At 41.6% G+C, this 72,089-nt stretch overlaps 2 long non-coding RNA genes across 2 annotated transcripts; both read right to left on the reverse strand.

Annotated features, from left to right (window-relative positions):
- Positions 1-15,787: 15,787 nt before the first annotated feature.
- On the reverse strand, positions 15,788-41,109 carry LOC309374736. Its single transcript, XR_014170697.1, has 2 exons — positions 40,999-41,109; positions 15,788-16,202 (listed from the first exon to the last, which is right to left on the reverse strand). It is a non-coding gene; the product is annotated as an uncharacterized lncRNA (long non-coding RNA).
- On the reverse strand, positions 31,254-32,911 carry LOC309374343. Its single transcript, XR_014170535.1, has 2 exons — positions 32,823-32,911; positions 31,254-32,774 (listed from the first exon to the last, which is right to left on the reverse strand). It is a non-coding gene; the product is annotated as an uncharacterized lncRNA (long non-coding RNA).
- Positions 41,110-72,089: the final 30,980 nt, after the last annotated feature.

Raw genomic sequence — 72,089 nt, forward strand, 5'->3', positions numbered from 1 at the left:
CTGTTTTCATAAGCATGATCACCATTTTATGAAAACATCTGGTGAACCATATGCTGTATGGAAGCAAAAGGATCTACCAGCATCTCTCCCCCCTCCCCATTTCTCGTCCCACCTCCCCACCCCGTCTCACACTCACTGCAATGAATTGCAACTTCTATGCAGAAAAATATCGATCCCACAAAAGTACAGAGCTGATCGATAGATTCATCAATCACATATTGATAGTTATTTGTAAAGCTGGCAGGAAGCATTCCATTTTCCAAGTACTAAGTGGTTAATTACTGAAAATCTTATCTTCTGATGAGACTTTTGATGTTCCATTTGTAGTGCCATTTTTTCAATATTGGCAACTGCTTGATTAAATTTAAAGCAGTATGTATTTATTTATTTGCTCATATATGTGTTTGGAAACTTCAAAATAAATTTCAGGGCCAATATTCAACCCAGGTGATATTGGTGGGTGTTTTTGTTTTGAGTCAGTGAGTGAAATTCAGTGACACAGGATTTCACGGTATGTTTTGGTGTTAAGATGCTATTGAAAGTGGTTAGCTGCCCTGCTGGGGCTTTTTTGTGGGGAGTGGGTAGAAAGGAGAAATAAGGTTTTCATGAGGTTCATATTTGTACATTAGAATCCATATTAATTCCTTATGAGCCAATCGTTTTTTAAAAAAATCTTTTTTGGAATATCTTTTAGGTTTTTCACACAAAATTTGTTTCAGCACATCTTAAATACATAAGCCAGTAAAAACATGACAGCAATAATAGCTATTACTTAAAACTGAAGCAAAAGCCAGATGAATGATAATTCTTACAACAGTGTCAAAGCTATTAATTAAAGTAAACTATAAAGCGTGTTCTCACTAGCAGAGAGCACGTGTTGCGGTTGGGGAACAGACCACCATCATGACTAGGCAAATTTGGTGGGAACCCAAGCCTGTAAAGGGTTAAATGGGTTGCTGGGGATTTTTGAGTGTTGCCAATTCGGAGGAGGGGTCAGAGTCTATAAGTAGAGGAGATAGACGAAAGGACATCCTCTTGGCCGTTTTGCATCGGATCGCCCGCCCCCCTCCCTTTTATAGGGTGGTTCTTGGGTTCAATTGACCTTGCTATGCCTGTCATGGGGTCGTTCGCCTTTGAGCGGGGGCCTGGTAGGAATTTTGCCATTTGGCTGATTGGCTGTTGCCATTTGGTTTTTGCCTACTGCGTAGCAAATCGTCACAACTTGTAAGGTTGGCGGTTAGGCATTGGTTAAATTGGTGCTTGGAGGGGTAAGGTGCCTATCCCTCCAAATGATGCGAAAGGGAATTCCGTTAAAGGAATCCAGGGGCTTGCCATTCTTTTGTCCTTGTCCGTGGTGCCAGGCTTGGGCCGTGCAAGCCCCACCGGAACATGAGGGTGAGAGGTGTTGGACTGGTTCCCAGCCTCATTTCTCCCCAATACTTGTTTCCCACGCTGGCTTCCGGTGGTGTCCGGAAGGGACCAGCTCTGTCCTTGGGGGCAAGGACAGATAGTCATAACCAATGCCTAAGCAACCACTCACATTTGCTGTATTTGAATAAAGTTGTGGCCAAAATTATGCCAAAAACCTTAAACAAAAATTAACGTGTGATGTGTGAATTTTTGGGGGGTGGTACTGTGGAACTCAACACGCAAATGAGGAACAATGGACTCATATCGCTGCAAACACACAATGCAACAAGGCCAATTTCAGAAATGGTTAGGAGATGGAAATAGAATGTTTTGCCTTCCTTTGTTCTATTTTACCTTCCTTTTAGAAATGGGGCCTACAAGAAAAAAGAGCTGTCACCTTCTTCTCTGCTTGAAGGTCAATATTTTTCAAGGCTGGTTTAGAGATTGCTATTTCCCCTTTCATATGAATAATTTTTGCCACTGCTTACCCACTGAAGCAAATGTGATGCGTGAGTATAAAGATTATGTTTTCTGAATGGCAGCAACTACTGTGATCTGGGAGAGACTAATCTGGCTTTTAAGGCAATGGAAGTTAATGCTAGCCAATACCTGTTGACAATCAATAGCTGGTTGACTGACTAACTGCAATCATCTGACTTACTCATGATTGCTTAGTCAATGCACACAACAGTTGTGTTCACATTAAAGCACCATGAAGTTGTTCCTCTCCCCTGCATGTCTCACTGTGTTTCCACCCCCATGTTCACATCAGCACAGCTTCACTGGTGTTCAGATTTGTTTCTAGCTGTGTTCACACCAAGGGGCATTGATGGGGCGGCGATGTCCTTACCCCATGTGCGTTCAGTGTACATACAGTACTCATAGGGTCACCTTATAGCGCAAGCCTAAATATTGCTGCTCAGAGTAAGTAGCACTAAATTAACAGAACTTACTCTCAGGTAAGTCAGTTTAGTGTTGGTACCTTAGTGCCCTTGTGCTTACTCAAAAGTATATACCTTGGTTGTCAAATATAATCTGTTCCGGGAGTCCGTTCGACTACTGGAACCATTTGAAAACAAGGCGTGGCTTCCGATTGGCTGCAGGAATTTCCTGCAGTCAATTGGAAGCTGTGGAAGCCAAGTCGGACATTCGGCTTCCAAAAAGCGTTCACAAACTTGAACACTCACTTCTGTTCGACAACCAAGGTACCACTGTACCAACTCTAGGTGTGGCATGGACAGCGCAAAATCTCAGTAGTAAAACTAATAGTACTAATCACCACCATAATGCAATGACAACCTAAATTGATATCATGCCCTTTCTCTCAAAGGAGGCCTGAATGGTGCCCCAGATTCCTCAAGCATCACTGCTTGGCACTGTGAAGACCCAAGTGAATGTCATTAAAACTGGACCAGTTTACCTCAGGAAGTCATAAAGCCCTTTAGCTGAGAGATCTGTCTTCTCTTACATAAACAGTGGGGTTTTTGCTACCTTGATACTTCAGCCTCAGGGTGTTTGCTAGGTGTCTAAGTTAACTGCATAGTCCCCAATGAACAAGGATATGTAACAGATAGAAAAACATGCACCACTCCATACAAACAGTCCTGGAAAACAAAGTCAAATTCTTTCACACCATGCATAATTGTATAAACTCTTGCCCTGTCCTCTCCTACTCACTTTTCCCCTAAAGTAAAAAAATCCCAGACTTTATACCTTTCATTTTAGTGGAAATTTCTCCAGCCCCTCCAACCACTGTTTTCCCTTTTCTGCACCTTTTGCAGGTGCAGAGTATTCATTGTTATTTGCAAATATTCTTTGTTATAGATAAATGTACAGTATTTCAAGTATGGTCTCATCATAGATATGTATCACTGTGTTACAATATTGCCAGCTACCTTTTTTAATGATCTCTATTTTACACTGCCCCACCCTGAGTCCACAGCTTCATTTTGCTTTCCATTACAACCCTAAAGTCTCTTTCCTCGTTTATTTTTTGTTGGAGCCGATAATATAACCTCTGAAAATCAAGTCAAGATTATGAGAAGACAGAAAGAAAACCCAGCAGGCTACCTTACAGTAGGACGGAAAACTGAAGAAATATAAAGACTCCAATAAAAGTCATCATGAGTCCTATAAAAGCTATAGATTACTTTGATCAAATGGGGAAAAAAAGTACACTATTTTGTGGGCAGCTATATAAAGCATAACTGGTGCTTTTGTATACATTATTTATTTGTGTAGGATAAAAGAAATGCCAGGAAAATAGCAGTAAACACAAGCTTGCCTATTTGCTTTGTGTTTATGGTGCTCATGGGTTGCTTTTTCATTTTGGCTTTATATGCATTCAGGTTCTCAGGGGGTTGAGATGACACACATGGATGTCCAGGATGAAAATGTAAACTCTTTTTCCTTTGCTGTGCATTTGGCTGCTTAAAGAAGCACAGAATATATTTCTGGCATCTGCTCCCCTGCCCTGCTTTTCTGCTACTATTTTGCGTGTTCAGATCCAGAAACCTCTCCCCTAAATAAATTCACACTTGACTCTAATTTTGGTTTTGGTTTTTGGCAGAATTTAGGCCACAACTTTATTGATTACAGAAAGTGTAGGGTCTGGTTCGACTAGCTCTCTGCCATGCAGGTAGTGCTGACCCAGGGTTCCAGCATAGGTCAGTCAATCAATGATGAACACCTGGATAGGTGGAAAGGCGGGAACAGACTATGTCCGCCACCCAGATGTCCCCCTGGACTCAGGCACAGGCATAACCCCCTCTCAAGGGTTGACCAAACCATTTGAGTCCCTGGATTCCTTTAACAGAATACCCTTCACATAGGGATGGCGAGAGCGTTCTCCCATCCCTATCACCTGAACCAGAGCCTATCCGCAGCCTTACTAGTTGTGACGATTTGCTACGCGGCAGGCGAAACCCAAATGGCAACAGCCAATCAGCCAAGTGGGGAAAATTCCTGCCGTGCCCCTATCCCAACGATAGATGATACACGATGGCATAGCAAGGTCAAGCGCAAAAGCCCTAAAAGTAGGGAGAGGTGGGCGGGTGTTCTAAATGCACACGCCGAAAGAGGAAGCTCTGGGTCACGTGCATGGGTATATAAAGGTCCCTCGATGGACTGCGCCCATTGGCCAGATTGAACCCAGCATCGAGGGACCTACCAATCGGGTGTTGTGGCTGACCAATCTTACCCACCCACAACACAGGGTTTTGGTTTCCAGGTCTTACTGCAACACGTGCCCTCTTTAAGGGAGGACACAATTTCTTCCTCTTACATTAGCTATTCTTAGATTATCCAGAAACTAAGCTTTTTCTTTTCTTTATCCATGCCAATTGTTCTGTATGTGGGAGTTAGTAGCAATCTTTCCAATATTCCCCAACACATGAGAAATTAATCTTCATGCCTTATACCCTAATTTGTTTATGCACTGATTTCTAACCATGCTCCCCCCCTCCCCGCTTTGAGGAAGACTTATCTCAGTACTGCTTGCATTTGTGGCTCTTTTCTTTCATGTCCCATATAAATCTGATCCACAAGGTCATTATGCAGGAGCATGTCCATTTAAGCTGATTAATATCCATGCATTTCCATAGGATTAATGGTAAGTCACCCCAGGGAGTGGAGCTGTTGCATCCTGCCTTAAACCCATCTGGTAATATTGATTTTACCACTGGGTGTCAAAAAGCTGGTGTAAAATGGTGGATGAGAATGTGCACCATGTCATCCCTGGTGAAAGCCTCTCTCTGACCATAATCTTACTAGATAGGTAAGCCATTGTTCTCTCAGCCTCATCTGAATCTGCAATATGGGTATAATAATTGTGCCTACTCAGGGGTGGTTAGACGTTAGGTTTGCGAGATCTACTTAGGTTTTTGCTGGAGCCCCAGAATCCACCAGCTGGAGCCAACTGCAAAAGACATTCATGGTTTACTGGTGCAACAGCTCATGAAACTGGGTCATGGGCAAGGCTGGTCCGAGACAATTTGCTGCCTAAGACAAGGACAAAGTAGCCCCCACCATTCTACACACAGACCTGGCCTGACCAGCTTCTGAGTCTTATTTTAACACTGGTGATGATGAGACTGCATCTTCTATCCCAGCTGAAGCAGCATGGTAAGTTAGGAGGTGCAGAGCAGGCTAGTCAAGGTGACTCTGAGGGGAATAGTTGTGGGGCTGTTGCTACCTTCCTTCAGCACCTGCCACCCAAGACTGCTGCCTCACACTGCCTAATGATAGTGCCGGCTCTGGTCACAAGGCTTATTTGTGACAGCGTTTATGCATGGCCTTCAGCATACTTTTCTTTAAGTCTTGCTGTCCTCATTTTCTGACACATATTTACAAGTCCCTGAGGCTTTGCTGTGCTCATAGATGTTTCCAGAATGGGGTCAGTCTACAGTGCCAAGTGCTCACATTTTCTTCAAAGTGTCTGAATTCTTTGAATTCATTGGGATTTTATTGGAACAGTACCAAATACACCCCCTCCAGCATTCATCAGGATGTCATAAGAATCACCATGGGAATTATTCACATTTATTTGCATTAATAAGAAGGCAATGAGTATGAAATGTGGCCTAGTAATGTGATCTGTATTAGAAGTTAGAGTTATCATGCAGGCTCCTCCATCATTTATTTTATTCATAACCATGCACAGCCCACATTCATTCTTTCACTCTCTTAGTTCCAATTCCAATGCAAAGGCACATCATACTCAAAAACGCCATATCACAAAATGTCACATTTTTCTTTTTGATTCTTTGATTGGTTTTGGTCTCACAGGTTTTTGCTGGCTGATCAAATTCTGGCCCAAACTGGAAGCAAAGCTCTCTTGCAGTTTTGAACTATACAGGTACTATGATTATTATTTATTTTACATGCATCTCAAGTTGATGTACAAACAGATCATAAACACAACTAAAAAGAGTTTTTTTAAAAAAAACAAACAAACCTGGCTCTTCCACTCTGATTGCCACTTCATAGTGGTGGCTGAAAAGTTCAGACCGCTCTCCGACATCTGCCGTTACTAATACAGTGGTACCTCAGGTTAAGAACTTAATTCGTTCTGGAGGTAATTTCTTAACTTGAAACCGTTCTTAACTTGAGGTACCACTTTAGCTAATGGGGCCTCCTGCTGCCGCTGCACCGCCACCGCATAATTTCTGTTCTCATTCTGGGGCAAAGTTCTTAACCTGAGGTACTATTTCTGCGTTAGCGGAGTCTGTAACCTGAAGCGTATGTAACCTGAGGTACCACTGTATAGTAAAATCACACAAAACCTAGTCCAGAGTCAGAGCTGGCTCAGGCATTTTTCAGCCTGAGACAAGCTGGTGCCTCCCTCTTCCCATTCCACATACAATAACCTGCCAAGTGGGCAGTTCGGGACATAGAAATTGACTTTATACCAGCAGTCTTCAACTTTTTGAGATTTGTGACCCCTTTTTGACCCAATCATGCTTCTCTTGTCTTCTCTTCTCTTCTCTTCTCTTCTCTTCTCTTCTCTTCTCTTCTCTTCTCTTCACAGAATCTTTATATGGTGATAATGCTGCACTTTTACCCATTTTACACCAGGCCATAGACCAGTAGTGGGTGCTGACCCACCAGTTGAATACCAGTGCCATATACAAAATCAGTCCCTTGGTCCACCTAGCTCAATATTATACACTGATTGTCATGGCACTCCAGGATTTTGGACAGGGTTCTCTCCCAGCCCTACGTGGAGATGCCAGGGATCAAAAGCTTCTGCAGTAAAAAACACCAAGGCCTTAGCATGCTTCTGACCTTCTGTAGTTGAACCTTGTTTCCACACTGGGGACAGGTCAGCACCCTCCACTACCCCTGAGGCTTTACAGGGGGCAGAGCAGGTTTCAAAACCACACATAGCTCCCTCCTCCAACACTTCTATGCCTTCCCAAGCATCTGCTGCCAGAGGCAGTTGCCTCACTCCATCTAATGATAGGGCTGGCCATGGGTGCTTTGGGAAATGCTCTGTATGATTTCATAGTCCAGATCCATTTCCTCTGTCAAGGCATCAATCTACACCATGTGGAAGTGGATAACAAATGTTTTGTGTGACTGAAGTGGCAGTATGCATTTATAGTACCATCGTAATGAGAGACTCTGATGCTGTTAATGCATTTGACTCTGTTTTATCATGGCTGATGGCTGTAATTTATTTCCAACCGACTTAATGGTGTGGGGTATAAAATTATCATGTCATCACTGTGCAATTGTGATAATGCTGGTCTGAGAGCTGGAAGCAATTTAGCAGGAGCAGCTTCTACAAAGATCATTAATGCCGGGTGAAACAGAAATAAAAAAAAGTATTATGACACCATTGCTATTCATAAAGTGGGGAAAAGAAATAAAAACCATATTAATAAGAATAAAAAGTCTAGACCAGTATTTTGTGATGGGGTCCCAAGTGCTAGATTTAAATATTTTAAAAGAAGACATCCTGACATGTTACTAAATAGAAAGTTGATCAATAAGCTGTAATGAATAGAAAGGATGAAATCATTGTGAAAATCTGTATCATAGTGACTGAAATGTACCAAGTAAATTAGGGGCATTGCTTGTAGTGTAAAAATAAGCCTATGCAGTGCTTTTTTCTGGAGGGATGCAGGGGAAGGCAAACCCCTAAACATTTTGTGAATCTAAGTTTGGCCTCATTGAGGGGCAGTATTTCAATATGAGTAGGAAATGAGAGTACCCCTGAACATTTTTTAAAAACAAAAAAGCACTGACCTTATGACCTTCAAAGGGGTTGACCGTGAAGTTCTCAGGGAATGAAAAAAAAAGCATATTGAAGCCTAACTACACATGATGATAACAACATAAATGGCAACCATGTCTTTCATTTTTCAAAATTAAATACCCAGTCTCAGTCCCAGAGCTAGTGTAGTGTAGTGGTTAAGAGCGGTGGACTCGTAATCTGGGGAACCGGGTTCGCTTCCCCGCTCCTCCACATGCAGCTGCTGGGTGACCTTGGGCCAGTCACACTTCTCTGAAGTCTCTCAGCCCCACTCACCTCACAGAGTGTTTGTTGTGGGGGAGGAAGTGAAAGGAGATTGTTAGCTGCTTAGACACTCCTTCGGGTAGTGATAAAGCGGGATATCAAATCCAAACTCTTCTTCTTCTTCTCTCTGTGTGTTGTCAGGGTATGTCATCATCTGCACTGCAGCCAAGGGGTGGTGAAATTTAAACTTCCTCTCCCTCTGCAATCCTATCCATGAGGAACAATGAGCATTAGGGGTAAAAACATTCTGGATTTCAACCCACATTGGTGGGCTGGATTCACTGTCCACACTGTTAGATCCCACTGAAATTGATGTGAAAAGATGGCCTAGGCTAACTAACACTGCAATCCTGTCCCCACTTGCCTAGAATTCAGTTCCACTAAACTCAATGGGACCTCCCTCTCAGGACACATGTGCAGGACTATACTCTGAACCCCATAGATTTCAACGAGAATGAAGTGTGATTTAGTTTCGATTGAAACAAACAACTATATCTGAAAACCAGATTGAGCAAGAAGACATTTCTTTTACACTCGCTTCCTGGTGTGAAGAAGAGCATGCATTAAAAATTAATCGCAATGAGCCCAAGCATTCTTGCCACAATGGTATATGTTTCAAAGTCATAGAAATGAATATAAAATAATAATAATAATTAATTGTACTCGTAACTGGAGCAACACATAATTAGAATTCCTTGCTGATGAAACAATTATAATGTTTATTTTATTTAAAAAATGAAATAAAAGAGGAGAAATAGACAGAGGGTGGGATTCAATTAAATAAATGTGGGCGCAGAATGACTTCTCCTTATGCAACTGGACGTTTTCCTCTCTCCTCCATCCTCAATGATTCAGAGAGATATGGGCTCTCTGCTTGAAAAGACATTCTCCAGAGTCAGTCCAATCCCCACCCACTTTAGATAACCCTGATGTTCCCCAGATCCTTGGCTGGGAACTGGGAGGGATAAACGCCTAATGTCTAAGTCAAGGTCTTCCTACATCTGAGAATTTAATAAAGTTATGGCCAATTTTAATCCCCAAAGCATGTTGTCAGGTGTCATTATTCCTCCCGGGGGTCGCCCGGGGCTTGGGGGGGGGTCTCCGCCTGTCCACGCAATGACAGATGTGATTGAGGTTTTGACCTACCACTCCTCAGTCTCTTTTCAGAGGGCTTCAAGACCAGATCAGATGATCAGTGGTTCAAAGAGATACATTCTACCCCCTGGCAGTGGCAACCCAACAAGGAAACCTACTAAGATGTGCTATTCATGTATAAAAGAAAGAAAGAGAATAGCAAATTGCATTCTGCATTCAATCTCAAACAGTTAAATGTTTACTTCATAAATATTAAAGCCAAGTATTTAACTGCTGCCTTGCTGTAAACGGTGGTGTTCAAGAGCAGATGAGACTGTCTGAGAAGATGCTGGAGAGGATCAATATAGTTGCCTAGCAACAGACCTGCATGCCTGGGGTTCTTGTGTCCACAGGGACCATCCATTCCCTGATCTGACCCACTAATCAAGGCAGCATCTTCTCCTCTATTTCCATACTGCTTGAGCAGACATTTCCGTGGATAGCATATCTCTCAGATTTAATTGATGACCAAATAAGGGAAAGAGATGGTGCTAACTAATTTATTCCCTTTAAAGATGATGATTTCACCAAAAAGGATATTACTGAAGTTGAAATGGAGGTTCCTAAGGAATGCATTTTACAAGGTGAATTCTAAGGTTAGGCGGAATATAGAATTAAGATTTCTTTTTTATCACCAAATCATAACAATTTGAGCAGAGGTTAACTTAGCAAGGCTTCTGCAGGGTCGCCATTATAAAATCCTGATGTAAAATATAACCTTTAAAAAATGCATGTGCTTATCATCCTTCTTGATCTCCTCTTTCTAACGTGGGGCTGAACTTTATAATTTAATTCTCAAGGACCCAAGAACCAATTTCTGCATGTAACCAGGATCAATGAAAGAGTATATTTTGCTTCATGGTTTTGTTATTGTTATTCTGGACAATTTTTTAAATTTTTTTTTCTATATTTCGATTGTGTCAGACCAATACGGCTACCTACCTGAATCTGAAATTTATCAGAAGTAGGTACAGGGAGCCAAAGCAAAGTATTCTGAATACCAGTTTCTGGGGAACAAAGACTGGAAGAATGCCCCTTTTCTTACTTGTGCCTTTCTGGTCACAGTTTAAAGGATGATGTTAGATCAAATGAGACTTATTCACATAGTAGATTGAACACAGGTACAAACTGTCCCTACACAAATGTTTGTGTGAAAGTGGGTGCACTTGTTGATTTGTACAGCTCAACTATTGGGTTCACAGATACTATTTAGGTGTATCCAGGCACACAGATTGTACACTCATTTAATATAACACACCAGCAGCCAAGTGGACACTTCTTTTGAACCTGCAGGACCCACTTTCCACACCCAGGATGCAGACGTCCGTAGATAGTTAAAATGTAACCTTCATTCAGCACTCCTTTTTTAAAAAAGGGAAATGAATGATAGTTTAAAACACGAGTTGGCTGAGCTATCCAAGGAGCCTCTGCTAAGCAGCAGAACTCCCACGCTTCAAGAATTAATTGGGGAAAAATTGGGTTCATTGAAGTGTGGCGACATAGCAGGAGAGTTATGCTGCCATTCTGCAATGGGCGACAACTTCTTAAGCAACGCCTTTTGTTTTAGTAGGCTTCACTCTACTTTATAGTCTCTCAACGCTCAGGGTAGCACCGTGATTCCATTTGAGTATATACGAAGCTGAGCAGCCAAGTGGATTTTTAACTCCCACAACAATCTGGAGATGTTAATACAGTTTATAAAAGAATGAGACACCTGGATTGTTCCTAGAAACTTTTGACTGGTGCAGGTGTTCCTGGGTTTGCCCACTCCTGTAGCTCCAGCACTCACCGAATCCCACTGCAGAAACCACATGCGTGGGGTGTGCCTTAGTCCCAAGATTTGTTGTGTATACGTGCTTAAAAATATAATTCCAACCTGTTTCCAAGCTGCTTTAAGTAAAGAATGCACAGAACAGATGAGAGTACAGAAGCAGATCAACATGAGGCTTTTGGGGGCTCTGATCCAACTTGGTGCATCTTGGGTAGGGTAAAATCACCCTGAATCACCCCTATCCACACCATTGTTTGGCACCATCACGGAGTGACTACACACATCCTGCACCATCTATAGTCTCCTCTGATCTGGCTCCAACTGGCCTTACTTACAAAGAGTAAAGAACATCCGCACTGTCAGGAATGAGCCAGCTCCAAGCGAAGGTTTGCAGCCAACTGCAGAAAGCAGCCAGGAACAGAGAGGCTTTGATGTTACTCAGGCAGGGAAAGCCAGCAGCTGCAGACTTCAGCTCTTCCTGACCTTGACGGGCAGGCTGTTAAGGCAATAGCTGAGAGGAGGCTAGAACACAGTCAAAGCTCACCAGAAGCACAAACAGGCGCGAATGGACTCAGAGACAGCCTCTCAGAGAAGGAAGAGGTAGGAGCAGATCCACTAAGTCCAAAGAGTTGGCGAATGGGAGGGCTACTAGATAGGAAGCAAAACAAGAGACGCCAGGAGTCTTCAGAAGGGCCATCTTGAGTAATGGTGCCGGTGGCTTTGTTAGAGCCGTCCAGTGCTATCTAGTTGTTTTTTTTAAATAAATCCACCTTTTTAATTAGCTACGCTTACTGTGTTATCAAGTTGGGAACCTGGACTCCTGACACTCACTGACACTAACTCTATGGGAATAAATCACAGAGGGATAAAAGTATCTAGTTCTCTTCAGCCATTCTTAAACTCTATCCATGGACGGCTCACATGCTCTTCCCCTGCCCCCTCCACCTCTCTTACGTGTGCAAGAAGGTCTAAAAAGAGGCTGAAAGCATGTTTGGCTGAGCATCTACAAGATCCTTGACCACACAGTGTTCCCAATCATGGAGAGGGTTGTAAGTCACCCTTCAGACCTTCCTGCTTATCACTGGAGGTTTGGGGACAGGAGGGATTTGGGCTGGTGCATGTGGCCCTGCGTCCCCTCCACGAATAAACTTTGTTGTGGCAAAGCCAAGGAAGAGTTCTGTGTCACCTCAACAATGTTCACGTAGTATAAGCTTTCACAGACGAGAACACATAGCATGTTCAAATACAACCATGAATGCACTGGCATATTTAGGATTCATGAGGGTATCCATCAAAGGCACCGTTGACCTGAAGATTCAAATGTTGCTCTGCTAAACAGAGCAGAAGATCAGAGTCTGGTGAGAATAGCATCTTCCACACTTTGCGCTTCAATCATATTTGCTGTGGAGACACAGGCATTGCACTAGGATTTCTTGAAGCATAGACATAAAGCTGGACAACAGAATGCACATTATTCAATATAAGTCATGGACCTGCAGCCAAGCCAGGGTCCCAGAACCATTTAAACTATTTAAAGACTCAATGTGTCACAAACATCAATTTAACCTGCTCGGTTTTCAAACCTATAACTGGAAACAGGAAATGCAAGCCAGCATGCAAGGGGGAAAGGACCTTTAGTTTTACTCAATGTGTTTATTTTTAGCTGCTTTAAATCACCAAGGCTGACTATTCCTGCACTGAATAAAGTTGGCTAAGGATTCAGCAGAATCCCCAACCTCTGTAAGTAAGACAAATAATATCTTTCAACTCTTCTGCAACATCAGGTCCCCTGGTTACCCACAGCATCCTCAAAATGTTCAATGTGTAATTCTAAAAAGAACCCTGCTGCTCTGTCTTAAAAGGGCTAAAACAACTGCCTGGCAGTGGAGAATAAAATGCTCTTTCTTCCAACATCAATTGTTTGTTAAAGCCCATTGTGATTCCTGGTGCTCCTTTGCGTGAAGCTCTGTCATTAATTATTACTTTCCTTCTGCAGGGGAAGGTTTACCTCTGAAATCATCCTTGTGCTCCCCATTGGCAGTGAAATGGAAGATAATGCCAGTAAATGACACCTTCTACCTTTACTTAAAAGCCACTAAGCATCAGCGAGCAATTATGCACACTTGAGGACTGGTTAGCACTTGCCACGGCTGTCATGTTCCTACTGAGTGTAGGCATACCCGGATTTTTAAAAAAAGAAATGGAACCAAGAGAAGAAGCAGTGAGATACCAACACATTATATTTAAAGCCATTCCATTAGGAAGAAATCACCGCTGTGAAATGTCAGCACTCCATTTCTAGAAAGATTGTGCATGCTGCAGAATGTGATCCAATCGAAGGAAAACACAACTGTGTTTTTTTAAAAAATGAAAAGCCTGAGGCTTTCAGATTACTGCTCAGGGCGCAGAATTTGGCATCCTGGGTGGAATCTACACACATTAAAAAAATGTTCAGGAAAAGCTTTCTTTTTTTAAAAAAAAGAAGAAGTGTTTTTAAAAATACATTGAATTTTCCATAAGGCTCACCATTGCCATCTAGTGTCACATTGTATAATGCACTTAAAACACACTTGAAATATTTTATTTGCAGCTGTATAGCTGAGTGCCAGGTTGCTCACAGGGGCAAGACGGTTTGAGCCTATTACACTGATCCTGGTCTGACTGAACTGGCTGCCAATTAGTTCACAGGCCCTATTCAAAGTGCTGGCTTTGACCTCTAAAGTGCAAAACAGTTCAGGACCGCAATACCAGACCTTCCAAGTGCCTCTATTTTTCAGTGATGTCCCTGATTTAGAGAAGCTGTCCCGGTTTCTGATTTGATCCTGGAATGTCCCAGTTTTCCTTAAGATGCCTCTATTTTTATTGGAGAAATGTTGGAGGGTATGGAGTTATCCGATCCCCAAGCTGTCTGAAGGCAATCCTGTATAGGGAAGGTTGTTTTTTTTAAAAAAAAAAATTTAATATTTTATTATGTTTTTATATATGTTGGAAGCTGCCCAGAGGGGCTGGGTCAACCCAGTAAGATGTGTAGGGTATAAATCATAAATTTTTCATTATAGAATGAGATGTCCCTATTTTCATCGGAAAAATGCTGGAGGGTATCAGTACCTCAGGAACTGCCTCTCCCCATATGAACCAATCTGGACCCTTCAATCATAATTGGAGGCCCCCCTTTTTCATGTGCCTCCTTCACAGGAGGTCCAGAGGGCAGCAACACGAGAACAGGCCTTTTCCGCAATAGCTCCCCATTTGTGGAATACCCTCACCAGTGACGTTTGGCTGATGCCTTCATTATATATCTTTAGGTGCCAAGAGAAAACGTTTCTCTTCAACCAGGCCTTTGGCTAATTAACACTCTGTGTCCTTTTAAATGTGTTGGGGGTGTGTTATGGGTTCCCCCCTTCTTGTTCTTGTTTAATTATGTATTTGTGTTTTTATTTTTATGCTGTAAACCACCCTGAGTTCTGTGGATGAAGGCGGTATACAAATTTAATACATAATAATAATATCACCATCAGGTTATCAAAAGGCATCAGTTCAGGATAACTTAAACCTGTGACACAGACTCAAGTCAAATTTTACACTTATCATTTTTTAATCCAACCAGAAATCTGACAGCCATCTTAATTGTGCATTTGACCTTTTTCATTCGCAGATCAGAATACTTATTAACTTATGGGTGTCAATTACATTGTTAACAGTGATAAATAATATTATTTTGAATTATTTCACTGGTAGTGAGAAATATGTAGTGCTTCTGATGTGATTATAATACATAATAGAGAATATTCAAACACTCAACTCAACTAATTGGTCAGAGTGGAGAAATAATGTGGAAGCTACACATTTCACAAACCTCCCCCCCCCCCAATTTAAAAATGTAGAAAGTTACATTTGTGAGTTATCATTTTGTATATTGCAAACTTTATCTTTCTAAAACCATGGCAGATCTGGTTACCTTCTAATATGTCCCTGCAAATATATAACATTAGGGTCTTTAGCATGACTAGTGAGTAATCTGGATAACTGTGAATTTTGGATTGTGATGGAATTTTTTTCAGAAGATCGAAGCTTTAGAACGCGGTGTATGCCATTCACCCGACAAAAAGAATCACGAATGCTGTACATTGCATTCTGTAAAGCTACGTTGATTATCTCAGCATTTTGTTCATTGATTATGCCATTTCTTGTCATTTTATATTTGCATATGTGATTTCAAATACACATAAAGCACTGCACGGCAAAAAGCCTAGCAGTTAAAATTGACCAGTCCCTTTTATAATTACCATGGATCAATCTTCAGTCATTCTAAAATTTGCTTTATCCTTATTAATGGAGTTAGTATATTATACCCATCAACAGATCTATGCTTGTGCAGATTTAGATGGTTTCTTAATGGCTCTGTCCCAGCTATAAAGCTTCCCTTTAAGTACATGGACCAGGCCAGTGTATAAAACAGGTAAAGAAGTTTGATTTAAGGAAGCAAACATACAGTCTACAAAATACAGACGTCTACAGAAGTGTTGTATCAAGGCCATACTAGATGTGACATGGGAGATCTGCAATCAGTGCTTCCAGCATACTTTTCTTTGGTTAAAGGAGCCATGGGGGGAGAGAGGAAGCACATTAAATACAAAAACACATTTTACATCATGCCTAGTTTGACCCTCAGACAAGCTAAAAAGAAGAAAAGGCAAGAATACAAGGGTATGATAAATGGAGGGGGAAAGGTCGAATGTGTCAAGTATGGCTCCAATATTTCCTTTGGCAAAATATTTATCTAGATATATTTTTGATTCCATCTTCCTGCACAACATCCTTCATTAGCATGGCTGTATGTAGCAGTCACATAAGTCACCCGATTACCTGTAATTAGCAAAGTAATGAGCACAAAGAAAGGGACAACAGGTGAGATAAATAAAACCAGGGGGTTATCTATGAGTCTAGACATGAATAATGGGCAAACACAGATTGTAATCCTTGTAATTATTTGCAATTTCCTACTAGTTATTACTGTTTACATAGCTATTGATATAAATCTTTCCAGGGGCAGAATATTGTTTCCATTAAAATTTTGACTCATGTTGCCATAATCCTGTCTTCATAAATATATGTAAGATGAAGGACTGGTTGTTAATTTGCTTCTTTGTTGAGAACAGGAGGAAGCAAGAACCATGAAAATTAAATGTGCTTTGGCCGTTTTGACCATGCTAGTATTTCATATTTGATTGCAAAATGAGATTAAAGAAGCTGGAGAACAACACTATGTGACCAAACGCAGTTAGAGCATATTATCATGCCTACACACTCAAGTCCTGCTTGTATGCTTCCCATAGGCGTCTCATTGGCCACATTGAGAACATGCTTGCTATGAGTATAGATGGACCTTTGGCCTGATCCAACAGAGGTCTTCTTCTGCTCTTATGTGCTACATGGTAGTGAGCAGAAAGAGTGTTTGGCTTCCTCCATTGTATCCTCAAGAAGTCACCCAGTTGCACTTTTCTGGGGGGTGACTGGACTGTCTTTCTGAAAGAATATTTGAACCCTCGGTGGTCTTTTGTGACAAATTTGCAAGACACTTTCAGAATAAAGTTGTGTGGCCAATAGACAGAGCTGCAGTCCAGCAACATCTGGGGGAACTCATGTTCCCAATCTTTGTCTTAAACCCTCGCCTTAATGCAGACAGTTATGCTAGCACAACAACTTTTAGCTGCACAGTAGAACTTTGCTTCCCTCTCTGCTCCCCATCTGCCCCTATCATTTCCCATCTGGCTTAGGGGAAAGGTTGTGGAAACCCCCAGAGCAGATTCAGGAAGCTCAAGGGCATGTGGGGAGAAAGAAAGGCAGCAAAGTTACATTGTACAGCTACAAGTTGTTGTTCTAGCCCAACTGTTTAGTTGGATACCCCCAAGGCTTTTTAGCAATTATTCTAGACTCTACAGATATAAGTCATTTTAGCTATGTTAGCAGTTCAGTAGCATCACAATCTAGCAGGAAGATCCAGTGAAATGAATGGGAGGAGTCCAAGGCTGCAGTTGTGTCTTTTGTCTCCTTTCACAACATTTTTGTTTTGTTTTCTGCACACCAAAGCCACTCTCTCCTAGAGATGTCAGAGAAATTCTATTCTGTTTGCATCTTAATGAGAAACTGCACTTCTTGAACCTATACATGAACTGAATCTCAATTATCTTTCAAAAATTTACACTTCTCCAAATATTGAGATGCTATTCTCCAACCAACCAACGTGTACACAAATGGATATCAAGTGAAACGGGACATAAAAATGCATGCATACATGAAAAATAGCATACGAAAAGGTGTTCGCTCGCAGAAAATGTGTGTGTTAGTCAAAACTGCATATGTCGAAAATATGTTCATCGGGAAAGATTTGTGTGAAAACGCTGACAAATTTTCATGAAGATTATGCAAATTGCTATAGAAATCTGGAGAACTGAATTGAAGATAGGAAAAATGGGAAAACAAAATTAGCCTTCTGCCCGCCCATACTCACTCCCAAGTCTTCAGACAAATGCTTTCTGCTCTCCCAACTCTTTCCTGAGTCCCTCTAACTTTCCTTATTTGCCTCTTTACTGTGGGCTGACTCTTCCCTTTTGTTCCCCATGATAGCCATTCCCAAATCTGCTTTGCCTGCACATCAGCAAGAGGTCTCCAAGGTGTAGCTTACTCCACACACACACACCGCTCTTTTAAACTGTGTTCATAATAAAAAGCAACTAATCTTCCAATATTTGCAGCAGACACCATATCAAAATGAGAGGTAACCAGGAAGCCAATTATCATTGTATATAAAGATACAGTACGCATACATGGAGAGAAGTGTTCTTCTATAGAGAAGTGCTCTCTATATACAAAAGCCTTGGAAGGAGGGAGAACATTTGTCTATAGATACTAAACCCTATGGCTATAAAAATAAAAACCTAGAGAGAAATGTGTAACAGAGGGCAGGTTTGCCAAATTATATTATCAATGGAAATAGCAATTTGCAGAAAACTCATTCTGCATCAGGATTAAATTTGCTAAAATAGTTTTATCAAAAGAATATGCAGCCTTGGGATTATTTCAAGCTCGTTTAAAAGGGAAAAACCTCATTTAAAGAAAAAAAAATTCTCTCAGTCATTGTATTATACTAAAATTAGACATGCATTACTGGAGAATATCCTGCTTTATGGAGGGTTCACTTGATATATATTATGATATATTGTGGTGCTGAATTATTGGTTCCCATAGTAATCATCATTACTATGCCCTCAGGGTCACAGAGTGTCTCCCAGCCAAGGCAATTTGACATGTGACCCTCCATCCTTTCTGAGTATATCCATTACCACAGTTTCCTTCTATCCTTCAGCACCGCAGTCACATAATTACAACTGAACAGTTGCACGGCTACCGCCAAGGTTATATCAAAGAATTCCTCTCAGATAAGGGAAAGTATCTTAGGCACCGCAGAAGCAAGCTGAAAATGTCATTAAAAAGTTCAAAGGAAGCTTAACTTTTTATGCACAGAGGGCTAAGCTATGGCCTTTTAATCGGCCACCTGCTCCGTAAATACATTTGACAGTTAGGCACAGGGATTTAGCAGAACGCGGTACATGCATGGAGCTGTGGGCGGGCAGCAGAATAGCTGGCTGAAGGGATATTTTTGCAAAATCGATCTTTCAGCATGGCAGCATCTACATCCTGGAACTATCTGCCCATTGGCATTAGGCAGATGTCTTCCCTGTACTGTTTTCAGTGCCTGCTCACAACTTTTTTGTTTAGGTAAGCCTACTCATATGCAAAATTCAAATGCATATGCATATATATATATAATGTGTTTTATTTATATTTTGATTTGTGTTTAGTTTTCAGCTTTCTCACTGATAATTTTAATGCATATTTTATGTGAACCACTTAGGTGTAGGGTGTGTGTGTGTGTATGGGAAATAAAATATTTTTTAAAATCAACCTCCGCAACATTGCTTTTTGCTGAGGTTTAATTTTCTTGCTAAAGTTCATAGAGTTGAAAGGCTTTTCAAACCCACATGTTCAAGGAAACAGGTTGCATTCCTTCTGAAGCCCATTACCCATCAAATAATCATTTCCAGAGAGTTGTGGGGGCACGAGGGAAGAGGATGATCTGAAACTGTGCAGAAAAATATTGCACAAGTGGCCATCCAGTGGTTCAACATTCCTCTATCCAATTTCAGACTTATTGTTTATTTTATTTATTTATGGCATATATATCCCACCTTCTAAGGAGCTCAAGCTAGTGAACACTTCTCTCTGTCCTCATTTAATTCCCACAACAATCTTGTGAGGTAGGGAAGGATGAGGCAGTGATTTGCCTAAAGTCACCCAGTGAGAGTTTCATGTTTGAGTGGGAATTTGAACCCTGGTCTCCCAGGTCCTAGTCCAGTGACAGCACTACACTATGCTGGCTCTCAGATTGAGTCCTCTCTCCACCGCAGCCCCATACAGCACAGCTCTTGTTGTTCAGAAATGTCCCCCATCCCTCTGAAAAGGCTTTTCAAGAGTCACAGAAGGGAGGAAGGGGGAAAAGGTCATTTGCTGTCTTCCACTAATGCAATTTTGGGACACTACTGTATACACGGATTTACTTATTTGAGATCAGTCTTCCTCCCCTCACAAGGTGGTTCACAATAAACAAAAAACAAAACAATTGACAAAATAAAAACAGCATTCAGGGAAATCATACAAAATAGGGCAGGGGGGAGGAGAAAAACTCACCACAACAATAAATAGCTTAGCAGGTTTAAAAACACCTTTTTAAGATATTTTGAAATACAAGAGAGGGAGTCATGTGGTGTTACTGGGGGAGAGAATTCCACAAGTGTGAAGCCACAGCTGAAAACGCCCTGTCCCTGGTACTCCCAAATCATGATTATCCTTAGTGGTGGGCGACAAAGGAGGGCATTGGGATGAAAGTATTTTCCCTTGCATGCGTGTGGAGGGAAAGAGTGGGAGAGCTCTATAGCACAAGGAGAAATCTTTGCACTGATTGGATAGTTTTTACTGCTGTTTCCAGAGGATTGTTGTCCTTTAGGACCAACAGAACTGCCAATGCTCTTAATGAATATACAGGTTCCTTCTTCAAAGTAACCTGCCCACATAAAGGGGTATGAAGCAATAATATTATTTAATTAATATTAGCCACATATCTAATGTGACATTCCTAGGATGGCTAAGTCCATGCTCCTTAGAGATCAATGAAACCAAATGAAGAACAAATTGAACTGCAAAGTGATCAGATTCAGTTCCACGATAGTAGTCACTAGGGGACAGAGAGATCATGGTGTTATATATAACATTGCGCAAACAGAAAAGCCTTCCATATTAAATATTTTCATTATATGGCATTTTAAAGTGTCCATGGGGATAATTCAGGACTGTGCCCCATCTACATGTTTTAAATGGTAAAATGCTAATAGAATCTAATTGAGATATACCATGTGTTAGTAATTCAGAAAATGAAGGCCCATAAAAATTAATGGTCAGGAAAGAATGGGTTGCCGTAAATCAAGAGCTGAATTATTAAAACAAGTGCAAATTCAATTCCACACATGTGGCGAATATTGCAAAATAACAAGACAAGAGTCATTGCACTATTTAAGCCAGTTACGATTTTATGATATCACCCCAGACTTCAAGTGTCATTGGTGGGCGCTAATATTTTCCCCACAGGACTGGGTTAATTGGTTCTTTTGTCTTTGGCTTTGTCTTGTAACCCAGTGTATTTACAACGGCTAATTAACAGGAACATTGTTGGCCTCTGCAGATAGGACATATTGTTCAAAGATGTAATGCTCATGGGAAACAACTTGTAAAATGATGGCTATTGGTGGAATGTAGCTCTTTGTTCAGCAACAAAGATGGGCTACTTTCATTATCTAGATTAGGGGTAGCCAACACAACACCCTCCAGATGTTGTTGTTATTGTTTTGATTAATTTTTTTCTGCTTCTAGCATTACAGTACATGTTGTTCAAGCCATATGGAGGCCACTTGACTTGAATCAGCTTATATGCCGTGAGCACTCATACCAGTGATGCAATAGAGATGGTTGCCACATGGATCTCCTCAATCATATAGAGACTTTTCCTGCCATGTTCCAACAATAGTATCTGGTGGCAGCTTCTGAACTGTCCATATGGTGTGGGGGATTCGTTTCATGTGCTGCTTTACATATCCATGGTGGACTAAGATGAGCCACATGGTCCCTTCGAACTCTACAATTCTGTGATTCTATGATGTTTATACATAAGATTAGCTCTCCCAGGTCCAAGTCTCATTCTCTGTTCACCACACTGCAGTACGTGAACTCTTATTGTAAAATGGCAGGATTTGTTAAGGTTTCCTACCATTTTCACATTACACAAATGGCGAGATGTTGTGTATCTGTGATGTACCAAAAGGCAATAGGTACAATTATGCCTGACTGCAAGTATAATTGAATTTGGCTGACTTGGAGGAGAACTTGCTAACTTGTATTTGTACACCAATTTTGCACCAGTTGCGTAGGTTATGCCAGAGCCCATGAGTGCACATGCCCCCTACAGAGACCCTCCCTAGTGCCCACAGGGGCCCCACTGACATTAGACTTGAAAGAGGTGTTCTGCTATAGCCAATAGAATAGGTTGTGGTGTGTGTGTGTGTGTGTGTGTGTGTGCAGTGTGTGCCCCTGGGCTCAAAAGGCTTGGCAGTTCCACGTTACACACTGGTTTCACAGCTCAGTTTAAAGTGTCATTACTGACCTTTAGATTACCTGGAACCAGGTTTGAATGATCTGGAACCAGTTTAATTGCATCTACATCCAGATAAACCTGGCCCCAGAGCTTTTTCTTTCAGCTGGAACTCACCAGAACTCAGTTCCATCTCCCCTCATGTAAGCCTCATTGCCATTATAAGAGAACAAGGGAGGTGTTCCTGGTGAGTTCTTTATCTAGAAAAATAGCAGCCATTACAGCCATGCTGTGAGATCATCCATGGAAAAGTAGCTTCTATAGAAGGCTTGTAATGCAGTCAGCATTGTCTGATAGTTATGTACCACACATTCCACCCATAATCACACAGGAGAAAAGTTCTCACAAGATCCCAGGGGCATGGGAGTAACCTCAGGGGTGACAGAAACCCGGTCCAAGATACAGAGAAAACCAGAATCATGACCATATTCATTATTTTTATGTGTGTGTGTATATATATATATATATATATATATATATATATATATATATATGCAGGTTTTGGTGTCCTCGGGTGTCTTCCCGTGTAAAAGTTGGGGTGTCTAGGCGACGTTTCGACGAGGTCTCACTCGTCATCTTCAGGCTGGTGCTTTCGGCTTCTTGTTACTGGAACAGAGCAGGATCTCAGTGTTTGAGTTCCTATAAATACTGTTGAGGGGGTGTGGTGTATAGCCTCCAATGTTCTGGGCAGAGAGGAAGTTCCCAGGCTAGTGTGCCTTTTCTTCTTTTGTTCCTTAATTACTTGAGGGATATCTTGAGTGATTTCTTGAGTGATATCCTGAGTACCACTTAGGTGGGTCATTAGGTGTGGATTAGTTGCTAAAGTCTTTGTGTCTTGACCTCTTGAACTTTGTGAAGAGTTTTTCTGAGAAGATGGCTGTACTGCACTTAGTTGTGCTCTGGCTTGGCTTCGTGTATAGGGGCGAGCTGTGGTTTTGTGGCCTGTGTCAGCCAGATCTGTGTAGGGATTGCAGGGGGGTGCAGCATCCGGAGGTGCCACCATGGTTTGGCTACTGGATGGTGTCTGTAATTTATCTGTGGAGAGGGTCTGGGTTTGGGTCTGGTGTGGTTGATTGGTGATGGCGTTCTGTGTGCCTCTGGATCTGGTGTCAGTTTTTGTGGGGAGGGCTAATTTCCAGATGTCTGGCAAGCGGGATGTGTCGTCACGCTTGTTCATGTTGTGAGGGTGTTTCTCTATCTCGATGGCTTCCATGATTATTCTCTTGTGGTGATGTTCCATGTTAAAGAGCAATTTGGAATCTGCAAAATTAATTTCGTGTCCTGTTTCTTTCATGTGTTGGAAAAGAGAGGAAGTTTTTTCTTCTTTTTTGACGGCATTCTTGTGTTCTGCGATACGTGCATTTATTCGTCTGTTTGTTTGTCCAATGTACGTGGCTGGGCAGACTTTGCAGGGTATTTCATAGACCCCTTGGTTTTCCAACTGGATTTTATCCTTGGGGTTTCTGAGGATATTGGCTATTTTTTTGGTTGGTGCAAAAGGCTGTTTTGATATTGTGTTTATGGAGGATTTTGCTAATTTTATCTGTAGTGCCCTTGATATAAGGAAGGAGGGCCATGCCATTGTTTTCTTCTGTGTCTTGGTTTTTGGGGGGTGTTTCTTTTTGGATTAGCTTCGTAACCCTGTTTTGCTGGTATCCATTGGCAATTAACACATTTGAGAGATTCTGTAACTCAGTTGTCAAGTGGTCTTTGTCAGCCAGGCGTTTGGTTCTGGAGATGAGAGTCTTGGCTACGGAGTTTATTTGTGCAGGGTGGTGGTGTGATTGTGCATGTAAGTAGCGGTTGGTGTGTGTTTTTTTCCGGTAGATAGTGTGTCCTAGGGAGCCATCAGGTTTTTTGTAGATTAGGACGTCAAGGAAGGGAAGTTGGTTGTTGGCTTCTATTTCCATAGTGAATTGTATTTTGGGGTGTAGGCTGTTGAGATGTGTGAGGAAGCTATCCAGTTTTTCCTTCCCGTGTGGCCAAATTACAAAGGTGTCGTCAACATATCTGAGCCAAAGTTTGGGTTTGTGTTCTGACTTTTATATATATATAAAAATTAAAAAAATTGTCCAGTAGCATCTTAGAGACCAACTAAGTTTGTTCTTGGTACGAGCTTTCGTGTGCATGCACACTTCTTCAGATACACTGAAACAGAAGTTACCAGACCCTTCTATATAGTGGGGGGGTATTACTCAGAAGGGTGGTGGGAATGGGTGATTGGCTGGTAGGTGTGGTAAACCTGTTGACGACTGTTAATGACTGCAATTGGTCTTACAGGAAAGAGCAAGGGATGAGATGGCCAAAAATAGCTTTATCATGTATAATGAGATAAGAATCCAATGTCTATTCAGACCAGGTCTCTCCATGGTTTTATTTCTAAGCACATCTACCTGAGACTCAAACCTTATACATGCATCAAATATGTGCCCATATTGTACCCATCTATAACAGCTGTATGGGTTACTAACACTTTCCAGGTGCAAATTAAAAAGCCAGTTGTTACCTATAAAGCCTGAAATGGCCTGCGTCCAGGATAGCCGATAGAGCAACTCCTTCCATACCATCCTGCCTATATCCTGGCATCTGATGGAGAGGAACATCCGGGCATTTCAACATTTGTTGCAGCTAGGCAAGTTCTTGCAAAGGTCTTTCCTTCTTGTCCTCCATTAGCTATCCATTTGGTACTTGCCCTCCATTAGCTATCCATTTGGTACCTGCATTTTTAAGCTCACATCAGCTGCTTAAGACAGTTTTGTTTGTAGATTTTTTAAATTTAAAAGCCTGTGTAGTTTTTGGCTGACTCTGTTGCCCTATCACCTTGGTTTTCTTTTTCTTGGTTTTCTTGTTATTGATTTATTATACTTGGATTAAAATGAAAACAAAACACATCCAAGCTGCTTTGAGCGCCATCTGTTTAGTGGAGCCGTTCCTGAGAGTGTGAAAGACTGGATGTATGAAGGTTCCCCAGTCTTTCTAACATTTGTGTTCTGTCTGCAAATGCTGGGATTATCACCAGGGGTTCTGTTCTAGGTGCCCCCATCATCACAAGTTAGCCACTGGAGGCAGGGCATTTTCACTTGTGATGCCCTTATTGTGGTGCACTCCAAAAGTACAACTGGCACCAAACAAAAGCCATATTATTTGCGCCCTGCATTTCCTAGTTGAAGTTTTCCTGTATGAAACTTGGATGGATTTTTAAATATTATGGTTTATGTGAGGTAAAAGGAAAAGGACCTCTGGGCGGTTAAATTCAGTCAAAGGTGATTATGGGGTTGCAGCGCTCATCTCGCTTTCAGGTCAAGGGAGCCGGCATTTGTCCAAAGACAGCTTTCCGGTCATGTGGCCAGCATGACTAAACTGCTTCTGGCTCAATGGAACACAGTGACAGAAACCAGAGTGCATGGAAACACCATTTACCTTCTTGCTGCAATGGTACCTATTTATCTACTTGCACAGGCATGGTTTTGAACTGCTAGGCTGGCAGGAGCTGGGACAGAGCAACGGGAGCTCACACCATCACGGGGATTCAAACCACCAACCCTCTGATTGGCAAGCCCAAGAGGCTCAGTGGTTTAGACCACAGCAGCACCCGTGTAAGCTGCCATGGACAATTAACTGGAAGGCAAAGTATAAATGTATAAAATAAAACAACACACACAAGTGGGATCTGCATCCAAATGTTGTGGGGTAGAGTGATGCTCTTTAGGATTCCAGCCACTCCATTGCCCCTTCACACCACAGATTTCCACACACCTGCAACAATCAATCAGCATTCAATAGCCACTGAGCATGCAAAGTCCTCACTGGGCTATATAAGGGGGGGAGCATTGGGTTTTTGTTGTTGTTGTTTTGTATTTCTGCAAATCTTGGGTTTTACCCAAGCTTGCTGATATCTCCCTCCTGCACATGGGTGGTAGTGTTCTGGCTGCGTAAACAATACTTGCAGCCTGAAGAACAGAAACAGAGGGCTTGAAATGAAATAGTAAATATCCTCCCCAGTTCTGCTTAGCACTTACCGTTAAATGGAAAATTCTTCCTCAGATATTTGCCCCTTGTCAGTGCCCTACTTCTCCTTCTCTGCCTTTGACCGATTGCAATAATTGTAATTTGTGCAAAGAGAGCCTCAGCTAAATGGTTTGACCCAATGTCTGGCCCTTTCATTTTGCAAACAAAGACCCAGTTGGAAAACAGAATTGTTTGTTTTTTTAAATTAAGGATCATGAAATAGGTCATCCTTTTTAACTCCAGACATGCTCAACATGCTGAGTGTGGGACTAAAGATAAAGAGGAAACAGGGCAAAAGATTAAGTGGCATGATGTGGAAAGTCCTGACATGATGTGTGAATATATTTGTTAGCTATTTAAGCATAGCTTAATGTAGAAATTGAAGGGCAAATGCTGCCATGAACATTCAAAAAACAAAAGACAACTGTGATTTCTAATCATCATCATCATTATCTTTTACCTGCCCTTCATCCTAAGTTCCCAGGGCAAGTTACAACATTAAAAACACAACATCAAAATACTATATTAAAAACAGTTTAAAGCAACATACAATTTTTATTGTTGTTGTATTAATCAGCTTCTATACAGTTGTCTCAGTGAGATGCACAGGAGAACCAGCAAAAAAAATAATGTAAAAAAGACAAAAAGCAGATACATTTAAAATATTAAAACCTTACAAAATAGACAGTTGTGGCAAACACCCATTTATCCAGCTGAGAAAGCATGGGGGGGGATCTTCAATTGTTTCCAGAAAGTGTGGAAAGCGGGCACCTGTTGCATCTCAAATGGAATAATATTCCACAGAACAGGGGCAGCCTCACTAAAACTCAGTGCTGCTCTCAGTAACTGTGGAAGAGGCTTCTGAGATTATTGGAACCTTCAGGACAAACTCTCCTTCAGACTGCAGTAATTTGCTGGGTATTTAGGGGATAAGAGATAGCTCAGTCAGTGAATCATGAGACTCTTAATTACAGGAGTCTTGGGCCCCACATTGAGCGAAAGATTCCTGCATTGCAGGAGGTTGGACTACATGATCCTCATGGCCCCTTCAAACTCTTTGAGTCTAAGGCAGCTTCTCAAGCAACTTGGTCCTGAGCCATATAGCAGTTTTATATGTTAGTAGCAATACCTTGAACTTGGCCAGGCACCAGCTTGGCAGCCAGGGCGAATCCTGAAAGCAGGGTGTTATATTCTGATGGCAGTGGCCCAGTGGGTAGTCCCACTCAGAGTGCATTGCAGATCTCTAACCCTGTATGATGTGCAGTGTGTCCTGGTGTGTGTGTGTGTGTGTGTGTTGTTGTTGTTGTTGTTTAGTCATTTAGTCGTGTCCGACTCTTTGTGACCCCATGGACCAGAGCACGCCAGGCACTCCTGTCTTCCACTGCCTCCCGCAGTTTGGTCAAACTCATGCTGGTAGCTTTGAGAACACTATCCAGCCATCTCATCCTCTGTCGTCCCCTTCTCCTTGTGCCCTCCATCTTTCCCAACATCAGGGTCTTTTCCAGGGTGTCTTCTCTTCTCATGAGGTGGCCAAAGTATTGGAGCCTCAGCTTCACGATCTGTCCTTTAAGTGAACACTCAGGGCTGAGTAATTCCTCATGTAGTACCACATTGAAAAAATGAAAACCCAGAGGCCAATGAAAAGAATGTAATGAATTTAAATATAATGTGAATGGAAATGGTCATCTTTTCATAAACTAAAAGCCTCTGTATATATTTGTTCCTTGCACATCCCAGCCTTACTTCAGCCAATCAGCTTTTCTGTTTTCCTCTTGCCTGACAAATGTTGACTGGCTCAAGGTCATCCAGTGGTCATCATGGCTGACTACTGGGCCACCGTGGGCCATATTTTCTGCTCCAAGATCAACCCCTCATGGCTAGAAAGTTATTAGTTCAATTTCAAACATTCTCCTTTGATCATCCACATTCCACAAATTTCATTCTGGGTCCATTCTAAATAGAAGCCTCTTTGTTAACAATAACAGCAGCTGTTACCTAATTGTAGAAATGAAACTGAAATTAACAAAGCTTAAATGAATCAACATGTTCACCGACAAGTGTACAGCTCAAATGCTCCCTCTCAGTAGTAGCTCCACAGTCCAGCAAGTAATGCTTCAAAATAAGTTGTGGAGAAAGAAACACACACAACTTTAAAAGACACTGTGGAAACAAGTTATCTATAGACAGGTCAATAACCTGAGATAAGGGGAAGCATTTGTGCAGTTGCCCCCACCCAGAGATGCTTGCTAACAGTGGTGGGCTGTGGAAAGCTCTCCTTCTGTGAACAGCCACATGCAGAAGAAACATTTGCAAACAGAGTTTGCAAAACTCACTTTATTTACTTTCCCTTGGGCGGGGATGAAATAACTCACTTTGGCCACTACGGCATGGATTAATGCTGCAGTAGAAGCCAACAGAAACATGACTGAAAGCATAAAAAGAACAGCTGCAGATAGCTGCAGAGGTCACGTTCATGTGCAGTTATTGCAAAATTCTCCACCATCCCAGCTCAGCCTATACTAAGCAGGGATGCTTTGAGAGTGAAATGAGCCATGGGCCCCACCCTGAGCTCCTTGTAGGAAAGTTGGGTTAAACATGCAATACATGTAATTCTCAAAGTGAGCACAGCAATCCTGTGCCTTATTTTATATCTAAATTGTTTTTATACTGATTTATTGAAGGTGCCCAGAAAACATTATATTATGGGATGGCATACGGCAGTTTGTTCCTAGGAGACAAGGGCTGAAGCTCAGTGGTAGAGAATCTGCTTTGCAAGCAGAAGATCTCAGGTTCAATCCATTTCTTTATTTTATCCATTGCCTTTCTACACTGTTTTTCTGCCAGGGCACTGAAGGTGACTTACACTTTTAAAGTATTAGACAAATGATGTGAGTTGTAAAATGGAGGGGGAGGCGGCGGCGAATCACAGCATCCACAGATAGGACTGGCTTTACCTGAGAAGTGTAAAAACTACCTAGGCCCAAATTAAGGGTTGCATTCCATTAACTCCTCCTCAGAGTAGACCCATCTTAAGGCCACTGATTTGAAAGGAATTGTTCTTAGTGGGGGTAGCACCCATACCCTCAGGGTGGGAAAGTTTTTATATAGGGACGTCCTATTCCATAATAATAATTTCACTGTTTATACCCCACTCATCCAGCTGGGTTGCCCCAGCCACTCTGGGCAGCTTCCAATATATATATAAACATAATAAAACACTAAACATTTAAAAACTTCCCTCTCTATACAGGGCTCCCTTCAGATGGCTCAGGGGAGGGGGGGGGGTCAGATAGTTCCATATTTTCTAACATTTCTCCAATGAAAATAGGGACATCCTACCATCCTACCATAACATTTCTCTGAAGAAAATAGGGACGTCCTATGGGAAAGCAGGACATCCCAGGATCAAATCAGAACCAGGGACAGCTTCTGTAAATCCAGGACTCTTGGTTTTACCCTGATCAGATGCACTTGCCTGATGCTGATCAAGCCCATACTTTTCTAAAAGAGTCTTGTCTGCAACAAAATTCCCCACATGTAATAGCAAATATGTAGTGGCATGTCAGTATTGGAATGTAGTTACATTTGAGAGAGGCAGTGTGCCAGGTTCGCTGAAATATCGTGGAGTTGCTCTAGTCACATCATGACCTATTTCCCATACTTGGCTGCCACTGACACACATTCATATTAGGCATTTGGATTTTAAACTGAGATAACATGTTCCGTGATGAGTGGAGATAGCTGTAAACAGTCTCTTTACATTGTATGTCGGTTGTATATTTGGTGCTCTGCCATAGCAAGAGCTTCGCTGTTTTGCTCTTTTCGAAAACCGTTGCCTGAGCTATTTCTCAGGGTCAGAGTTAATTTTCTTTCTCTACCCTCAATAAACCCTATCAGCTGCAGGTAGTGGTGATGGATAGCATCTGATGCTTTTCTGATGCAGTATATCCTACAAGACAGAGCTGAAACCTAGCCAACAGATGTGCTGGATAAAAGACAAGGTTTATTTATTGTAGATTCCACATATATATATTTTATAGATTATAAGCCCCTGGCTACAATTCAAGCAAATAGGTGTGCTTAAATGCGTTGAGAGCAATGGGTGTAAGCACATCAAACTCTGTAAAATATGGCTGGCATTTTGACTATTCAGACATGGTAACATAGGAAGCTGCCTATGTCGTCCATCTAGTTCAGTATTGTTGACACTGGCTAGCCGTAATTTTAGGGGGTGCAGAGGCCCGGTGGGGGTGGGAAGGAAAACTCTCACCATGAAAGCAGAAGTCGTTGCTCAGGGCGTCTGTTGTTGGGGCATGTTAGATGAACATCTAACATCTCTTCGTCCATAACTTTTCTGGATAGACCCAAGTGATTATTGCTGTTCATGAGCTTTAGCTCTGGATCCAGTCAGGGCACTCCCATTGTCAGTTTGGGAAGCAGTGTGCACACAACATCAGCCACAATCCATCTCCATCTTGTCATTTCTTATGAAATACTGCATTTTGATGAGTCCCCACCCAAAAAAACCTATTTTTGATCCAAATTGAGAAAAAGAATGGCCTAGCTGCTTTCTTTGTTTATTTATTGAATTAATAGTCTGCCCTTCCTTCTGAAGGGGCCCAGGTTGTTTTAAGATGGTAATGTGTACACAGCCTTTGTGTGTGTGTGTGCGTGCGTGCGTGTGTGTGTGTAAGAGAGAGAGAGAGAGAGAGAGAGAGAGAGAGAGAGAGAGAGAGAGAGAGAGAGAGAGAGAGAGAGAGATTTCATTTTTGTCATGGGTAGGATGTTAGATATGGAGCTGAAAAACTAAATTTTCAATGTCAGCTCATCAGCAGACTGGTGAGTTGTTAGGAAAATATTTATATATATTTATAAATCCTCAGATTTCTATTTGAAATATGAGGAGAATGACCTAGCTATGCTGACATGGGGATAGGGTGATTGTAAAGCACACTGCTACATCAAAATGCATTTAAATTAATGATCGATGTTGTTTTTCATAGAGAAAAGCTTTTCTTCCCCAATAATATACAACAGCTGTGTAGGAACCTTGCAGAGAATATCAGCTGAAAGCAGACGACACATTAGCTATTCAACGCGAAGGGAGACTGGGGGAAATTAAAGTTTAAAAGAGCAGAAAAGACAAAGGGTATGAGACAAACATTTCATTCATTCATTTTAAAAATATTTACAACCCACCCTTCATCAGTTCAGATACCGGGGAGGAGTACAAAACATATAATAAAAAAGACCAAGCATATCATAAAATAAATAGCATTACATATTAAAACCCACCATTAAACAAAGCATCTGGAAACAACAGAGGAGGCTGAATATCCATCAAGTTACAAAACTTGATGCTCCAGGGCAAAGCAATAAATCTTAATCTGACACTGCATGGGTGATAACGCTGCTGCCAATTGTTCCTCTATGGAAGGATGTTTCACTGTTGGGACACTGCCGTAGAGAAGCCTCTGCCCCACATCACCACAAAGTGAGATCAGAAGAGCCTCCTGTGAAGATCTCAAGATGCAGGCTGGTTTGGGGAGAGGTGCTCTTTCAGGTATTTGGATCTCAATCTATCAAAAGCCAGCTGTTTGGATTGGGCTCAGAAATGAACTCTTTTAGAAATTGGTGTGGAAAGGGTGCTGTTGTGTTCCAGTTCTGTTTGTGGGCTTCCCATGGGCATCGGGTGAGAAGCAAGTCTTGGACTAGAGGGGCCTTGGTTTGATGTAGCAGGAGGGCTCTTCCTGTGTTCTTATGTTTATCTGACTGTATAGGGAAAAAATCTGGCAGCCACATTCTGCATTAATTGAAGTTTCTGTGATGTCTTCAAGGGCAGCCCCATGCACCATGCATTACTGTAATCCAGCTGGGAAGTTACTTGAGCATGGGTCTCTGTGGCCTGTTCAGAAGTGGCCATTATTCAGAGAATTAAGTTTATACAGATGAAAAGGGTGGGGAATAGAAGGGAAGTCAAATGAGCCAATCTAGACTAGGAATTCTATAAATGTAATGATTTAGCAATCCATTTTGTTACCTCTATTTCTTCCAAACAGAAAAGTCATTGTGACAGATTCTTCCAGATTAATTATTGAAACCATAAAGCCTATATCGCATTGTGATTAACTTGGGAAGAAGGTAATTAGGTTCGTATATTAACTTCCTTCAGGTAACTTTTTTTCTGTCAGAAAAAAATTCATCTTGGTAAAACATGATGTATTTGTCTACCTATACTTCTACTTGAGAAACCAATAGTAACAGTGTGCACTTCATCCAGCTATTAAACCCTTTGCTTTCATATTAAACTAGTAGGATGGTTGCTAGAGGAGTCCCTCAACACATGTTCCATATCAGAAAGTCCAGTACAAAATGGATTGGAAAAATATGTGAAATGTTTAGAGAGGCAATACTTACAATTGCTATCACTCCAATATATTCCAATCCATTGAGGTGTATGAGCTGAGTTGCGTGTAGTTCCATTAAGTCCTGCCTTTTCAAAGGCCATCTAACCCAGTGAGGATTGGTCTTTCCCCTTTTTCTTTTTAGTGAACTACTTTAAATTCCCTTCATCTCAGAAAATGATGTCTAGTAAGAATATTAGAAGCCCCTGCCAATATCAGGGGTAGGGATCTTGTTCAGCCTGAGGGACTCATTCCCAAGTGGGCAGCCTTGCAAGGGCCACATGCCAGTGGATGCGACTTTTATCTTTGTACAGCCCAACCACATGACAACAAACAGTTTCTGTATGTTCCTCTCTCTATACAGGCAAGCAAGACACATTCCAGCCAAGAACTGGAGGAGTGTGGCGGCAGAAAAGTGTTTTGACAGAGTCCCAAGGGCCAGATAGAGAGGATTGAAGGGCTATATTTGGCCTGAGGTTCCCCACACATGTTCTATAATTCTGTGTCCAATTTAAAGTGCTAAATGGTTTGGTACCAAGGTATTTTGAGAGGATGCATTCTCTTCTTATGTACCACCTGGACCTTAAGGTCCTCTTCAGAGGCCCTGTCTTGAATGTGCCATTCAAATGAAGCGAGATGGGCACAGGTGAGGAGGAAGGGGAGTGCGGTGGGAATGGTTCACCCTGGGTGTCACCACTGAGGGGGGTGACAAAATGCCGAGTGGCACTCACCGCGGGGCCTGCAGTGTACCCGAGCCATGCGGCTTGGGTGCGCGCAGGCTCAGCCCTGCCCAAACGGTCCACCTGCTGCCTCCCCCCCCACTACGAATGGGGTCTTTGGGGAAGTGGAATTCTAGTGGTGGAATATTGTTCTCAGAGATGCTCATCTATTCATTCAGGCCTTTTAAGTAGGCTTTCTGGGTTGCCCAAAGAACTCCTGTTTTATAACTGTAGTTTATCAACACATAAAATAAAGTGGTCTTAACGCCACAAGCTGAGGCCTGCTTTTGAATGTTTGCACCCGGTGATGGGGACAAGGTACAGGATAGGGATTCTGCTGGTATTATAACAAGTCCACTAGCTATGTCCAGCCATGTGGTCTGCACATTGTGCTCACCTGAATTGTTAATTGAATGTGTCAGTCCAAGCTTTCCTAGACTCTGACTCTAACGATGGTATTCAGCTACCACATCCTGTCAGTGCAAACATTTCTGCTTGTGCAATGGGACTTTTCTTTTCTCCTTTCTGGCCCACACCTCCCCAAATCTGCTCTGGAGGGTAGGAGAAATTTAGGGTGTATGTTCCTTGCACAGAGGGAACAAGAGATTGAGCACCACACCCTAAACGTTTTAATTTTGTTTTGTTTTGTACACTGCTCAGTTTTATTTGAGACACACAGTTGCATTATGTTTTTATCTCATCTTATCTCACTTTTGAAGAGATTTTATTGCATGTTGTTATATTTTCATCACTTTCTTGCAAACCAGTTAGAGATTTTTATCATTTGTAGTGGTGTAATTCTTCAAATAAACACATAAATAGTCTCAAATTCATTTGTTGCCTAGTGAAGGGATAAGCACAGCCACATCCAAGCTCTCTCTTGCCCTCTGGATAACTCTCTGAAACCAGTCTCTGCTGGAGCTATTCCTTAAGGTTGTCTATTGAAAGATGATAAGAAATTCTGTCTGTAAACATCTGCCAATGCTTGCCTTGCTAAGAACCAGTGTGGCAGAGGTCTCTCTACCTGCTTTCCCCTTCAAGATGGGTTTATTCTCCACATTTATTTCACAATACTCCCAATTAAAAAGGTTTCTGATTTTCATTCATTGCACAGAAGCTTTAGGAGCAACTTCAGAGTTTTAAGATTAATATTTAAAACTGAACAAGGGAAGATCTAACATACATTTTAATGCTACAACACACATTTAGATTGCCTGAGATTCAAATCTGGCTCTCAGATACAATGTACGGCTACTACTGCTTTGATAGACCGTTACCTCTAAAGTGAGGGAGCAATGAGAAAAATTCAACAGCCAGGGATTGTAAATACATGCATCTGACTGAATTTCAGCTCAGGAGGAAGTAGAATAGTAGGGTGTTGGCATGGAGCCAGTCTCCCATACAAAGAACTGTTACCAATTAAACAACTAGTAAAGATCAGGAACCACAGCAAAGAAAGCAAAAGAAGTATCCAGTTACTGGTTATTTTCCTCATCTCTGACTTTCTCTTTGCTGATTAGTCACAAGCAAGCCTGCAAGCCTCATTATCATCTCATCCACTTGCCAGAGCCAGGAAGGTCCCTCAGCCAGTAGTGTCTTATATGGTAGGGTGGAGCTTTCCCCTTTCACCAGCATCATTGTAACTTACCTAGACTGCAGTAGGATGGGGGGGATGATGAGGTTGAAGCTGTGCATCCACAGCAGTGGAGCCAATCCAGTCCATCCACACAGCCCCGATGGCATTGCTGCCCTGCACCACCACCATATGGGAAAGCTGCAGTGATGCTACTGATGGAAGTCGAGCTCCATGTCTCTGTTCCACCATATCAGCCATCACTTTCCACAATTACCCTGGCACTCCAGCAGAGTGAAAAAAAAGTCCTGGAACTACACTCCTTTGCATTCCACGACACCACTGCAAACAAGGAAGCCATCCACAGTAGAAAGCCACGTCAGAAAATCACATTGTACACAGAAACCCATGCTGCGTTAATGTACAGAGAGTATGTTTTCTGACTTTTTATATTCCTGTTTGAATATGCGCATACAAAATACGCAAGCAGCAACACTGAAGTGCAATATGAATGTATTTCGGTTCTGCTCTTCCTTAAATGCACACCAAAGGGTGATAAAACTTACATATGTGTACAGTTTTAGGAGGAACATAACCAAAACCACAGACACAAAGACACATTTTGTATATTCCAATCAGAATACAAACACAAGAAATCTTGTAAGAGCCTGCCTTTAAGTACCTTGGACAGATGCCATTTAGATGTTAAAGTCCAATAACACCAGTATCATATTTGCCACCCTCTGAAAGCCTTTGAGCATTGTTGTTCATGGAGCTAGCACTGAAGAAACAAGTAAAAACAAAGGTTCTTCATTCACAAATCATCTATTGTATTCTGTTGTTTTATATTAGATCAGCCTTCTGATATGTATGATCAATTATTCCATCAGTCACCTTTATTTGTTTATTCCTTTTTCATTTCTTTATTTGCTATAAGCAATACTGTGATCTATGTATTCAGTGTTGATATTTGCAGATATGCCATAAAATTCAATAGAAATTATTCAAAAAGCATACAAAAACAATCTCTCTCTCTCTCTCTCTCTCTTGTGGGTGGTACTAAACAGGGACTAAAGAATCGCACTGATATGTAGCTTTTGAGTACAGTACGGAAATAGATCTGCCAGGCTACTAAATGTAATCCTTTATTATTACTACTTATTATTAGAATTAATTCTATTCTTGGTCCCATAAAGCACACGGAACTTTCTTTCAGATTCCCAGAGACTATTTAAATCAATGCATCTTACTTTCTGCTTGTATGGATTATAACACTGATTATGTAAATTGGCTTTCATTTCTTGATTGCACAAGCTCTGTGAGAAGCATTAACTTGCTGCTGTATATAATGTGCACTATCTTATTGCTAAATACTGCTGTTGCAGGCAGTTTTGTCAGTTCTATCATGTTCCAAAAAGAACATCAGCTCAGCTTTGTGCTTTTGGCAAAACCTTGGCTGAAAGCAAAACTACTAATGCCAGCTCAGTCTTACATTCCAGCCAAAGTATACAAACAATTCACTGGAAATATTATTTTCCTGTGCAAGCCTGTACACAACCCTTCCCCTTTGCAGGGAGTTGGGACCGATTCGGATGGTCTGCCCCTGCCACTTAATGGATCCAAATGGTTTCCAGAGAGTGGTAGGGGATGTTTTACCCCATGTTGAAAATTTTAAATTTATTGTTGTACATTGTTTTAAATGTTTGCTTTCCTTCTGGGATTGTACCCCCAAATGTGTTTTATAAGCTGGTCTCTGTAATCTATCTATCTATCTATCTATCTATCTATCTATCTATCTATCTATCTATCATCATCTATCTATCTATCTATCTATCTATCTATCTATCTATCATCATCTATCATCTATCTATCTATCATCATCTATCATCTATCTATCATCTCTCTCTCTCTCTCTCTCTCTCTCTCTCTTATCTATCTATCATCTATCTATCTATATCTATCTATCTATATCTATCTATCTATCTATCTATCTATCTATCTATATCATCTATCTATCTATCTATCATCTATCTATCTATCATCTATCTATCTATCTATCTATCTATCTATCTATCATCTATCTATCTATCATCTATCTATCTATCTATCTATCTATCTATCTATCTATCTATCATCTATCTATCTATCTATCTATCTATCTATCTATCTATCTATCCATCTATCTATCTATCTCTATCATCTATCTATCTATCTATCTATCATCTATCTATCTATCTATCTATCTATCTATCTATCTATCTATCTATCATCTATCATCTATCATCTATCATCTATCATCTATCTATCATCTATCTAATCTATCTATCCCATGTTGATGGCCTTTCAGCTGATTCCCTGGTGGCCTACTGGAATGTGGAGTTAACCAGGGTTCTTGACTGTTTGGCTCTGAAGCACCCTCTCTGATTGCATGGAACCTGGACAGCCCCGTGGTTTTCCATGGATGTGAGGCCAATGAAACAATCGTTGAGACGGCTAGAGTGCCGGTGGCGAATAACTCATTCTGAATCCGACCAGACACAGGTTAGAGCTCAATGTCGAGCCTACCAAGTGGCGATAGTGACAGCAAAGAGGACCTTCTTCACCCCCTCTATTGCATCTGCAGAAAACAGCAGGAGGAGACTCTTTCAGGTGGTTTGCAATTTAGCAGAACCACCTGCTCCATCAGGGCCCTGTACAGGCCACATGATCTCCTGCAATGATTTTGCAAAGTTTTTTGCAGACAAAGTCACTCAGATTCGGGACTCCACTGTGGGGGCAGGGCTGGGGCAGGAGAGTGCTGGAGTCCTGTCTAGTCAAGTTGCGTGGAATCAATTCCAATCTGTTACCTCCGAGGATGTGAACAGGCTGCTTGGATGAGCGAAACCAACCACCTGTCTCCTTGATCCTTGCCCATCCTAGCTTATAAAAGCTAGCCAGGAAGGGCTGGGCGATGGGCTTCGCAGGGTGGTGAATGCTTCTCTCTGTGAGGGAGCCTTCCCAGACCTGCTGAAAGAGGTGGCTATCAAACCACTTCTTAAAAAACCATCATTAGATGCAGACAATATGGCCAATTAACACCCAGTCTCAATTCTTCCATTCTTGGGCAAGGTGATTGAGTGGGTGGTTGCTGAACAACTCCAGGCATGCCTGGAAGAAGCGGACCATTTGGATCCCTTCCAGTTGGGATTCAGGCCTCATCATGGGACTGAAACTGCCTTGGTCACACTGGTCGATGATCTCCGGTGGGCTAGGGACAAAGGTGAGAGCTGTTTCCTACTTTTGCTGGATCTCTCAGCAGTTTTTGATACCATCGACCATAACATCCTTCTGGACCGTCTAGAGGGGCTGGGAGCTGGGGGCACTGTTATTCAGTGTTTCCGCTCCTTCCTCCTGGGCCGTGTTCAGAAAGTGGTGGTGGTGGGATGAGTGTTCAGACCCCTGGGTTCTCACTTGTGGGGTGCCTCAGGGTTCCGTCCTCTCCCCCATGCTTTTCAACATCTACATGCAGCCGCTGGGAAAGATCATCAGGGGCTTTGGGCTGGGTGTTCATCAATATGCAGATGATACCCAGCTCTACCTCTCTTTCAAATCAGAAACAGTGAAGGCAGTAAAGGTCCTGTGTGAGTGTCTGGAGGCGGTTGGAGGATGGATGGCTGCTAACAGATTGAGGTTGAATCCTGACAAGACAGGAGTACTGTTTTGGGGGGACAGGAGGCAGGCAGGTGTGAAGGACTCCCTGGTCCTGAATGGGGTAACTGTGCCCCTGAAGGACCAGGTTCACAGCCTGGGAGTCATTCTGGACACGCAACTGTCCATGGAGGTGCAGGTCAATTCTATGTCCAGGGCAGCTGTTTACCAGGCTGAGACCCTATCTGCCCGTGGACTGTCTCGCCAGAGTGGTGCATGCTCTGGTTATCTCTTGCTTGGACTACTACAATGTGCTCTATGTGGGGCTACCTTTGAAGGTGACCCAGAAACTACAACTAATCTAGAATGTGGCAGCTAGACTGGTGACTGGGAGTGGCCACTGAGACCACATAACACCAGTCTTGAAAGACCTACATTGGCTCCCAGTACGTTTCCAAGCTGACCTTTAAAGCCTTAAACGGCCTCAGTCCAGTATAGCTGAAGGAGCGTCTCCACCCCCACCATTCTACCCGGACACTGAGGTCCAGCTCTGATGGCCTTCTGGCTGTTCCCTCTCTGCGAGAAGCCAAGTTACAGGGAACCAGGCAGAAGACCTGCCCTGTGGAATGCCCTCCCACCAGATGTCAAAGAGAACAACAACTACCAGGCTTTTAGAAGACGTCTGAAGGCAGCCCTGTTTTAGGAAGTTTTTAATGTTTGATGGACTACTGTATTTTAATATTTTGTTGGAAGCTGCCCAGAGTGGCTGGGGAAACACAGCCAGATGGGTGGGGTATAAATAATTTTTTTTAAATTTATTATTATTATTATTACATTTCATTTCAGTGTGCCATGAAGTACCCAGTGTCTGATATCAAACAGATGCATTCATTATTCATTTTCTCTCTTTCTCCTCCTCTATATTATTTAAGCCTCTTCTTCATATGTCAGCTTTACATCCCAGTCCCAAGCAGATGTACTTGCAAGAAGTAAAGCTCCAATCCTAAGTGGCCTTGCTAGTGGGTAAACCCCACTGTATTGGGTAGGACGAACAATTTAGGAAGAATGCACAGGATTCCACTGCCCATCTCATTCCTGTAAACATGATTGACTTCCACAGAAGCATCCTAGGGATACAGCATTAGGCACCCTCCAACAAACCATGCAGCTTGTCTTGTAGCCACAGAAATGAATGCCAAGTTTCCATTTGTCTGTTTTATTCATAAGTGGGCATGGAATCCTGCCATGAAATTGCATGCTACTCTGCACAAGAGTTGTCTGCATAGTCAGATTTGCCAGGCACTCATCCAGGTACCTTAGGCTAGGCAGGAAGGCAGCAGTCTGGTATTCAAATCAGCCAGGGAGTCAGCCAGACATCAGGCAGCTTAAATTCCAAGCATGCGCAGAGAAGATTAAACTTGTGGATATCAATACATTCTTTCTGAGAAAAAATTCTCCCAGTATTTTGGAAATGTGAATTTTATAGGTAAAAAGACAAAGGACCCCTGGATGGTTAAGTCCAGTCAAAGGTGACTATGGGGTTGCAGCGCTCATCTCGCTTTCAGGCCGAGGGAGCCAGCGTTTGTCCACAGACAGCTTGCCGGGTCATGTGGCCAGCATGACTAAACCACTTCTGGCACAATGGAACTCTGTGACGGAAACCAGAGTGCACAGAAACACCATTTACCTTCCTACCGCAGTGGTACCTATTTATCTACTTGCACTGGCATGGTTTCAAACTGCTAGGCTGGCAGGAGCTGGGACAGAGCAACGGGAGCTCACCCCATCGTGGGGATCCGAACCACTGACCTTCTGATCGGCAAGCCCAAGAGGCTCAGTGGTTTAGACCACAGAGCTACCCGCATCCCCAGTGAATTTTATATCATACAGTGGCACATGATTGTTCTTTTGGTGCCATTTGATTCCCTGCCACTAAAGGTTTCTGGGCTGTTATGTGAGTGTTCTTGCTGGGACTGCAAGCCTGGATAGCTCAGCTGGTTACAGCATAGTGCTGATAACACCAAGGTTGCAGGTTTGATCCCCGTATGGGATAGCTGCATTGTAAGGCATTGGACTAGATGATCCTCATGATCCCTTCCAACTCTACAATTCTATGAAAGCATCTTAATATGTCCTAAGAAAGCAGCCCCTCTAATGCAAGGAGGAGAGTACCTGATGAGCACACTTTGTTATCTAAGGCCCCCTGGGCAGCTGCTTTATTGTCGGCTGATTACAATTATCAAAGGGGCATTATGAAATCTGTGAGGAGTCTACAGAATCCGGTTTGTGCATAAGAGGTTAATGAACTTCTAACATTTTGTTCCCAGCCCCCTAAAGGAATTAGGACTATGGGGAAAATATCCAGGGTATATCAATCAGACCTGCTTTTTAGCAAGAAGCTTAGAGTTTATTTTGCAAACATTTACAGTTTCACAATCCAAGAAAAGGCAGCAACAGGCATGATGAATGTTCAGAAATTCATTCTCTGCAGTTGCTTTCCTTTTGTGTTGTTGAAACTGCCTTTAATCTAGAAGCAGATTACATTTAAATCTCAACATATAAGGAAGATTACCTGCATGCAGATTTGCAGGCACAGGACTTTTGAGACATACTTCTGTACTGAAATGGTTTCCTCACTTCTTCAAAATCACACCTGTATCCTTCAGTCGTGAGGCTGCATCTGGAATCATTCAAGATGCATATGCAAACTATACAATTAATGCTGCAGAATGTTAATAGGGCAATTAGAGATACTGTTCAGTCTCTCTCATTATAGAACCTGAAAAATCAGGTTGCTTGTTACAGCAGACTTCTTTTTATATACCGCATAGACTACTGAAACAGCATCAGGAATTTTGATTGATTTGTGGCACTTTTTCCTCCATCACAAAACAGGCATCCCTTCCAACTTCTGTCAGGTAGAACTGCCAGAATACTGCAGTTGGAAGCAGTGTTCGAGTGGAAATCGCTGAAATGTCCAGGAAAACCCAAATGTATGGATTCTCACTTTCTGAAATATGGCAACCCTAGTGTCAGGCCCAGTGTCAAGGGTCTTAAATTCAAGATGAATAAGAAGCCTTTGTGCTAGAATACGGCAGATTCAGATTTTCCCAGAGTTATAAAGGCCCCACTCAGCAAGAGTAGACAATATAAGGTTCAGGATGCTTCTAGTTTTACTGTTCATAACAAAAATATATGTATTAGTGACAGGATGGATAAAAACCAAGTGGAAAACAATTGACTTCCTACTTCACTGAGCGGACAGCAACAATACTACTCTCTGCTAGTCTGGAAGTTGTGGCAGAGTGATGAAGAAGAAAATAATTTCATAAAACTATCATTTTGATTATTCCATTTATTTATTTTTTGAGACTATGGCCTTGCTGTGCCTGCCTACTTTTTATAGTACAGAACTAGCTGCTTTTAGGTACTGTATGTAGTGAATGGTCGCTCTGGAACACTGAAAAGAACAAGCCATTAGGATTTATGGTGGCCATTTTGTATGCACGGAAAGAGAATTTGGTAGGCATGGCAATTGTGATTAATCTTCAATTGTTTTGTAGACAAATAAAAGAGGATATTGGGAGACATTTAATGAATAGGAAAATTAGTCAAAGTCTTAATGAAGAAAGGTACTGAAAAATGATTATATGTAATCACATGATAATATGATGAGGGCTGATATGAAGAGCAAATGAGTTGCTGAGACCACTAGGTCTGAGCTGTGCTATGTTTCCTTGAATAAATATTTAGATTTAATGACCTTGAGTGATTTATTATTTTTGCTGCGGACCTATGCCTGACTCCAGTGCTGACAATTAGGGTTTTAAAAATAAATACATAAAATATGTTTTGGACATGGCTGTGCTGGCTGGGGCTGATGGGAGATGTAGTCCAAAACAACAGGAGGCCCTAGGCTGATGAAGACTGATTTAGCCCATGTCCCTGGGATGGGAATAACAGTTTGGGAGTCCTATACCCAAATCAACACACATAAACCTACTAGTCCATTTCCATCATTGCAGTCATCGAGAATATCTTTGTTTTTACCAGCTGTGAGTCTTGATGAAATAGCTATGGGTTTTTGCTATTTAATTTGCATTCATTCACCTTTCCATTGCATGAAAGTCATTTTTAAATTGCTTTTCACGACAGGACGCCACATGCACCCTGTCGCCGTTACCCACAAATCAGGCCTTGTTGCCTTCCTAAATGTTCTGAATAGCAGACCTTCCCGACACTGTAAGGAGAAAGAACCTATTTTAATTGAGAAGATAATATTTAGTGAGAGGAACCAGACTCAATTTTAGTGTATTTTAACAAGAGCTAGCTTGTAATTGAGAAGGAATGCCTGACAGGTTTTAGTTTCAACATTTCATCCTTCGGCTGCCACACGAATCTCAGCCCTGAAACGCTTGAAAAGGTTCTGATTTTCTACTGCTGAAAGCTTCACTATTCGTCATTATTTTCAGGGCATATTATTATAAATACTGCTGCAGAGAAAGGCAAGGGTTCAGCCAGTGTACAGTGAGTGGAACTTCATGAGGACCAGTGCAATGACACTCCGGCGTTTACTGAGTATTAAAAGGCCGGAACAGGTCAAGTGAAAGGCTTTGACATCTATTTAAGATCACAGGTCAGGCCTGTCATTTGGTATGACGAACCAAATGATGTGATGTTCAGATGCTCTCTGCCAAGTCTTGATTCACCTCTTCTTCACTTCTGGAGATTATGGCTGGATCAGACCAAAAGCCTATTGAGTAAATCAGTAAAACATTATTTTCTTACTGTGGCCACCTAGATGCCTATGGGAAGTCCACAAAGAGGACACAAGAGCAAGAGCTCTCGCTGGTTCATATATTGGTAGAGCATGACTCTTAATATCAGGGATGTGGGTTCAAGACTCATGTTGAGCAAAGGATTCCTGCATTCCAGGGGGTCACACTAGATGACCTTCGTGGTCCCTTCCCAATCTACAATTCTATGATTCTCTGCAGATAAAACTTGATGTCCGGGCCAGCCATCTTCTGCACACTTTGCAGCTTGCCAATATCCTTTTTAAATTGTGGAACCCAGAACTGGACACAGCTTTCCAGGTGTGGTCTGACCAAGTCAGAATAGAGCAGTACTATGACTTTCCTTGTTCTGGACTCTATACTTCTGCTGATGCAGCCTAGAATAGCATGAGCTTTCATTGCTGCTGCATCACCCTGTTGACTCATGTTAATCATGTTAAAAGCCTCATATCTGCTTTAAATTAGTTCCTAATGACTGTTGTGTGAAAAGTGCTGGAATTAGCTAAGAACATGTGTTTTTGTAAATCATGTCCTGGTCTCTGCGGTTTTAGGATATTAGTTTTCATTTCCTGTTTTTAGACAGTTTGTTTATTTTATGATGGGTTGTATATAGTTTCCATTTGTGAGTAATCACTCCTTAGTTCTCATGTCTGTCCAACTGTGTGTGTATTTATTGAATGACAATGACAACAATAATAATTGAAAGCTGCCCAACAATGAGGATGTTGTCTTATAGGGCAGCTAGAAAGATTTTAAATATTATTTATTTAAAAAAGTATTTCTATACTGCCTCATCATAAAATATTAGGGTGGGTGTGCACAACTGGAAAATATTAAAACCATGAAAAACCATACAAGCAAACCTTAAAGTGATTTGTTATAATAGATTTTCATCATAAATAAATAATGTAATAAATAAAATGAAACCCAGCCTCCAGTCTTTCTTTTGTTTCCATCGGACTGAGTTTGATTGTCACAATTAATAGCATAGATGACAGTTGCAGGAATCCTCGACACTGGAGAATTCTACATGTCAGTCTTTATCTATGTTTAAAACTGCACTGTAAATCTTACAGAGGCAGAGGCATTTTCTGGTAGGAACAGCTCAAGGCACACATTAAAACAGTAGTAGGTGACCTGTGCTCCACTAGATGTTGCTGGACTACAGCTCCCATCATCCTTGACCATTTCCCATGGTGGCCACGACTGGTGGGAGTCCAGCTGCATCTGAAGATCCACAGGCTCTCCACTGCTGAGTTTCTTGGTATGCAAACATATCATTCTGGTTGCCTGTAAACATACCACAGAGTCATGATGTGCTACAGATTTTTAATGTGCATGTTTTCTTTGTGTGCCGTTTAAACCCAGGACAACTAAAGCGGGATCTATATGTGAGATAACTGCAAAAAAAAAGAAACAGGTCGGGGGCCTGAGGAGCACAGCTAAAACTATCATCTGCCAAATGGCAACACGGAGGAAATGAAAGGAGGGCGAGGGGAGAAAATACCTTATTTGCAGCAATGAATCACTTTGAAGCAGAACTGAAGTCACTGAGCCGTGGACCATTTTTCACTGCAGTCAGACAAGGAGTTTGCAAGTTGCAAGTGAAGGCGCTGCATAAAAAAGAAAGTATATAACCACCATTAACATGCTTCAGCACACTGACTTTTTAATGCAGCGGAATCTGGGCATCTTTCACATTAGCCTGGAGCAGAGACACTTTCCTACAGTGGGTAACTAATACATTTGCCCATGTTTAGCAGCGTCCTTTTATGAGAATGGGTGAGGAATAAAATCATTGGGATAAATGCCTGGGTTGTCCACTATCATCCATAATTCATAAGACAGGGGAGGACACTCAGAGGGCAAAGGGAAGTCTGAGAAGGCTTTACCCGTTGGATTTCTGCCTACAAGACTACTCTTCAAGGCTCTGTAACCCTTGGAGTACACATGATAGAAGTCACTTGCATCTGTACTCACCCAAATATATTTTCCAGAACTGGTTGATAACTATGATTTTACCAATATCAAAGCTCTTCCCACACAAAACTAGCTGTATGAAAAAGGAACTGAAGAATGTGCTAAATGGTTTCAGTAATGTGAGATTCTGGACTTAGGGCTCCTCTAGGCTGCTGGAGAGTTTTTTTGGGTGTATTCCGCAACATGTCATTGACAAATAGTGTATGCAAGGTGGATTTCGACCAGACCGCCCTTACACTATTCCAGTTTATTCATTGTTCTGCAATGCTTTGTTACTGCTTTGATGCCACGTGGAAGGCATTCTCATAGCACAACAAAAGCAGTATCAAAAAAAGAGAACACTGGATGTATGAAAAGCTGTAGAATTAAAGTAGGAAGCTATGGAACATGAACCAAATGGAAACAAAATAGTATGAGCATCTCAAAACCTGAAAGTGGGATCACATACAGCTGCCCTCAGACCATGAGGAGCACAAATCATCATGTACGCACAGTAAAAAAAAAAAAGGATGCCTTTATAATTTTAAGGGCACACCCTCTAAGCCAACCATATGCTTTATTTTAGTTGTGAAGCACAACATTAGCACAAATCATCATGTACGCACAGTAAAAAAAAAAAAGGATGCCTTTATAATTTTAAGGGCACACCCTCTAAGCCAACCATATGCTTTATTTTAGTTGTGAAGCACAACATTAACATTTCTCTTCTCTCCCCCTGCCTGCCCACACTGTCACTCCATGTTCTAAAACTACAACTATATTATATTCCTGATACATCAGAGGAAAACAAGCATGCAAGCAAGTTTTCCGCCCCAATTAAATCTGAGAAACACTACAGTGGTACCTCTGGTTACGAACTTCATTCGTTCCAGAGGTCCGTTCTTAAGCTGAAACAGTTCTTATCCTGAGGCTCGCTTTCGCTAATGGGGTTTCCTGCTGCACGCACGCCTCTGGCATGCAATTTCCGTTCACATTCTGGGGCAAAGTTTGGAACCAGGAGAAGCTACTTCCGGGTTAGCAGAGCTCATAACATGAAGCGTTCATAACCAGAGATACCACTGTATATCATACCCTCCAACATAGTAAAGGTAAAGGGACCCCTGGCCATTAGGTCCAGTCGTGACTGACTCTGGGGTTGCAGTGCTCATCTTGCGGCTGGGTCATGTGGCCAGCATGACTAAGCCGCTTCTGGCGAACCAGAGCAGCGCACGGAAACGCCATTTACCTTCCCACCGGAGTGGTACCTATTTATCTACTTGCACTTTGTGCTTTTGAACTGCTAGGTTGGCAGGAGCAGGGACTGAGCAACGGGAGCTCACTCCATCGCGGGGATTCGAACCGCCAACCTTCTGATCGGCAAGTCCTAGGCTCAGTGGTTTAACCCACAGTGCCACCCACGTCCCGATACCCTCCAACATACTGAGTCCCAAAACCAGGACATGTGTCTTCCCGCCTATTCTCTCACACGAGTCATGTGACATGCATGTGATCATGGAGCCCAAAAGATGCGGTGTATGAACCATACTCATGCCCATCTGGTCCCTCCCTAACTATAAAATAGTTAAGATACAAAATAGGGTGGATGGATGGATGGATGGATGGATGGATGCTGCAGGAACTGGCCAGTCCAGGTGCTGCTTGTTTGCTGCTGCCTCATCACCTGTCATTGGGTCTCCTCCTGGCTGTGGACTTCAGCCCTGAGGGCCAGGTCTAGCTGCACCATTGTCTATGCTTGTGTTTTGGATGTCCATTGGACAGCAATAATGAAAGAACGTCTTTGCTCCAATGGGATTAAAACAACACTGTACTGTAGTGATGGCCTCAAAGCAATATACAGGCAGACATTTCTTTCCAGGTAGGCGATGTGAATCTCTTGAGGACATCTGTAAAAGTTATAAAACATGGGCCAGAATTATTCCTAGACTTCAGGCTGGTTAGCTCAGGAGGGCCACACTTATGTCAGCATGCAAAGAATGTTGTATTTCCACCCAGCTCCCTTGATTTAATTGTAATTACAAGAAATACCCTGATCACACTTTGATCTCATTTGCACCTAGACAGTGGGTGGATATAGAAGACTATTTCACATAATCATAGAATTGCAAGAAGCTGGAATAATTTTACTGAAAGCTGGATTTGACTCCACTAACCCAGAAATAGTACCTTGGGTTAAGAACTTTGCTTTAGGATAAGAACAGAAATCACACGGTGGCGTGGTGGCAGCAGGAGGCCCCATTAGCTAAAGTGGTGCTTCAGGTTAAGAACAGACCTCCAGAACGAATTAAGTTCTTAACCCGAGGTACCACTGTAGTTCCTAATTCTCCCCTGCTTTCTGAATTTTTGCAGACTTGCAAGTCCAACGCGATGGAGAGATTCTTCCCTGGAGCCTCTTGCTTTGATTATTTTAACGGATGGACAGTAACCATAAAAGCTCTATGTGGATGCCCAACTAGAAGGCTTTGGGTTTATGTGTCTAGAATTTATAGCAATGATTTGCAAATGTTGCTTCCTCATTCCCTTTCAGTCCACTGGAACTATCCTTGAGGCTATGGTGTGTGAAATATTCTTAGTGATGGTGATTTATGGGAAGTGATGTACTGTATTTATGTTGTTGAATGTGCTCCATTAGTTGTTCTGCTGGCCCTTCCTTGGTTCATGGCATATAATTGTCTTCTGCTTATGCTGTCTTCTCTTTCCAGCGGCCTCTACTGATCTCATTCCCAGTACTTAACCTTCCGTGCCTAAACAGATGAGTCTCTATTTGCTATAACATAATTACATGCATCGCTCTTGATATATTAGCGAAATATTTGTTTAAGGAAAGCTCTGGAGTGAGCAAAAATCCTGGGTTCATTGCACAATAACTGAGCCTTTGCATGCCATTGTGTGGCATGACTCAATAATAAGACAATGTCAACAAGGAAATAAACTTTGCTTCTAAAGGAATGCCCCTTGCATTGCATTATATTTTACTTTATGTACATAGCGTAGGATCAAGGTGATCTTTACAACAATCACAGATCAACTAGAGGCACTGGCCCTTTACAAGCTCAGGGGGAATGAACATGTGAAAGGGAGACAAGGGATCTGGATTCCACCTGATGCCATTTGTGTCCAATTTCTACATTTCCATCCAAACATTCCCCGCAGTTTATGCACACACAAGCTATCTTGTTTAGGCAAGCCTACCCAGGTGCTTCAAAATGCTGGTGTGAATTCTAATCTCCTTTAGTGTTTTTAGCTTTTTCTAAGTTTCAAAGTATTGTAATTTTTTCCTGGGTTTCATTGTTTCTATCTTTTTGTAAACTGCTTTTATATGTGTGTGCTTTTTACAACCAAGCGGTATATAAATCTTAAGAAATACAGTCATACCTTGGAAGTCGAACAGCTTAGTTCCTGAATGCTTTGGCTCCTGATCATCACAATCCCGGAAGGGACTGTTCCGGTTTGCAAACTATTTTTGGAAGCTCAATGTCCGACGGGGCTTCCACAGCTTCTTGCAGCCAATAAGAAGCTGCGCTTGTGTTTTTGAACGTTTTGGAAGTCAAACGGACTTCCAGAACAGATTCCATTCAACTTCCAAGGTACGACTGTATATAAATTTGCATGCAAGCCTGGTCCTAAAAGGACATCTCCCCCAATATCAACCCTTGACACTGATTCATGACAGAACATTCTTGGTGGCGGTTCCCTGCTTGTGGAACACCCATCCTGGTGAAGTGTGCCTTTCGCCCTCTTAATGAACATTCAGTAGGAATTTAAAAGCATTCCGTTTTGCCCAAGCATTTGATAGCTGAAATATACTGTTCCTGGCATTGTTGAAATTTTTAGCTGTGAGTAAAAAGGTTTTTAGCTGCTCTAAAAAAAAGGGGGGGAGATTAAAATTATTTATATTGTTGCTACTTAGTTGTTTGCCACCCTGGGATCCTTTTGGAGGAATGGCAGGATAGATATAACATAAGATAACATACATAACATAACATAAAACATAATGCATTATACACTATTTCCACTAATATAAGCTGAATTTGTCAGTTGTTTTTAACCTCCATTGTCAAATCCACCAGCCAGATCTAACTACCATAGCTGTAGGCTGGCTTCCTTTAGCATCTCTTTCCACAACTCAGTTCTCCCGCTGTGAGCTGACTCCTTCCCACGGAAACCCCCAAGGCACCTGATACTATTTGAGCACCAGCTTGCCTTGCTCCCATACTGAGCTCGCAGCTGCTTCTGTTGTTTTGCTTGTTGCCTTGAGTGCATCCAATGCTTCTGACAACTTTTAAAACTTGATCAAGTGACATCCTGACACAGGCAAACTCAAAACGTTCCAAGTTCATAAATCTGCGTCACAAATGAGATACCATCTTCATAGCACAGTGTGCTATTAAATGACTGGAAAATAAAATCTTACATGGAAGTTCAGAGTTTTAGATCGCATGCCAAAACATGTCAAGTTACTGGCACGGTACATGGATTCCCACAACTCACCCCAACCCGCAACCACGGTCTTGAATTGACAGCTAGACACAATCATTGATCTTGGGATGTTGCAGAACTTGTCTCCATCTGAAGTTCTCCTTGCATATGCAATTCCAGATTGTCTCATCTGCTTTACAAAGTGGAAATGATGCATTAGGAGTCCTCCAATCTACTGGTTTTGGTTTGTTTGGTTTTTTATTTCCAGGAAATGGGAGGGAGCATGTGCATTTTACTCACAACACTCCCTCTGTGGTAGGGATGGGGAACTTGCTGCCCTCTGAGATGTTGTTGGACTCCCATCAACCACAGCCAGCCAACCTCAGCCATTGTGGACAATGGTCACAGATAATGGAAGCTGAAATCCAGCAACATCTGAATCCACAGATTCCACATCCTTGGTCTCAAGGTGAAATATAAATCAAATAAATAGGACCCATTTTCCCCCTTCAGCCCTCTTTGAGCTACAGATTATATTTTAACCAACAGTTGAGATGTCTCTCTGCTGTCTTGTGCTGTAGCAGGATTATTATAAGTTTAGTTAAAGCACTATAGGTTACTCTAACTATATAGTACCTCATCAGACATTCAGTCAAGCAATATGCTCTTGTGTATGAACCGGTGCTGAGTTACTCATATGCCGCCACCAAACAATAGAAAACAAAAATCATAGAATGGTGTAGTTTCCATAGCAACTGTAATTTAATAATGTGAAATTTCCAGTTTGATAGAGCTGAGCAACTAATAATGTCAGCGTCCCCAGTGTAGTTGAAGCTAGGCGTGAAGAGGGGTTGGCATAAAAGAGAAAGTTAAGGCTACAACATTTATCTTTGTTGTCAGGTTAATCCTTTAGAAGCCACTAATAACAGTGATTTAAAATATAAGCTGATTTTTATTCATGCATATATTCTTATCATATTGCAGTCATAATTCAAATATGTTTATTATAGATTTACTGCACAGTCTGTGTGCGTATATGCATATGTGTGTGTGTGTGTGGCTAACAAATGACTTCCAGATGTGGCAGCTGACTTCCAGATGTGGCAGGTACTCTATCCCCGAGCTATGGCCCTTCCCAGCTACAGCCCTTACCCCAAGATGAGTTTGCCCTCAGTCCTAGATCTAGCCTGAACATCTACTCTTTCGTTTTGTTTTTTTTGGAAAAAATGCCATTACTAAAGTGGACTCTAGTAGGTTAGGTTTTTCATTAGGCTTGTTAAATTTTCCTTTGCTTCCTACTTAAAAATAATAATAACCCTGAAGCAATTTGCAAATAAAATAAAATCATTATTAAAAACAGATTTATATCCCTGATATTTCCCATACCAGCATTCCTTTTTCATATACACTTTCTTGGTTCAACTCATTTGATTGCTGGCTTTAATACCTACTTCAAGTAGATATTTAAAGATAATTAAAATGTAATCAGTCCTGCATGGATGAAGGTCATGATTATAAATGCTCCTGGATCAGTGAAACGCCATTGACTTCAGTAGGGCTCTGCCAGTGGAAATGCAGCTCTAGCCCTACTTTTCCTGATGATGCATTAAGTAATTAAAGATAAAACTGTGGCCAAGCATCAGCAACAAGGCATAAAGCACCCAGTAGTCAGCTCAATTAGTTGGCCCTTTCCCACTGAACATAGCTTTACTTGTTTAATGTTCGCTGTGACAAACTGTGCTCAAGGGGATCAGATACATCTGGCCAAAGGTGGAGTTTAATTTGGGAGACTTAACACTACGTGAGAATTATGATCAAAGGATTTTCTGCCTTTGGAGAATTAGATCCACTAGGGCTATTGATCAAAGTAATGTTTAAATATTAAGCACATGTTAAATATCTTAGTCCTGCTTCAGAAGAATGACAAGACTCTCTAAGGGAAAGGGATGGGTCCATGTCTGTTGGAAGCCCTTTGCTCCATAGGGATTTGATCATGGCAGAAAAGATTGAGACAGGCTAAATAACATGGGAATTGTGTGTTTCTATCTTCCTTAGAAGCACCTCTCTAACCCACTTGAATATTCCCCAGAACCCAACTTTTGGCCTTCCTGATTACGGGTCCCTTCCACAAGATCTGACTCTTCTTGAGGCACTGACACCTTCTCCCCTACGCCCACCTCCAGGCTGATCTCCCCCACTTCACACCCCTTCCATGACAGCTCCATGGGGTCAACGACACTGGGTGCTGCTTTGCCAATGCATTCCCTGTGGGAAACATGTGGATGAAGCAGACCTCTGCAACATACAGGACTGCACTCTTGGTGCATGGTTCCCCTGGTATTGCTGGACATGCTTGGTTGCTGTGTCAGGCCTGCTTGGGCCCATTCTGCCCTGCCCCCTCCAACATTGTTGTCTCCAATGTGCCTTGACACAGTGCCATTCAGAGCCCAGCTGTCCCCACCACAACTACAACCAATGCTTCCTCCTCCTCCTCCTCCTTCTCCATGGCCACCATCTACCTAGGTGTTGTTGTTATTACATTATGGGAAGCAGCCATCTGAGCTGGACTCACTTCACTGCCCACCCCCCAAAAAACTGACTTCTGAATCAGCTATCACCATTACCTGGTGCCCTAACCACAGGCACTGGACCAGCATGGGGGTGGTAGCTGGTTCTTCTCGCTTCCTTTGCTTCCATTGATGGGATCAAGTCTTCTCTTCCCATGGGTCGTCTGCTGTTGGGAGCCAGTACACAAAGTACAGTGCTTGGACTCCCTCTTGCAAACAGCTCAGGGCTGCCATTTGCAGACGCCACCTGTTTCTCCTTCTTTTGCTTCAATACCTAATAATAATAATAATAATAATAATAATAATAATAATAATAATAATTTATTTATTTATACCCCACCAATCTGACTGGGTTTCCCCAGCCACTCTGGACATCTTCCAACAAAATATTAAAATACAGTGGTCTGTTAAACATTAAAAGCTTCCCTAAACAGGGATGCCTTCAGATGTCTTCCTAAAGTCTGGTAGTTATTGTTCTCTTTGACATCTGGTGGGAAGGCATTCCACAGGGCAGGTGCCACTACCGAGGAGGGCTCTGCCTGGTTCCCTGTAACTTGGCTTCTCACAGCAAGGCAACCGCCAGAAGGCCATCGGCGCTAGACCTCAGTGTCTGGGCAGAACGATGGGGGTGGAGACGCTCCTTCAGGTGTACTGGTTGGCCACTGTGAGAACAGGATGTTGGATTAGATGGGCCACCGGTCCGATCCAACAGGCTATTCTTATGCTGATCATGACAAATTGAGTGATAATATATTCAGAGGCAATGAAAACTGCAGTTTGGAATGGTTCCGTCCATCATTTGCATTCAGAACAGACCAAAACCCAAGCTCGCTCTTGGGAACTGTCACACCAAAATAAGTGGCAATATCTTCAGAACCATCACAATCAGAACATTTTGGAACCACCATAGCAAAGTGGATGATGATAGCTTAAGAGGCATCCGAATCAGCATAGTTTGGAACTGCCACACCAAATTGGGCTAAGTTATGCCAAAGTCATGCTTTAGTCCATCATCTTGATCCAAAATGGCATCTGGCATCCAAACACAGATGAAAACCAGCTCCTTGACCGCAGGAATCATGATGCAAATTGGGTGAGAATATTTCAAGAGGTGTCTGAATGCATAAACAGACAGACAAACCTCATATATATGGTAAATGTTCATTCAAACTGGGATAAGTTCACTGAAATGGCAGTGATGTCATGTGTCACAATTACAGTCCCTGAGGAAAGCCAAACATTGATCACTATTTACTCTTGGGAGGATATCTAGAAGGATAGAGTGACAGTCGGAGCGACACAGAGGGATGAGCAGAAGACTGATTGTGTCCTCAAAAGCAAGACAGGAAATCTTTGGTTTGGCAATCAAAAAACATGCTAGGTATTATACATCAGATATGAGAATTTAGTCAGAATTAATTAATAACAAATGATTTAGTTATTGTAACAATAATTTATTCCTGTCCACTCTGGTAATGGGATCCACCCTTTTTCTCAAACAGAATCTCTGGCAGCCCTTCAGTCAGAATCTTTGGCAAGAGAAGATAAACAGAAAACATCCCTTCCCAACTACATGAGACTCATTCACTGCATTTCCAGTATGATGTGGCTTCTGATTCTGTCTGGGAATGCAACAGCTGTTCATGCCATGTACATTAATTCATAAACACACGAGAACGTAGTTATCTCAAAAGGAAGGAAGCAACAAAGAATCCATGTATCATAGGATGAGTTCATAGGCAAAGTTCACACACAAATAATGCTGGCTATGGCAAGGCTGTGATTAAGGAGAGATCTAGAAAAGATAATTCACTTGACTTCCAAAAAACTATTGACAGAGTCCCTCATGAAACAGTCCTCAATAAATTTAGCGGCCTTGAGATGGAAGAGTTGGTCATCTTATGGATGGGTGACCAGCTAAAAAATAAGAATAAGAAAGGAAATAAAGAATTCTCATAGTGGAAGAAAGGAAGAAGTAACTCCTCAAGGATATATACTGGGAGTAGTGCTATTCAATTGTTTCATAAGAAGAGCCCTGCTGAATCAGACCAAAGACCTATGAAGTCTACAAGCCAGCATCTCACAGGAAACAGTTAAAGGAAACAGGTGCCTAGAGGAAGCTTATAAGCAGGACATAAGGGGATAAAGCTCTTTCTCACTTTTGTCCCTCAGTTACTGGGATTCAGAGGCATGCTGCTTCTCTATATATAGTTGCCATGACTAGTGGTCATTGCTAGTGATAACAGACTATGATCCATCTACTTGTCTAATCCTCATTAAAACCATCTAAAATGATTACCAGTACCACCTCCTTTTTTATATATAAATATTTATTAAACTTTTTCAAAAGAAATACATTAAAAAACAAAAAGAAAAAACAACAAAAGTACAAAATACAAAAAAGATACAAAAACAGAAACAATAAAAACACATAAAATTTCCATTTACTTATTTTCTTTTAACTTGTTTTCCAGACCTCCTCATACGTCCCTTTCTTATATTCCAGTTCCAATTATTAACTCAGCAAATTATTAGTTCTCACCATTAATTTTGCTTATTTCAAAATCTTAATTTTTCATATATCTTAAAACATTACAGCTGGAAACTGCTTAATTTCTATCCAGCATCATTCTAGCATTCCTTAATTTTGCAATATTTCTGAAGATAATCTTTAAACTTCTTCCAATCTTCTTCCGCCGGCTCTTTCCCCTGGGTCTCGGATTCTGCTGGTCATTTCTGTCAGTCCCATATAGTCTATCACCTTCGTCTGCCATTCTTCCAGATGGGTAACCAGTACCACCTCCTGAGGCAGCAAATATCATTGCTTAACTACACATTGCTTAACTACTTGTGCAATACTGATTTTAGTATTATGGCAACTGAATGGGCCCAAACTGGTGCTCCACATAACATCTAGGAAAGTACCGTAATTTGCCCATATGCAGTTCTATCATGGGAACCACCATCTTCCCACTTGGACCAGCCCAAAGTGAGAGGTAGCATTAATCATTACCTTAGCTATTAGAGTTGTAGTTGAAAGATGAGTGGATCAAGGTCCTGAGCTCTTGAATGTCACACCTAACTATTTCTGCAAAAGGCTGTTTATCTAGTTGCCTGGACTGCCTGGAGCAATTTGATCTATCAAAGGATCCAAGCACCCCTCACCATTTAAGTGTGGGATAGAACTCTAAACTAGAATACCAATTCTACAGGCACCAGGTGGTGGAAACAGGGAAAGGTTAATTTAAGCCAACACTATTTTCTAAATTTTTATATTTTTTTTGTAATTTTGACTGAAAGCAATCAAGATTAGAATTTCTTAAATTATCATTTAGTGGCATATAAGGGAAATCTGAAGAGGACTCTTGTATGAGTGGGAGGCTAGAAACATGCTTCATTGGAGACCTAAAGCCAGTTCTCCATAAGGCTGAGTTAGGAATTCCAATATTTATCGTCCTACCTTCAGCATCCTGAGATTCAAGATCTATAAGCATTTCAGTGCTTGGAGCATTTGAACATTCCAAATTGTTTGGTGTTGGGGAATGCTGGCCTATGGCTTCCTTAATAATTTGTGGTCCACTAACAAAGTCCTAAAAAGCCCTTGAACCCTAATTTTGTATTTGCCTAATTGTGGCTTGGCTGCATATATTTATTTAGCAAAGCTAGAGTGTTATTACACATCTGTTTTAAATATGGTAGGATTGGGAGGGTATGAGTAGTGATGAGATTTCTTGAATAGATTCTTGATTTCAATAATTCATTCTGTTTCCTCTCCACCAACTTGGCAATGGTGATCAAGGCCACGTGGTCTGGAATAAGAGCTAGGTTCCCTTTAAAAATCCAGATCCTTTGACTCCACCATTTCTCCAGGGTCCATAAATGTCAGTGACTTTGGGAAATGGGCCTCGACAGAAAGAGTAAATTGAGGGCCTGTGGATAGCTTGTCTTTTTAATTCACTCTAGCTCTGAACCACTTAAGAAGCTCTATAAATTTATCAAGCTGATCTCCACATCCAGCAATGGGAATTAATTTGTCATTTATAACTCATGGAGTCCCAAAAATATTGTTTAGAGTCTTTACAATTGATAGGAACTGTTCTCCCATAACATCAGTGAGTGAAGCATTCTCACCTCCAGGCTGAGATCCAAAATACTCATGACTTCTATTAGTCCATTCTTGGCTGTCCTCGTTGGCTTCCTCCACCAGAGCAGTTGCTGGAACTGAATAACGCTTAGATGTGGGAAGGGAAAACCCAGAGGGACCAGAGTTTCCATAACTGCCAAACAAGAAACTATCAGTCTTAGGTTGCTTGGAATTTGGGTGGGCTGGAGATTTCAATTGTCCTTTAGATCTCTTTTTCATATAGCATAGCTAATACATGATCATCCAATGTGAAGTATTATAGTTTTGAAGGGTTCTGCTCAACACTACCTCCTCTACCTTAGCAAAGCTGTTTTAGTTCAATTAGTCCTATAGTACTTCAGTTAATATAATACTATAATACTGCAGTTAAGCCTTCAGTTTTCAATTAGTTCACTCAACTGACTTATATGTCTGTCTTTCTCACACCCTATGCTCAGGAGTCTCTTTCATTTGGTGGCTTTTTACTGAGGTGCTTCTTCTTTCTCAATCAGTAAATTTCTGATGGTACATCTGAGTTAGGGTCAGCAAATTCAATAAGAGTAGTTCACAAAGATCTACAATCTGTATATGTGAAAAATTCAGCAAAAGCATTTGCATGCAAAGTCTCCAAATTTAGCAAGGACCTTCGGATGCTTTAAAGCGCAAGAGGCAAGGCAGAAAGTTGGCATGCATAAGCCTTTTGCCTTGAGGTCAGCAAATGATAAATTGTGGACTTAAAACAATTTAAAACATTTAAAAAAACAATAAAATTTAGACTTAAACCATGGAGCTTATGTGAAAAGCTGCTGCTAATGTTGCCACCTTGCTTCTCAGCCTTTTGGCTAAGATCAAGCGTAGTAATAATACTTTGATGATAGAAACAGAAAATCTACCCTCCATCCACTTGCCATGTCCAACTTTGCCAACATGTACTCTATTTATATGGGTGGCGCTGTGGTCTAAATCACTGAGCCTGGGCTTGCCGATCGGAAGGTCAGCGGTTTGAATCCCCACGAGGGGGTGAGCTCCCGTTGCTCTGTCCCAGCTCCTGCCAACCCAGCACTTTGAAAGCACATCAAAGTGCAAATAGATAAATAGGTACCACTCTGGCAGGAAGGTAAATGGCATTTCCGTTCGCTGCTCTGGTTTCACCAGAAGCGGCTTAGTCATGCTGGCCACATGACCCAGAAAAACTGTCTGCAGACAACCCCAGAGTCGTTCGCGACTGGACTTAACTGTCAGAGGTCCTTTACCTTTTTACTCTATCATATTCTGCCTAACTCGCCATTCTCCCCCACCCTAAACTAGACATGCCACATAAGAGGGAAAAGTCCCCAGCCCCATAGTAACGTTGGTTGCTTTTTTCTGCACTTTCCCCTGCTATCCCCTTTTCAAAAATATGGCTTACATTGTTTCCCCTTGTTTTGTACTCAAGCAGTGCAATATTGGTAGCTTTATTTTTTATTCCTTTCCTGATTGTCTCTAAGTGGGATCGTAAGCATACAAACTCACTATGTAGGGGGGGAGGACAGAGGAAGGCTGCCACTCAGACAGCTTGAGACAAGCAGGACACTAGATAAGGTGGAAGAACCCAAAGCAGCTTGCTGAGTGGGGTGGAACCACAATGCTAGCTTCCATGTTGGTGGGTTGCAGTTGCTTACCAGGAGGCATGACGCAGCAGTGATGTTGGTTTGGTGCAGACACACCAGCAGGGGAACTGGATTGGCTCCTTCACTGCACCAGCCTCCGCCTCAGTTCCTCCTTTCCTTCTTCATCTGTGTAAGCAGAAGTGACCCACCTGGCAGGAATCTATTATAGTGTCTCTGCCTCACTTCTGTGAACCACCTGTGTATCCCCCTCCACCATCTCAGGATTCCACTGTTAAGTTTTTATCATTTCCACCTGCTTGTTATTAATTGTTGCATCCTGGTGAAATGTTTACAGTTCATTCTTAGGGGTGTAATTTTTTTATAAATATTGTTATGCTTTCTGTATAATCACTTTGTGCAAAACCCAAATAATCTCCGTATAAAATATTTACTTATTAAATATAACCTATTAAAGATAACGATGACCCTCCAATTATCTAGGATAAGTCATGAGTAACCAATTCATATCAATATTGGGTTTATTCTGTATGCATATGTTCTCTGGCATGAAATAACATCTATGCAAAATTTAAAATATACAGATCTTCTTGGCAGAGATATTGAAATGGAAACAGCATTAGCTTTGCTTTCCTTATTTAGAGGTTGCAACAAGGACCTCCCTTGTAAGAATCTGATAAGTCACCTTCTTGTGGCAGTGCACATGGAGGTGGGGTTCAACTGGAAAAGTGCAGAGGAGTTTACTATCTACAACTGGTATAACAGTGTATGGTACTTGGCTTTGACTGACAAACTCACACAGTGAAGTAGAGTGATGTGTGGAGCAATGAAAAATATACTTTTGATGCTGGTCAGTTTATATTTATTTCTATTATTAATTCTCACACAGAAGAGCCTAGACCCCCAGTACCTCATACATCCTTTTGGTTAGTTAACTTAACATGCTGCTATTATTTCCTGCCTTATACATGTGATGACTGCATTTTGCTTTGTACCTAATGACCGATACCTATTGCTGTTTGTGGTATTTTATGTTATTCTTAATAAAAACGATATTTTACACACACACACAGTGAGATCTTGAGACTCAGAGCAGAAGTCTCAAACTGGAGAGAATCTTAGCCCTGTATTCATTTACAGTAGTTCCCACTGTGGTTGAAATGAACCATGTGGTCTTCCCGTAATCTGACATTCATATGCATATTAAATGGTAAACATTTGCGTAACAACTGTAGAAAACAGGAATAATACTATAAGATCTCTGTCTCTCTCCGTCTGTGTCATTTTCATCCCCCTCCATTCTTCGGTTCAGTGTCCTCTTCCAGCTGCTCACTTGGAAAAAGGCCATACCTCACTGACAGAGCTTTGTGTGTGTAAGGTCTCACATTTAATCCTAAGTAAAAGTTTTCCTGTGGCAGAAAGGCCATTGCTTGATATTTCAAAAAGTCACTTGAAGTAACTGAACCAACCAGAACTGTGCTCGCTGGACTGTTTTCTATCCTGGATCTTGGATCTGAAGGAACAATATTTCCAAATCTGTCACAGCTGAGACGCATGGAACTGGGCCTTCCATGGAGTGTGGCCTGCCCACTCTGTAAACACACTTTGCCCTTGCTATACAGGGGGCTCCAACAGTGAGGTGCTTCCCAAGACTGTTAAAACTATGTTTGCCTCCTCCTGACTAGGTTATTGGTATATTTTAAATATTTCACAGCTAGATTATTGGCACACTTCAGATATTTCACAACTAGGTGATTGGCACATTTTAGATACTGTATTGCATGTGGCTCCCTGTTTGTGGAATGCTCTCCCCAGGGAGGTTTGGCTGGCACCTTCGTTATACACCTTTAGGTGCCAGGCAAAAATGTTCCTGTTCAACCAGGTCTTGGGCTGATTAATAGCTTATATACCTTCTAAATGTGTTTGTTGGAGGGGTGGGGGGAGGGGTTATTGGTTTGGTTTGTTCTTGTTTTTATCTTGTATTTTTATGTTGTGAACTGCCCTGAGATCTACAGATGAAGGGTGGGAGAGAAATCTATTTAAAATGAACAAATGTATTCCTGGCATTTGCTTTCTGCTTGTGGTTGAGTTGATATGAATTTTGTGTACGTTTAATACTTATTTCATTTATGCGTGGTTAACATTTAATGTTGGAATTTCACTCTGCAAAGCACTTTGGATACCTTGGATGGGAAGTGATCTTTAAATCTCTCTCTCTCTCTCTCTCTCACACACACACACACACACTCACTCTATATATATATATTTATATATATATAGAGAGAGAGAGAGAGAGAGAGACTAGGGGCCAAGTGATGGTTTTCTTTTATTTTGCAAAAGATGTTGTATATCCATTTGCAAAATTGTGTGTCCATTTGCAAAATTGTGTGTACATAGCTCTGTGTCCTTTGTTGGGAATTCTCATGTATCTGTGCAGTAGTAAGCCTATGGGGCATATAATTAAAGTTCTTTTAATGCCTGATACTAGATATTAAATTTGAAAATACTCTGGCGGTGATATGAAGTATTATTACAACACTCATTGTCTCTCCTCTCTCACTTCCTACATCACTTAAAATTTAAATCCCTTTAATCACAAAGATGATATAACCAGATTCCTCTTGGATACTGGGACTTTGCATCCCTGCTTAAAACCACTCTATAATTAAATTTACCTTGGATACCTCTAGCCAATATACCCTGCTTATTCAAAGCTCTTTGAAGAATCATAATGTGCGAAGTAGGGTTGGTCAGAGAAATGGACACTGTCCTATGTGTCTGGCTGTTCCCTCCTTAGAACCCTCTAACTGGTTCCTGTGTCTTCCAGTCTGGGCTTTGGGTTGGGTTCTTTTCTGTCTCTGCTGTGAAGGTCCAAGAGGTTATTATGGTGAGGACCCATAGGTGAATCTAGGTAGGGCACATTAGATGCCCCATTCCTACTTACCCTGCCATGTGGCTTAAAGTTTGCTTTACCGGAGAAGCCAAGGAGCTGTCCAGTAGGTCAGAGATAAGGTTGTTCAGGAGACATGGGGAGCTGTCCAGCAAGAAACCACAGAAAGCTGGCTCAGGTACTGTACTGTTTCAGCACTATTTAGGAACCAATGGAGCTGCTTTGTAACAGGTTCAGCTGCCCCATCAATTCCTGGTCTGCTATCCTTATCCCAGTTGGCATCCCTATTGCTTTTGTTTAGTCCTGTTACTGTTTTAATTGTGTGTGTGTGTGTTTGAAAAATAATTTTAATATATGCAACTGTTTTCATAGAGATAACTTTTATATATGTTATATTGTAAATCACTTTGGAATATTTCTTGGGAAACAGTTCATAAGTGAAACACAAAAAATAATGCTATACCCCTCTGACTTTTAGAACAGAGTAATCTCAAAGATTAGAACAAGGATATATACCCTGAATGGCCAATGGTCTGATTCAGTGAATTAATTACCCAGAAAATAATGCATATGAATGCAAACTGGATTAGTTTATAATTTTTTGGGGGGAGGGGGTGAAGAAAATCTAGAGTGAAACTTAAAACAAGTTTTAAAAAGCAAAAGGAATATCAATTTCTTTGTTCTGATCAGGGAATGCAAAGTTAATATCTTTCCGACACGCTGACACAATTTTAATTAAGCTGACTTTGTTCTTAAGCCACTAATTCATATTTTTGTTCTGTCGTTGAGTTAATGTTGTCACATGTGTGACAACTGTAAAGGCACACCAGTTTCAAAATGCAGTTTTGATATGCATGTAAATATGATCATTTCTCTTAAGATTAGAAATGTCTCATTTACATAGAAATTATTGAAATAATTGTAGGATAAGCACAAGTAAGAATGCTTTTTGTCTTTTCTTCAGTTCAGGAGGTTTTGTCCTTATATTTTGCCCCCGGCAATATCAAACAGATAGATCAATAAATACTTGGAAGAATAAAAATGAAATAAACATGATCAGTAGTTGAAGACATTGAAATTTGAGTCAGTTTTTCTTGTGCTGTTATCAGGCGTGTGAAATTCAGCTTGCTGTGTTGTTCTTTGGAAAGAGATAGAACAAGTCCCAGCTACATTAACTGACTGCATTAGCGATTGACGTGTGAAGAATGAATGATGTGCCAGAAGGCAGGAAGAATGGGCATGTAGTAGTATGAAGCGGAACAAGGGAGAGACTTGAAGAAGTAAGCAAGCAGTCAAACAACTTCTACTGTCATTGGCAGGGCAGCAGAACTTGCCTCTCTGAAGCTCTAGATTCTTGAGACGTTTTCTGGGAAGAACTGAACTAAATGAGTAACTCGGTTGAATGCCTCCCAAGCCTTGCAATATTTGCTGTTTTGCTGGCACTTTATCACCTCTCCTATGACACCAGAAAGTAGAGAGCGTACTGAACTAGGCAAATACTTTTTTGTTCAGACACCCATCCGGCCACTCACTGGCTATTGCGGTAGGGTCTTATGTGGAAAGGTGTAGTACATTTTCTTCACCTCATGGGCTTTTAAGTGGTTTTAAGTTGCTTTGATTCCATGCTGTTTCAATATTGTAACTTATTAAATTAAAAAAATATACTTATAACTGGTTGGTGCATTTTTTTTATCCATTTCTAATGCATGTTGTGAGCCAGTTTGGGTTATGTACAGGGAGAAAGGTAGGATATAAGCAAGCAAGCAAAGAACAACAACAAAACTGCACCTGAAATTAGAGTTTAAACCCTGATTAAACATGTGGTGTGGGGGGAGGGAGTAGGAGATATAAATCTTCTCCCCCCACAATGTTTAATTGGAATTTAAAACCCTAATTAAAATGTGTTCCCCATTTCAATTTAGCCCCAGATCATTCCGGATCAGATTGGACAACTCCAAATTGGGACCTGAATTAGATCGGGGGCATGCAGAACTCCAGTTTCTTCCCACCCCCCACCCCTCTCTCTCTCTCTCTCTCTCTCTCTCTCTCTCTCTCTCTCACACACACACACACACACACACACACCTCCATCCAGGCAAGCTAAGGACTATCTCAAATCCTTCCCACTAGGCAAAAGCACTCAGGAGGGCATAGCACTGGGCTTCCCAGCCCTGTATTAAGGGATTCTTGTGACAGTCATTAAAAGCATTTTTATAAGAAGAGAAGAAGAAGAGTTTGGATTTGATATCCCGCCTTTCACTCCCCTTCAGGAGTCTAAAGTGGCTAACATTCTCCTTTCCCTTCCTCCCCCACAACAAACACTCTGTGAGGTGAGTGGGGCTGAGAGACTTCACCCAGCAGCTGCATGTGGAGGAGCGGAGACGCGAACCTGGTTCCCCAGATTACTAGACTACCTCTCTTAACCACTACACCACACTGGCTCTCAACACCCTCCAATCACATTCCCAGGGCACTTTACAAAAAGAACGGAACAATTAAAATGCAAATTAAAGGGGGGGACCAACAACACCATGCTAATAAACTAAAAGCCACAAAATCATTAAAGTAGTACAACAACATGGTCAGCAGAAATACCCAGGAAACTAATGAAGTGTTTGTTGGGCACCAAAAGGATAATAACAGCCAGTGAGGTGTAGTGGTTAGAGTGCTGGACTAGGACCCGGGAGACCAGGGTTCAAATCCCCCCTCAGCTATGAAGCTCACTTGTGTTGCTTTAAGTCGCTTACAGAGTTATGACGATAATATGGGGAGGGGAAGAGCCATGTACACCTTTGTAAGCTCCCTAGAGGAAATGGGAATGGATATAAATGAAGGGAATACAGTGGTACCTCGGGTTACATACACTTCAGGTTACATACGCTTCAGGTTACAGACTCCGCTAACCCAGAAATAGTGCTTCAGGTTAAGAACTTTGCTTCAGGATGAGAACAGAAATCGTGCTCCGGTGGCGCGGCAGCAGCTAAAGTGGTGCTTCAGGTTAAGAACAGTTTCAGGTTAAGAACGGACCTCCGGAACGAATTAAGTACTTAACCCGAGGTACCACTGTAAATAACAAGGAAGGCAGCAGAAAACCCTATTTAGGGAGAGCGTACCATAAGTGGGACATCTCCACCAAGTAGCCCTTGTCTGGGGATAGCCACCTGCCTCATGTCTAATCGGAGTGGGGCACCTGCAGGAGGTACCCCACTGATAAAGGGCCTCTTCCACCATTAGTGATGTGTCTGGAACTTTTGGAGTTGCTGTTTAGCTACTGACAGGGTTTTCCCTCCCCATGGCTGAAAGAGAAAGACTGTGGTTTGAACGTTCTGGAAGAAAAATGTTCTTGGTCTCCATCAATTATACATTGTGGTTTGCTTGAGAATGTTTTGTATGAACCTCAGCATGAAGCAAGCATGTTGTCATCTCTTAAAAGCAGCAGGATCCAATCAAGCCTCAGAGCTAAGGCTGGATTATCCATTTATCTGTTGCAGCAGGGCTTTCCAGCCCACTGTCTCAAGACAGTCGAGATTTATATTGAAATGATTTGAGTTCATTAAGAGTACAGCTGCTAACTCGCAACTGTAAACATCCTGCACATTGTTGCCGGTATTAAAGAAATTATATAACTGGGTAGGTCAATTACTGTTGGCCCCAAGTTCCAAATAAAATTCACAGAGGATACAGTGGAATGGTGTGGGTGGACTATAGGGAATGTTAGCAGGGGATAATAATAGATGAAATTGCTCAAGAAAAATGTCAGGAGGGAGGAAGTTAACTCTGACATTTAGGGACACTCTTAACAACAAACTCAAGGAGCCACTGCACACTCCTTCTAAAACTGCTTGGACTGATCATTAAGATAGATGAGGCCATTGGTCTGAACCAGAACTACTATCCTTGAGTTCTTGAGTGATGGAGTAATAATACCCTCATTATTGCACTCAGCAGAACATCTAAAAGAGTGGGAGAGTTAAATGGTTTCTCCAGGCTAGCTCCAATAGTTAATATGATTCCAGGAAAAGGCTTTAGGGGGTCCCAAGGATTTAGTGAGAGATGGCTGCAGTGGAGGTTTAGACCTGAAACACAAGCAATCAATGACATGTTTGAAGCATCATCAGTGATGAGAGGAACACAGCACTATGAAGGTCCCAGCGATGGAAGCCTAGAAAACAGGTTGAGGATTCATCCTTCTCCTGCAGAGGAGGAGAACCTTTCCTTGTTGGATACTTAGGGTCATGAGAGCCACTTGGTAAGTGAAAATGCTGCAGGACATTGAAGCAGTGTAGCATAGTGGTTAGATTGCTGGACTAAGACCAGGGGTTCTAGCTGGGGTTCTAGTCCCCACTAGATGACCTCAGGCCAGTCAGTGCCTCTCAGCCTAACCAACCTCACAGGGTTGTTGTGAGGGTAAAATTGGAAAACAGAGAGCCATCCTGAACTCATTGGTGGAAAAGTGGGATATAAATAGAATCAGAGAGCTGGAAGGAACCCAAAGGGTGATTTGGCTACCCCACCCCCGCAATGCAGGAATCACAGCTAATGTAATAAATATTAAATAAAATAAATTTTGGAGAAAAGCACCTTGGTATGTTGCAGTGTGTTAAGGCCACTAAGAAACACCTGAAGATCATTGGTAAAATAAATTGAGGAAAAGTGACTCATCTAAGACCCTCCAGGAGGGTGTGGAAGAGAGGCTGATAAAGGATTGATCCAGGTCAAGAAGTTGGCTTTTGCCTGTTTTTCATGGCCCAAGCCATCTACTAAAGACTCCATCAGGTTTAGAAACAATTACGTCTAGAGACTAAGAGTTCCATAACCAGAATGGCACCCCAGAAAGCCCACCTGCCTTCCTCCTGCATGTGGGGGTATTTGAAAAAGGGTCTCAGGAAATGATCTCAATGAATAGGCATGTCCATAGGGCAGAAGCTGGCCCTTCGTAAACTGAGTTTCCCAGCCACTTAGTGATTTAAAAGATCGAAACCGGCACTCTTAATTGGGACCAAAAGCAAACTGGAAACTTGTGAAGATCTTTTCATGCTGGAGTTCTGTATTCAATGATCCAATTGCAGCTCTCCTGTGACATGCTGCTCCAGTTCTCATGTAATCTATGCATCACTGTGGCCAGATCGATTCTTTTAAATTTGAAGCCATTGCTTATGTATGAAACTTACACAACAATATGTGAGACCCGCTTGATAGCCAGCCAGCTCATATATTATTTGTTTTTCCTAAAGGGAAAGGAAGTGGCTAACAGCAGTCCATTCTTAGGAGTGGCATCCATCAGTGGGATGTGTATCTGACCATTCTAAAAGCCTATCAAGGTGTCTCTTGACAGCAGCCTTTCTCATTCACTTAAAGGATGACACAATCATATCAGATGAGAGAGAGAAAGGAAAAGCAACCCAGGTTGCTTCCAGATGACCTGTTTATTCATCCTGATTTGTTGGCAGGGAGATTAGATGACGTAGAGCCACTTTCCTTATTGCAAAAAGTCTGATCTTCTGGGGAGGCGTGTTTGCTGCACACTACCTCCCAATCAATTGTGCAACCTGAATTTGCTGGTATGCGACCGGTCTGTGCCAGATGCAGGAGACCACATCATCAGGGGGAGAGGGCAGAGAAGCTGCTTATGAAACGTAACAAGGAATTTACAGCATGTGATGAGAAATTGTCTGATTGTACAGAGTAAGCAAGCATGGCACAGCTGCAGATACATCATGAAATGCCCTATTAAGCCTGAAAACGATGGGTAGTAGCAACCTCAATAATTCCATGTACAATTACCAAGAGGGTCAGCCACCTCTAAGGAAGGGCTAGATCTAATTTTGGAAACGCTTGTCTGGTTGATTCCAGCTATTTATTTGGGGGCATTCTGCACTGCAGCTTGTCAGCTTGACATCTTTCTCTCATAAAACACTAGGCTGCAATCCTAATTATCTTTTTAATTGCTTAACTGATTCATCTCCCCATTACTACATCACTCTCAGTTTCACCTCCCTCTGATCATCACCTATTTCGAGACAACCACGTGGGCTGGTGTTCTCTGCAGAGAAAACTACACAAACGTACCCACTAGTGGAAATGGATAATAAATTATTACTCCAGGGGAACGTCGCTCAAAGATTTGGGGCACAGGGAGCTCTGGTACTGATCAGGTGGGGTTGGGACCAGCATTCATGGCCTCATGTCCCCAGCATGGATTAGTATTTCCTGCTCAGTCATAATTCCTGATCATGGCTACGGTTGTTACTCTGAAATATTATAAAGCAATACTAACAAAGCGCTGTTTTGGACTTGAATACTGGATATATCCAAAAGCATGTCAAAATTTACATGCATGATTTCTGGATTGACCTATGCTTTTCCTTTATGTTTCCAAGCTCATTTCTTAGATGGCTAGAAACAGCATATTTCTAATAATTAATGCAGAGCATGAAAGAAAAAAACCCAAATGCCATGGTAGATACAAGTGTCTACACTTGGTCAGTGAAAATGGGAGACATGTAGAATACCTACAGTCCTGGTTATAATACTGTAGCAATGTTGGGCAGTGATGTTCTTAAAGTAAATTAACTGGGATGGGGTTTAGCATCAATAAGTGCTTGTTATTGACAAAGGGACTACTGAGAAGCCCTAAGAAGAAGGTAAAAGTGTTCTTTTTATAATGTTTTACAAAACACATCAAGCCATTCACCCATATATTGATAATGGGACCAATTTACCAATAGCTAATATGCTTCCTGGAGAAACGCTATTCCATTAGCTGCTACCTTTGTTATCAGTGATCATTGTGCATTGTACATTCATGCCTTGTATATTCCAAGCTTGTCTGTCTTGACATGATTGATGGTGAACACTGGAGAGAGAGGGAGTGTGTGCACACTAAAATGCATTTTGATTGATTCTAAAATAAATCTCCTTACATTTAATCAAGTGTTACCATGCAAATGGAAGTGTTTTTAACAATGTAAATAGTGGGGAGGTAGAGGAGAACTGGATTGGGATCCCAGTGGAGGGAAAGAGTTAAAGCTCTCTACACCAGGCATGTCCAAAGTCTGTTTCGGGGGCCTAATCTGGCACGCCGGTCGGTCTAATTGGGCCCCTGTGGCAGTTTATTTCCTGGGGTAAAAACCTCAACAACTTCAATCCTAAAAAAAGGTCAACAACTTTGGTTCACTGCATCAAATCTGGCCCTCTTTGAAAAAAGTTTGGACACCACTGCAGTCTACGCCAATGTCAGAATCCTGATTCAGATTACCCTCACCATGCCTGCTATTTGCTTTTTTAAAAAGGGATTCATATTGTTACTAATTGTGTGGATTCCACCTCATTCAGTTTGGCCCTAGGTAAGCATGCACAGGACTCTACTGTAATCTTACAAACACCCAAAAGCAACATGGGCTTAATTCTCACTAAACATTCTAAAGTTCAGGTTTTAAGCCATTTCATGAATAACATGAATTGAAAATAATTCATAATATCAGGCCTAGTGAAGACTGAACACCTTAGTTCATTAATAATTAGGCACAGAATTTAGTGAACGTCGCGGGGGGGGGGAGACAAAATGAGTTTAAAATTGGCTTCCGGCTTTATTAAAGCTTGCATGTAAGTCATTAGCACATTTGTGAAGGGTTCATTTGCATAACTTTAATTTGGAGTCTTGAACAAAATCTCTTTTTGTCCCCTTTATAATCCTTCCTCCAATTTAGATTGGATTGCGAGAGTTCTGAATCAATTCCATATTGACAGCATTACTGTGAGAGGAAAGATCTCAGATCAATCTGTATGAGGAAAAAGAGCAGCTGGTTAAACTACGCTGGCATTTAGCCTAAAGCAATTTTCTGTAGAGTAACGGAAACGGATCGATATGCCTACACCTCCGATTACATCTTCTTACTTGCTGTGTATCTAAAAGGGAAGCAGCTTGTAAGTACTTAGCAGCTTATTTGGTATAATGAGATAACAAGGATGTGCTTAATAAACATGGCATCACCTCAGAATTTTGTGATTCTTGCAAACTGCAGCTGTTTCGGATGAGTTAAAAATCTCACTGCCTCTATGTGTCAGTGGTCTGGGCACTGATCTAACTCAGCCAAGTGACTTATGAAACATGATTTTGTCTTGGAGTGACATGTCATGCACAAGGACAGAGAAAGAATAATATACAGCTTTCACAATGGCACAATTCTATGTGACTGCCACCACTCATTTTTCCAGTTACATAAAGCAAACCTAAAGGCTGTCTGGAAGATGTGTGATGCCTATCCATTCTTCTTTACTTAATGCTGAAACTTCCTAAAATTATTGTTCATAATGCAATATCCAGCATTGCTAAGGATATGTTAAAATTGTTGTGCACACCCGAATCTCTGAGTAGCAAGAGACCCCAGGACTTCCAGCACTGGCTCAGCATTCAGTTTCCTTGGAATGAAGGGAAATGGAGTCTGTGGTATCTTTCGGATACATTCATACCTTGGAAGTCAAACAGCTTAGTTCCTGAACGTCGCAAACCCGGAAGTGAGTGTTCTGGTTTGCAAACGTTCTTTGGAACCCAAACTTCCTGCGCTTTAGTTTTTGAACGTTTTAGAAGTCGAACGGATTCTGTTCGACTTCCAAGGTACAACTGTATATGGTTTTATTCACACATATCTACAACTTGAGCATAGGATGGAGTAATAATAAAAGGCTGACTTATCCCATTGATTTCAATTGGAAATGGCCGTGGATAGGAGGTAAATTGCTTCCATTGCTTTACCACAGCAGCAAAATCAGTTTTTAAAAGGAATGAAAAAGTTGAAAGAGAATCCTCTGCTGTTACAAATAGATATCCCCTGACTCCAAACTGTGTAAGAATTTAGCCAGCTCACAGGGCCTCTTTGCACCACCCTTTTAACCCATCTGCCATGAAGGAGAATTTAAGGCTTGACTCCTAAGGATCACCTGATGTCAAGAAAAGTCCCCTTTGTTACCACTTCAGTCAGGTTGTGCGATTCTCACCCAGCCATCCCTCACCCTGCTGAAGAAAGAGGTCAATTTCCAGCATAGCACACATGAATTCACTGTATCAGAATATAACATGGTTTGGATCCCCTGAAATAATCATGTAAGGACTGTACATTCACCTTACAATAAGCCAATCAACTGGAAAGGCCTCACACTTAGCATAACAAATGTACTGCAGTAAGAGAGACTGTTGAAGTAAATGATTTTAACACGGTAGCCACTCTGCTCCTTGTCAAAGAAAGAAAAAGAATGATGGGGTTATTTCAATCAAGCTTTGAAATATGAAAAAAGCGAGACCACCAGTCCATTTCTGACAATGCTTGGGGGAATTAAGATTCAGGTACTTCGTTCCCCTAACAAAGGCAGTAATGAGAACAGGAAATGACTTCACATTAATCTAATCCACTGACAAGCATTGTGGCAAGTAGAAGAAAAGGTTGCAATTTAAAACTGCACTTGTTAGAACCTTCACACGACAATCATACTGCTCACCCCATAGATAAGATGGAATAGTCAGGGCGTTAGAACATCGATGTAGCTCCTCCTCACATTTGAAATGCATTGTGTCAAGAGAGTAGAGAAATATTTCAGGACGGGGGGGGGGGGGGGAATAATATGTGTACTGTTTGACAAGGGGACAGACTTGGGAAGGAAATGGGGAAGGAAATGGCTTTCACTTGGTTTCTTTTCTTTCATTTAAAAAAGGCTGAATGAGTCACATAACTCATCTCTGCACGACTCTGCTTTGATACTTCTCTATAAAGCAGTGGCATTTGCAAACAGTTCAGCAAGGGATTCTACCAATGGCATTCTATCCACCAGGAAATTAAAAAGACACAGTTTTTCTCCTTTGCGTGGGCTCCCAGAAAAACCTTTTAAAGTATTTTTGTAGTGATGGAAAAATGGGTCACCTAGATACAGCTTTTTTTTGAAAAATGGCTGGGCTAAATTTTTCACCAGTAAGAATTTGGGAAGTTAAGTAGATCTACTCCTGCTGCTTTCTTTCTTTCTTTCTTTCTTTCTTTCTTTCTTTCTTTCTTTCTTTCTTTCTTTCTTTCTTTCTTTCTTTTCTTTCTTTTCTTTCTTTTCTTTTCTTTACATGTTCCTACCTGCAGCTGAACTGCAGCTTTAGTACCATTTTTTTCTTTTGAAACAAAGCAAAAAAGTGCTTCTTCTAGAGGCAATCTGAGGGCTCATGGTAGTATCACTACAAACAGCCAATGAGATTGAATTTTGTAACATCATGAAACCAGGAAACCAGGATAAGCATATGTGATAGCATTACAAAGCTAGAGCAGAAGGACAGCAACACATCCTGCCCTCACTCTGAATGATCATTTTGCCCCTTTTTGCAGCCTCCTCCCAATAATTGAAAGGGAGGTTGCAAGAAGTGAGTGATGTTCTTTGTGAAACACAGATTGTGTTTCAGCAAGTCCTTATCTGGAACCCACAAGTAACAACAGTTGTTCATTTCGTAAACCCTCCAGACAAATGCAGACTTTCCAACAATGCTACAACTTAACTCCAAAATATAAGGTGGTGTGATTCCAGGGCAAATAATTGCATATATAGAGTCCTCACCATGCTTTAGGTCTTTTCTTCTGGTCAAGTAGAGAAGGCTGTTTTCAGTGTAGATTTTTATTCCCTGCCTGTTCCTGATGTAGATCTTCATGCATCCCTTTTTCCCTGGCACCATTTTTTTGTTTGCCTCAGTTGCCAAAATGTCTTGGTTACCCTTGTCTTTTTCTCATGATCTGCTCCTATGGCACTGACTTTCACCTGCTAGTCCGCCACAAACCTCTCTAGTACTTCAGCCTGCCCATCTTGCCCTTTGAATCCTATATAAGTACTATAGCTTAACTTATGCTCTATGTCCTCTAAGGCACTCACCTGCAAGGTATCAAATCCATTTTCAGAGGTATTGATCCTGCAAAAAGCTTCAGCACCACACAAGGTGTAAGTATTTTTGGAATCCTGAAAATTCAAACTTCTTTATATAGAACGAAATAGAGAAAGTAAAAGCTCTGATTGCAGAGATAGATCTGAACAAAAATCTATGGATCCCAGTGGTTTCCCAAAGCCTGCTAATTCTTTGACACATTCGTTGTTTAAAACTGGGGGGCCTGCTTTTAGCACATTTATCAAAATAGATTAATCTCTTTTATTCAGCATGTGTGTGAGATGTCCTAGTGATTTATAGAGCTGGAAATGAAGCCCAGCAGACTCAGTAAAATTTTGGTTGTTATTATCAAAGTAATTAATTGCATTTCTTACACTTGCA

Source organism: Podarcis melisellensis (assembly GCF_964234715.1).
Source record: "Podarcis melisellensis genome assembly, chromosome: 7".
Taxonomy (NCBI): domain Eukaryota; kingdom Metazoa; phylum Chordata; class Lepidosauria; order Squamata; family Lacertidae; genus Podarcis; species Podarcis melisellensis.